Genomic DNA, 71,918 nt, shown 5'->3' on the forward strand with positions numbered 1-71,918 from the left:
GGCCTGGCCTGAACTGCTCTCAGAGAATGGCAGATTCAAACTTCAGATTAATAAGTCTTTTTTTTCCCAGGTGATATTTAAGAAGCCTGAATGCTTATCCCCTGACAATTCCATTTTCTTTACTTTAATATCCTGACCTGTTTCAAGGGTCTGAACAGGGTTCACCCTGCATTCATCCTTCCTAAAGAGATATCTAAGGGGGATGAAATCTTTGACTAATGGATTGCAAAAAATAATGTGAGTAAACAGTATTGAATTTAAGGAGTTGAGAAGAGATGGTTTTCATGGAAAATTAAAAGTTGAGCAAGGGACAGACACCGAATGTAAAGGCACTGAGTATATAAACTAAACCTAGACAGGACAGTAAGTTTGGGAAAAGAAAGCTCTGAGCCATCTGGTGGTGCAGAGCAGGGCAATCAAGGGAAGATCAGGAAATATCTGTATATAAACTACTTTGAAGACAAGTCACTCACACAAACCTTTCTTGTCTTTGCAAAATTCATCAGCCAATAAAGAGCTGTAATGGGCAGGATCACCAGACTGTTGTTAAATTAGCTAATGAAGGTCGTAATGTACCTGTATTACACGTCATTAGCAGTGGCCTTCCAGTAACAGATGGGTATATGAGAAAGTGAGCCAGAAGGGAGGGCAAGCGTGTCCCAGGAGGTTTGACCTAGAGTCATGGCTTACTAACATGTGTGGCAAGAAGATAATGTTGATTACCATCTCAATTAAAGCTTTGCATAAAGGCAAGCTTCTGTGCTCCCTGCCCATAAAAAAAAAATGGTCTGCTGCCTACAGCTTGCCTTTCTCCTGTCCTAATTCATCTCATAGGTAGAAGCCAACAATTCAAAGCATTGATGGGAAGTGATGGGATTTTGATGGCCAGATCAGTCCTTCATGATCTTACCTCTTGATGAAGCCCCATTTATTTTTCTACCCTATCTCAAGGATATTTCTCAAACTTTCCATAACTTTGTATCCAATTTCCTCTACCAGGTTATATTTCTTTTTTTACTTTTTCTTCTGAAAAAGTAAAAGTATTTTCAAATGCCCAGCAAAACTGGAAGCACAGGAAGTAGAAAGAACTCTCCACCCCCACCAGCCATGTGAGAGTTTGTTGCCAACATGATGACCCTTCACCTGTGATTACTTAGAGCATTACTCTTACAAACAAGGACATTATTTTACATAATCTCAATACAATCAAAATTAGGAATTCAACATTGCTATATCACTACCATCTAATCCACAGACCGCATTTGAGTTTCACCAGTTCTCTCCAAAATATTCTTATGACAAAAGGATCCACTGCAGAATCACACATTGCACTGAGTTGTCATGCCTCTTTAATCTCCTTTTGTTTGATACAGTTTCTCAGTCTTTCTTTAACTTTCATATCCTTGACACTTTTGAAGATTACATGCCTGCTGTTTTGTAGAATGTCCCACAATACGGGGTTTCCTACTGGATAGATTCAAGTTATGAATTTTTGGCAGGATGATAACAGAAGGGCTGTTGCATCTTCTCAAATCTCGTGGTGCACAACTCCCATAACTGGTGATGCTAATTTTCATCATTTGATAAAGGTGTTGTCTGCCAGACTTCTCTACTGAAATATTTTTAAAATTAATTAATTAATTAATTTTGGGCTGCGTTGGGTCTTCTCTAGTTGCAGCGAGCAGGGGCTACTCTTTGTTGCGGTGCGCGGGCTTCTCATTGTGGTGGCTTCTCTTGTTGCGAAGCATGGGCTCTAGGCACGCGGGCTTTAGTAATTGTGGCGTGCGGGCTCAGTAGTTGTGGCACATGAGCTTAGTTGCTCTGCGGCATGTGGGATCTTCCTGGACCAGGGTTTGAACCTGTGTCCTCTGCCTTGACAGGCGGATTCTTAACCACTGCACCACCAGGGAAGTCCTGAAAGATTTTTTTAAATCTTTGTATTTAGTAAGTATTTTGTGTTAATGTCCTGTTCCTCATCAAACTTTTGCCAACTAGTTTTTATCACCCATTGATGTTTCTTTTGTGAATTAATTATCACTATAAAGATTCCATTATTTCTTCTACATTTATTAGTTGGCAATTGTAATTTAAGGGAAAAGTTTTCTCTCCTTCCCATACATCTCTTTATTTAAATCAGGATGGACTCATGGATTGTTATTCTACTTCATGAGTTATAAATCTTTGCCATCATTATTGATTTTGATGCTTGAATCGTCACAGATTTGGCCAGTGGGAGCCCCTTCAAGCTGACTCTGTCCTTTAATCCTGTCCCCATGATTCTTTTAGCACTTCTTTACTTTGTGATACAAGGAGGCATTCTAGGCTCTTTTTCTACTTTCCTGCCCTGGCCCTGGCATCACGCATTTCTCCATTTCTTCCTTGTAGGTATGTATGCTATTTAGAGACCAAGATCTGGGTGTTAGGTGTACTCATTTTTGTTGGGCTGTTCCTGCTCTCAGGCGCTCTAGTGGACAGAGCTAGGAACATATGCGTGTATGAACACATGTACACACATGCTTACATTTGTATGTATTTCTATATTTAGCTACATGTATCGAAAACCAAGAGTTCACTCTGATACTTCCAAAACCAACTCAACACTACAGGGTTCATCCTAGTTTTCTCCCTTTCCATATTTGTAACTGCTTTCACCAACATCTATATTTTACTGGTAGATGAAAATTAAAAAGAGAGCTTCATGGATTCTAAACAAAGGGACCAAATGATTAGGAGCACAGGGATCAGGTATATGCTTCCCCTCCCTCAGTTTGTTGTGTGAAAACTTATCTCAAACCTGTTCCTCTAGATTCCATCTATAGTAAAAAGCGGGCATATGTTGGAAATGGTATGAAATTTAATTTTTGTCTCTAGAGCATCTAGGGGTCTACCAATGCAAGATAGAGTTATGTGGAATGATGCATCTTTTTCCTTAATAATGAAAAGTGAATGGGGCTCAATCAAAAAGTGAAAAAAAACCCCCAGTTTTTATTGAGTGATGTTAAACTTTAGTAGTTTTCATCTTCAGTAAGCCTAGACGCATTCTCTCTTATGTAGTTACTTTCTGAATTGTGGGCAGTGACAATTTAAGAAGCATTTCTATTTATCAAAAATCGATGTTTCTTTTAATGAAAGGGGCTTAGGAGAAACAAAAGACACTCTTCCCACTGTACTGTTAGTAGTTGCTCTTCATTTGACAATACCAGGTTTCCATTAGCTTAGTGAAATTCAAGAGTCCAATAATCATAGTCAAATGCTGAAGATGTTACTGCATAAGTCTGATTTAGATCAGCTATTTGGAACTCAATTATTAATGAAATTAGTGTCCTAAATGTCAGCAAGAGGACTGCCTTAGGTAAAGGCTGTAAAGGAAATCACATTAGTGTGGAATTTCCCCTGCTTAGGGGCTCCTCTTAGATTACATTATTCACTTAGCTATCTCCTGTCAGGGAAATTGAAATGTTGGCCAAGATCTGATCCTGGGGCAGAACCAAATGGAGAAGTTAAGAAGTATTGCAATGGTATCAATTCCAAAACATTTGTGTGGTGCTGGTACTGCCTTTGGTCCCATTTAGTGTTTACAAAATAGCACCAGCAAGGACAGCATAAACTGGCAAACAGAGAAGAACGGAATGGAAAGGAGGTCTTTTAGGAAAGATTGAGCGGCGTTCCATCCAATAGGCAAGTTTGTGTTTCTCATCTTCTGGAAGTGCCTGGGGAACACTGGCAAGTTCAATGGCCCCTCTGTGGCCCTTGGTCCTGGTGGCCGCCTCAGGTGAGTCCTTTAATGATATTACTAGGCTTTGAATATTAACGCCTAGAAGCTAAGACATGGTTTTCTACGTTGTGCTGTATAACTCGTCACAAGTGTTTGTTTTTTTTTACCATCTGTAAAATGTCAGTCCTGTGAAGCTACACGGAGACCAACAATTTGTTACGACTTTGCTCCTACAATTATAGACGTATATACACGTAGGGTCACACAGTGGGGCTTTACACATGGCTGAAAATATGCTCTGAAATGTTATAATTGTCTGATAAATTTCTGCTTCCTTAGAAATCAAGCTTTCTTTACAACAATTGACATTGAGAGTTTGGGGTATTCTCTTTCAGATTTACTTTTATATCTGAATAGTATATTTTTATTATCCAAAGTAGTCTTGGCTTTTAGTAGCCCAGAGAGAGAGTTCCTTGGATCCGTCATAGCTACAGAAACCTGGATGTCATTTTGGTATTAGGGGCTTTACATCCAGCCGTACAAAGTCTGTGTAGGTGATGAGTGTTTCTCTAAAGACGAGCTCTATAAACTTGCATGTTTTGAGTGTACAATTCCCCTTAAAAATATTTTAGAAACTAATATATATATATATATATGTTTTCTTTCCCTAAATTTCTGAAACTAAAATTCCATAGTGCCAGTATTAACTCTACTGAATTGAGCCATTTGAATAGGATACGATTGGTTCTTAGAAAATATACACGAATCAAAAATTTATGTTTATGCTGGTGTTTCCCAACACCCCACTTTCTTGAGGGTTCTCCTAGAGCTCGTATCTGAATTTCCATGTTTTAAAATATAACTGAAAGTGGAATGAGTCAATTACGGAGGTGAGGAAGGAATTTGGTAGCCAAGCAGCTGGCAATGATTTTTTTATTGGGTAGAGAAGAAAAATAGCCACTTATCGTTAAAGAATAAAAATGCTGGGTGTTGAACTTAAAGGATAAAAGCATATCTTAATTATAAAAATGAAAACAGAGGGAATTTCATTAAATGTCAAATGGGTTTCTTAGCAGAAAATAATTGTGAACATTAAACTAAGTAAGATAAAATAGAAAAATGAAGGTTTGAAAACAGAAGAAACTCTTCTTCATGATTTCTCTTTCTAATGTTTTGCCTTATGCTTGATTTTTGCTGTAACTGTGGCAGAGGGAGTGTTTCAATAGTGTCTCGTAATCAGTGCTTGACCATAAATCATACTGAGAACATTTGCTGCAGAAAAATTCATCCTTTGGAATTTTTACTGGTTTAATATCAAGATGATTTGTAAACATTAAAACCGTGAACCAACCACCAATTCACCGCTGCACCCAGGAGACAGTGTGCTAGGGTAGGAGGCCTGGATTAGAACCATCTAGGTCCTGCCACTCTACTCACCAGCCACGTGACCCCAGGCAAGTCCATTAACCTCTTAGAGACTCTGTTTCCCTGTAAGTTAACTGTTTATTTTGTATATTCATGAAGACCGAATAAGATAGCATTATGTAATTGTAAGCTGCAATGCAAATGTAACATATCACTGACCTGAAAACACACAAATGGCAGTCCAGTGGCTAAGACTCCATGCTCCCAATGCAGGGGACCCAGGTTCGATCCCTGGTCAGGGAACAAATCCCCCAGGCAGCAACTAAGGGTTCACGTGATGAAACTCAAAGATCCCGAGGGCCGCAACTAAGCCCCGGCACGGCCAAATAAATAAATATTTTAAAAAACCCCACAAACACAGAAAATAACAATGCGCTGTTTCTGTCCAAAAATGTACAACATGCAACTCTTCCTTTTGAACGGTTACTCACCTAGTATTCTCAGGGAGCCAGTTCAGGGTAGTGCCAGAGTAAGAGCTTGACCTTTGCATCCAGATCAGTCTTGTTTAAATTCCGGCCTCCTCACTTACAAGCTGTGTGATCTTCAGTGGTACTAACCTCCCTAGGCCTAGAGTCCCTCACCTGTAAGTGACCCTTCATGGGGCTGTAGAGTACCTATTCTTGTAGAAGTTAAATGAGATAATTCATATAAAGGGCTCTTAGCCCAGTGCCTGGCACACAGCTAATTATTTAATCAGTATTAGGTATTCAGTAGTACCATGCCCTCAAACCTCTGTTTCCTTGTAACATCTCAGATATATGTATTGCTACCAACCAGGTTTCTTGGCCTTCCTTAATCAATAGAAATTGATAAGAGGCCAGACAAGAAGTTCAGGCAAGGCTCTATTGGGACTCCTACTATATAGCAGGGAGGAGTAAAAACAAGTAACAGGTTCCCTTGCTCGCTCCCTGAGGTGGGAGGAGCTGGTTTCTTAAATGGCGTGAGGGTAGGGGTGTGTCCAGGGGTCCAGCCAGAGGGGAGGCTTAGGTGGTCTGCCCACCCCCTTGGTGGTGCTGTGTGCAGGGGCATGTGCAGTACCCTGCTTTTGCTCCCTGCTTTTCAGAAGTGGAAGTTGGTTTTTTTTGGTCTTTTTGTATCTTATTGTCCATAATTTGCCCTAACTGCACATGCACGCAGTTATTTTTAGTCCCTTTTAGTTTCTTTGTATTTTGCTTCTTAAGGAGACATTTGTCCAGGTGTAAGCACTGCAGCAAAGGGTCCTAGGTCCCAGGTCCCAGCCTGTCTCAGTATCATTCTCTTATAATCCTAAAGGTGGTATACTCACTAAAGCAAAAAGAGCTCTTTTCATTAAAGTGCCCAGAACATTCTAAGATAGGCGTGTGTGTAACTCGTTGAAATAAGGAAAACAAAGGAATAATTCTATTGTATTCTTATCTTTTTAAAATCTCTCTTCACCAAAAGCGCTTCACAGCTCAGTTCCTAACACATTCTACTTTCCAGAAATTTACAAGTGAATTATTTGAAGCTGATTATTATCATTCAAGGAGGCAGAGCTAGTGAGGAATCTTTCCTGGGTCTGTTGATAGTTTCCATCAGTGTCTGCTGAAACATCACTGAACTGTGAGTCATTTAGTGCTTGTGTGAATGTCACATTAGCTTTCAAGGGGCATAATTTACTGTTAATTAATGGTCACTTAAATCCTTAATCTCTCTCCTCTAATTGATCTTTCTCCTCAGGCAAATTTGCACTCATAGTAGAAATGTAATTTATTATTTCTTCCCATTTGAAACAAAGAACTCTTTCCCTCTGTAGTTTATTTAAGCATACTTCCGTTTGCTTCTGATTTTTCTCCAATCATTGCCTGCTTCTCTTTTGTTCCTATTTCCAGCTTCCAGAACATTCTCTTTTTACCCAAAGACTATGACACATTCTAGAAAGTATGTGTTTATCCATAGGGGACCTATGGATTGTTTCCTAGAAAAGGTATCAGAGGGGAATTTGACTCTCCATGAACAGAGGGTATAGGGAGCACACATTCACTTCTCAGAATTATGTCTTAACTCTGTCTCAAGTGGTTTCCTGTATTGAAACAAGCACATTTCAGTGGTTCCCCAGCTGGGACTTGAATTGGGAGCTTCCAAGGGAGGTAAGAGTGAACTTGCCCAAAGCGAAGTTCTCAGGAAAAGCACCAGACCAGCTTTGCTTTGGGCTCCAGAAATCTCTACCCGCAGTGTCCGCCAGCAAGAAACAGTCTCAGGTAGAGAGATTCACAGCACACTTTTTGACAATCACAGTTCACAAAAACTAAAGATGATGCCTGATGCAAGTCACCCACCTTAGTCCCGCATGCCAGAATAGCTGTTGCCACTTCTGGCGTCTTGTCGGGTGAATAGTTAGGGAGTTAAAACGCTAATTAGATTCCCAGTTCAGATGATAATGAAAGTGAATATTCCACTGCCCACAATGAGTCTGGAATTGCACCTCCAGCACCGTTGTTAGCATTTTGGTCACACTGACATTGATAAACATAGAAATTGCTGCCTGCGGCGGCAAGTGAAACAACATCATTCATAAAGAGATGGGTATAAACACGATTGTCGCACGGGGAGAGGATATCTCATTTACAGTTTCCTGCTGGATCCCGCGTACCTTCAGCAGCTCATCAAAATAACCATCAAAACCGCTGAGAGCCAAGGTGAATTCACATGCAGGACACTACAGATAGATTTCACTCAGGCGCTGTTGGCGGGAGGTGTGCAATTTGCTTCAGTCCAATGACTTAGCGAAGCTTTGAATCCCCCAGGGGCCGGCAAAGCTGGTGAACAAAATATCTTTTTGCAGTTCTGAGAAAGCCCTCACAGGTTTGTCACTTCCAATTGCTGGTGCTCATTTCTCTTGCTTGCTTTCCCCTGGCCTTGCCGGCCTCAACACCAATCACGGCTCCTCTACAAATCAAGATTCCTGGGTCATAGGAAATGGTTGTTCCCTGGAGCCACAGAGAATTTTCCCAAAATGAAGATCTCATTTTCTGACAAGTGCATTTTAAGGCAGAGTGAGAGAACAGATATATTTTTGAGGAGAAAAATATGAATTGGAATCTCACTAATCCCATTACTCAGAAATCCACACAAATCTTTGTGTTCAACTGGTTTGTCCATGTTTCTGCTTTGGGCTTTCTATGTGATTTTGAATTACGAACAGAAAATCAAAAGAAAAATCCAAAGAGGAAGTTAAATGTTGGCTAAGTGCATAGGAAGTTTTCTCCTATGTACCGGGAGGGGGTGATACTGGAAAAAAGAAAGGATGTTGTCTCCAATATGCAAGATTGTTGTAAAAATGGAACTGTAAGTGAAAGTTTGCATCCTCAGAGATGGGGTTGATTTATTTATCTTTACAATGAGATTTTTCCATTGGGCACTTAGACTGTCAGCTTACTTTGCTTTTTTTTTTTTTTTTTGCTTTTTAATTGAAGTATAGTTCATTTACAATGTTTCAGGTGTACAGCAAAGTGATTCAGTTATAGACACACACACGCACATATTTTTTTTCAGATTCTTTTTCATTGTAGGTTATTATAAGATATTGAATATAGTTCTCTGTGCTATGCAGTAGGTCCTTGCTGTTTATTTTATATACAGTAGTGTGTATCTGTTAATCCCAAATTCCTAATTTATCCCTTCCCCCTCTTTCCAGTTTGGTAACCATAAGTTTATTTTCTATGTCATCAGCTTACTTTAAACAAGTGTCTGCCAATAAGCCCGCTAGTTGGCTGTGAACTTAAGCAGTTCGGATGAGCTGAAAACTATATCCTGCTAGGAGCCACTGAGTCCTGAGCAGTCTGAAGTGTCCTAAAGATGCTAAGTTCCTTTTATTTTCATAAACGATGAAAACGATGATAGTTTTCTTTTTCAGGAATCCTGGCCATAGATACCCCTCATCCCAGGAGCTCTGCTCTGCATCATCTCACCAAGCAGCTATTACAAAAATATCGCAAGGAAGTGAGGCCAGTTCACAACTGGACCCAGGCCACCACAGTATACCTGGATGTGTTTGTCCGCGCTGTGTTGGATGTGGTAAGGACCATCTTACCATCTCTTAGTCCCATCGTTCTTTTGTAAAACTACCTGCTGTTTATGCAGGGGTCTAGGAGAAGTTTTATTCTTGAGACTCTCGTTGAGCTGACAGAGAAGTTGTGCTAGACTCAGCAGTGAGCCTGGGGTAAATATTTATTAGGCAAATCATGCTTTCTAGCCCCCGACTTACATTGTGAGGGCAGATATAGAAATAGGAATTTCTATATCTAGAAAATATTCCTAGAAATAGGAATTTCACAGAAATAAGATGTTTTAAGAATTGTGGTCATAGGTCACAGAACATATTTTATGAGCATTGCTGAAACCAAAAATGGTAATAGGTATTATTTTCTATGGTTCACATTTCTTAGTGATAGGAGCAGGTTTATGAAACAACTTCTACAACTTACTGCCTGACATTTTAAAAGGGGAAAAAAGTGCCTTGCTATCCTGAGTTTTTAAGGGAACTTATACCTAAGGTACTTGCTAAGGGTAGTGGGAAGATTTGTTTATTAAAGCATATCTTTCCTACTATGTCTGAAAAATGGGTTGTTGTGGGTATTAAATGAGAAAGTGCATGTAAAGCAGTTAGCAGAGGTCTTAGGAAGCCCTCAGTGATGGCCCATATAATTATCTCTGCTTCTTCTTTCTCCTTTTTCTTAATTACAAAGTCTTCAGTATCAATAGATCCCAAATTTCTTTTGATTTCTTTTAAAAGCAGACTTTACTGAGCTTGTTTGTTAAAGTAGTTTAATAATTGTTTTTCAATTTACTTCTCAAAATTTTTTTTCCAATTGAGGTATAATATACAGATATTGAAATGCACAGTATGAGTTTTGATAATTGCATGCACCCACATAATCCGTATCCCTATCAATATGTCAAACATTTCCATCACCCCAGAAAGATCCCCCATTTCCTTCCCATCATCCCCTCCATCCACAAGGACAACCACTGTTCTGATTTCTTTCATCATAGATTATTTTTGCCAGTTCTAGAACTTCTTAAGAATGAAAATTTACTGTATGTACCCTACTGTGCCTGGATTTTTCACTCAGCATGGTTTTGAGCTCCATTCATGTTGTTGTGCATATCAGTAGTTTTTCTTTTTTATTGATAAGTAGTATTTGGTTATGGCTATACCATGATTTGTTTATCCATTCTCCTGTTGATAGGCACATGGGTTGTTTCCAGTTTTAGTGTATTATGAATAAAGCTGCTGTGAACATTTCTGTACAAGTATTTTGGTGTATATATGTTTTTATTTCTCTTCAGTAAAACCTAGAAGTGGAATAACTGCCAATTCTCATAGGATAGATGTACATTTAACGAGAAACTGCCAGACTGATTTACAAGGTGGTTGTACGCTGTATACTCCCGCCCATCAGCTATGAGAGTTCCCATTTCCCCACATCTTCACCAGCATTAGGTGTTATCAGTCTTTTTAATTTTACCCATTCTGGTAAGTGTGTAGGGATATTTCATTGTGGTTTTTCTTTATACTTCCCATGGCTAATAATTAGGGGCTCTTTTTTTATGTGTTTATTGGCCACTTATATATCTTTCTTTGTGAAGTACCCGTTTAAGTCTTTTCCTATTTTTTATTGTGTTGGTTGTATTTTTATTATAGATTAATAGGGATTGCTTATATATTCTGGACACAAGTCCTTTGTCATCTATGTATTGCAAATGTTTATTCTCAGTCTGTGGCTTGCCTACTTATTTTCCTAATGGGTCTTACGATGGACAGAAATTTTTTAATTTAATAAAGTCCATTTTTTACCAGTTCTTTATTTATGGTTAGTGCTTTCTGGGTACTGTCTAAAAGAAATCTTTGCTACTACAAGTTTACCAAAATATTTTCCTATATTTTCTTTCAGAAGATTTATAGTTTTTAGCTCCTTAGATTTAGTTCTGTGATCTTGAGAATTAATTTTTGTAATGGTGTGAGGCATAGTTCAAAGTTTTTTGCTGTTGTTTTGAATTTTGTTTTGTTTTTGTTTTTGCATTTAGAAAGGATTTGTTCCATCACCATTTTTTGAAAAGTCTTCCCTTTCCCCGTTGAATTGCTGTGATGTCTTGGCTGAAAATTAAGTTAACTTATAAGTGTCAGACTATCTGATATCTTGAAATCAGATAGGGTAAGTCCTTGAATTTTGTTCTTCATTTTTAAGATAGTTTGGCTTTTTAGAACCTTTGTACTTCTACATAAATTTTATATTCAGTTTGTCACACTTCATTAAAAAAAAAAAAACCTGCTGGGAGTTTGCTTGGAATGGTGTAGGACCCACAGAGAAATTTAGGGGAGAATTGACATTTACCAATACTGAGTTTTCCAGTCTTTGAATATGGTATGTCTCTCCATTTATTTGGGTCTTCAGCAGTGTTTTATAATTTTAAAGGTAGAAGTTTTATACATATTTCCATTAAAGTTATCCCAAAGTATTTTTGATGTAGCTATAAATATTACTTAAAATTTTAAATGTTCTAGTTATTTGTTGTCATTATAAAGAAATAGGATTCATTTTGTATGTTGACTTTGTGTCCTGTGACCTTGCAAAATTCACTTCCTAATTCTAGTAGTTTTTCAGATTAGTATTTTCTACATACACAATCATTTCATCTGCAAATAGTTTTACTTCTTTCTTTTTTAATCTGTGTACCCTTTATTCTTCTTGTCTTATTGCATTGCCTAAGACCTCTACTACAGTGTTAATGGAAGTGGTGAGAGCAGACATTTTTATTTGTTTCCATTCTTACAGAAAAATCTTTCACCATTAAGTGTGACATTAGCTATAGATTTTTCATAGATGATCTTTATCAGGTTGAAAAAGTTCTCTCCTATTTTCTATGTGCTGAGAGATATTTTAAAAATCATGAATGACACTAAATTACATCAAAGTTTTTCTCAATCAATTTGAATGATCATATGATTTTTCTGTTTTATGCAGTTAATATGGTAAATTATTTTTGATTGATTTTCAAATGTTAAACCACCCCTGCATTCCTAGAATAAACCCCACTTGATCTTGATATATTATCCTTTTTATATATTTCTGGATTTGAATTCCTACTTATTGTAGGTTGCATCTATGTTAATGAGGAGTATTGGGTTATAGTTTTATTTTTTGTAATGTATTTGTCTGGTTTTGGCGTCAGGGTTATGCTGGCTTTATAAAACTAGTTGAAAAGTGTTCCCTCCTCAATTTCCTGAAGGAATTGTGTAACATGGATAATTTTCTTCCCTAATGTTTGATAAAATTCACCAGTAAAACTGCCTGGGACTGGAGTTTTCTTTGTGGGAAGGTATTTAAATATAAATTTAATTTCATTAACATATATAGGAATATTCAAATTTTCTATTTCTTCTTGTGCCCGTTTTGGTAATTTGTATTTTTCAAGGAATTTGTCTGTTTCATCAAAGTTACAAATTTATGTGTTCATAATATTCTCTTTTAATTCTTTTAATGTCCAAAGGATCTCCAGTGATACTGCCTTTTTCATTCCTCATGTTGGTAATTTGTGTTTTCTCTTATTTTCCCTTGACCAATATTACCAAATGTTTATCAATTTAATTTATTTCTTTAAAGAACCAAATATTGGTTTTGAATTTTCCTTATTGTTTTCTATTTTACTGATATCTACTCTTATCTTTATTTCCTTTCTTCTACTTACTGTGTACTTAATTTGTTCTTCTTTATCTTGTTTCTTAAAGTGGAAAGTTATATCATTTATTTTAAACCTTTTTTCTTTTATAATTTTAACATTTAAAGTTATAAGTTTTCCCCCAAGCACTAATTTAACTGCATCCTATGAAATTTTGATGCATTTTAAAATTTGAGGTAAAAATTATGTAGACTCAAACTCATCATTTTTTTAAGATTTATTTATTATTTACTTTATTTATTTTTGGCTGCATCAGGTCTTAGTTGTGGCATGCGGGATCTTCATGGAGGCATGCAGGATCTTTTGTTGCAGTGTGGGGGCTTCTCTCTAGTTGTGGCATGTGGGTTTTCTCTTCTCTAGTAGTGGTGCGTGGGCTCCAGGGCTCCTGGGCTCTGTAGTTGTGGTGCACAGTCTTAGTTATCCCGTGGCATGTGGGATTTTAGTTCCCTGACCAGGAACCAAACCTGCATCCCCTGCATTGTAAGGGGAATTCTTTACCCCTGTACCACCAGGGAAGTCCCTGAAACTCATCTGTTTTAAGCCAGTCCCTTCCCCCAGCCCCAGTCTCTGGCAACCACAGATTTTCTTTTTTCTCCCTATAGTTTTGCCTTTCTAGAATGTCATATAAATGGAATCATATTGTATTTTATTCTTTGTTTTTGGCTTCTTTCACTTAGAATAATGCCTTTGAGAGCTATCAGTGTTGTGTTGTTGCATATGTCAGTAGTAGTATTCTATTGTACAAATGTACTGCAATTTGTTTACTTATTTACCAGTTGTTGGACATGTGATGTGGGTTGTTTCCAAATTGGAACAATTATGAATAAAGTCACTATAAACATTTGCATACGTTTTCAATTCTGTTGGATAAATACTTAGGTGTGAGATTGCTGTGTTGTATAAGTCTATGTTTAACTTTATAAGAAACTGCCAAACTGTTTTCCAATGTGGCTGTGTTGTTTTGCACTCCACCTGCAATGTCTGAGAGTTTCAGTTCCTCCACATGATTGTCAGCACTTGATATTGTCAATCTCTTTAAATTTTAACCATTCTAGTAGATTTGTCACCACAAAGTAGATTTGTGATATCTCGATGTGGTTTTAAACTTTCATTTCACTAAAAACTAATGATGTTGAACATCTTTCCATGAGCTTACTTGTCAACTGTATATCTTTTAAAATAGAGTATTCACTCAAATCTTTTACTTTTTAAAAAATAGCATTGTTTATTACTTTATTATTGAGTTGCAGAAGTTCTTTATATAGTTTTGGTCTATTTTTGGATTCTATTCTGTCCAACTAATCAATATATTTCTCCTTACACCAATACACTGTGTCAATTACTGTGCATTACAGAAGTCTTGAAATCAGATAGTGTGAGTCTTCCAACCTTACTCTTCTGTTTTAAAATTGTTTTGACTCTTCTAGGCACTTTGCATTTCCATATAAACTTAAGAAAATTCATCAACTTCTATTTTAAAAACCACCAGATTTTTATTGAGATTGCATTAAATCTATAGATCAATTTAAGGAGAATCAACATCTTAACAATAAGCTTTCAATCCATGACAACAGTGTATCTCTCCATTTGTTTAGTTCTTCAATTTCTTTGCATAATGTTTAGTGCTTTTCAGTGTTCTACACATATCTGGTTAAATTTATCCCTAAGTATTTCACATTTTTGATGCTATTATAAAAGGTTTTTTTTTTTTTTTTTTTTTTTTTTTTTTTTTTTTTTGCGGTACACGGGCCTCTCACTGTTGTGGCCTCTCCCATTGCGGAGCACAGGCTCTGGATGCGCAGCTTCAGCGGCCATGGCTCACGGGCGCAGCTGCTCCGCGACATGTGGGATCTTCCCGGACCGGGTCACAAACCCGTGTCCCCTGCATCGGCAGGTGGACTCTCAACAACTGCGCCACCAGGGAAGCCCTATAAATGATATTTTTTAATAAGAAAGAGAATTAAAATTTTAATAATATAAATGTATTTTAATTTTGGGTCTCTGTTACTTGCTAGCATACAAAAATATAACTGATTTGTATATATTGACCTTGATCCTGTGACCCTGCCATCTAATTAATTTTTGAGTCTTTTTTGTAGATTCTTTCAAATTTTCTCTGTAGAAGATCATGTTGTCTGTGAATAATGAAAGCTGTATGTCTTTCTTTCCAATCTTTATAGCTTTTCTTTCCTTTTATTGCCTACTGCCCTGACTCGAACCTCTAGTGCAATGTTGAATAGAAGGGTACACTGTTTTATAAATGTAAATTCAATAAGTGTGTTTATAGTATTGTTAAAATCTCCTATAACAATTTTTTTGTCCAGTTGTTCTATTAATTTCGTAGAGAGGGGTATAACAATCCCCAATTATAATTGTGGTTTGTCTATTTATCTGCCCTGTTATTAGATGCATACACATTTAAGATCATATGTCTTCTTAACAAACAGAAGCTTTTACCATTATAAAATACCCTTCTTTATCTCTGGTAATATTCTTTTTCTTGAAGTTTTTTTCTTGCTTACTTTTTGCATGGTATGTATTTTGCCATCCTTTTATTTTCAATTTCTGTGGTACTCAAAGTCATCTCTTAGACAGAGCATGTAGTTTGGTCTTTCATTTTGTTAAACTTTTTATTTTGAAATAACTATAAATTTACAGGAAGTTGCTAATAAATTTATAGGGAGGTTCTGTGCACCCTTCACTCAATGCCCCCCAATGTTAACATCTTGCATAAATACAATACAGTACAATATCAGTACAGTACAATAAATACAGTACAGTACAGTATCAATACTAGAAAATGGACTTTGGTGCTTATTCAGCTTTCTCCAGTTTTACATATACTCATTTGCATGTGTGTGTATGTTTCTCTATAATTTTATCATATGTGTAGCTTTGTGTAACCACCACTACCACCACATCAAGCTACACAATCATCATCACAGGGCTCCCTGGTACTGTTCCTTTATAGCCGCAATCCTTTCTCCCCTCTAACCCTTAACCCCTGGCAACCAATAAATCCCTTCTCTATCTTTATAATTGTGTCATCTCAAGAATATTATATAAATGGAATCATGCAGTATCTTACCTTTGAGGTTGGCTTCTTTCATTCAGTGTAATTCCCTTCAGGTTCATCCAAGTTGTTGTGTGTATCAATAATTCACTCTTTTTTGTTGCTGAGTAGTGTTCCAGGGTATTGCTATTTTAACCTGTCAACCTATTCATTTTAATGGAAGTGTTTTGTCCATTTACCAATACCATCTTGCTATTTGTTTTCTAGCTGTCGCATCTGTTTTCTGTTTTCTGATCCTCTTATCCTGCCTTATTTTGGATAAATTAAATATTCTTTAATATTTGATTTTAGTTCCTCTGAAATCAAATTAGCTTTTTTGCAATCCCTCTGTGTATTATTTTTAGATGTTATTTTAGGGATTTCCATATCCATCATTAACTTAATACAATGTACTTAGAATTAATGTTATTACACTTCATATAAAATGTACAAATCTTACAACAGTAAAATTCTATTTACCTGTTCCCCTTACATTTACATATATAATATGCCCTACAATACAGTATTATTATTTTAATGTACTTTAAAAATAATTCAATAATTTCTCTTTAATTTATTTTAATGGACGTGTTTCTCTATGTTAATATCTTAGTGCTGCACTATGAATCATAGACTCTGATTTTTTGACTGAGACTCAGGTATTGAAATTGATGAAAAATACTTCAAAACTGAAAGTATAAATTTTCTGTTATAACATGGTTTAAATTATTTTTTATCTAATGAAGTTATTTTAGCATAATTTTCCTCGAGCTTAGATAAACCCCTACTCATTATTTCTTCGTAAGCAGGTACATTTATTTATTTATTTTTAACATCTCTATTGGAGTATAATTGCTTTACAATGGTGTGTTAGTTTCTGCTGTATAACAAAGTGAATCAGCTATACATATACATACATCCCCATATCTCCTCCCTCTTGCGTCTCCCTCCCACCCTCCCTATCGTACCCCTCTAGGTGGACACAAAGCACGGAGCTGATCTCCCTGTGCTATGCGGCCATAAGTAGGTACATTTAAATGCAACACAAAAAATCCTCCTTTTAGCACACAATTTCACTTTTCTCAGCTTTATTTTCCCACTTACACTAGTAAAAGTACTCTATCTAAGATCCTAGAAAATACTGTTTAATTAAATGCCAGAAAACGCCCACCCTTACTATCCAAAAGACCTAGTCTTACACAAAGCCCCAGTAGAAAACTCCTTTAAATCTCTTTTCTATTTGGATGTTGAACTAGAATTTGGGAGACAATTCTCTGGGGCTGCATCTTCACTTACTTAAGAGATATTAGTCCTTGCTATTTAGTTGTCAGTGGGTTATTATGTCTATATTGTTTATCGGACATTGTCCAATGGGAAAAACATGATTTGAATAAAGACACGATATGAACCATGTTATATGAAACTCCAGGGAAGAGATAGAATCAGCCTTGAGTTAAGAGCTGAAGACAGGTTTCTAGGTCTCTCCTTATCCTTCTACTTTCTGACTTCATATTGGTGAAGGTGAAGTAGAATTGCTCAGGCTTTCATTTAGAGTCTTATTTGGAGATAAAGAAAAGGAGTAAAGTCTTTATTTTACTAATTCCCTTGGAACAACTGTATCAAATTGAAAGTTTTAATCTAACTCTTTCTTCCTACCCCAATAAAAGAAAATAAAATTATATCCCTTATGGTGGGTAAGGAGAACACCATTATTTTTTCAAAGATATGCTTTTCTCCAATGTTGTGAAATATACTAATTTTTTACAAGAATATGTTAGACATATTTTATTGGATATGGAAAACTTGCCTTCAGAAATATGGAAAAATCTTATATTCCATCCCTCTAGTTTTATCCCTATCTACTGTCTTAACTTTATCTTCTACATGTACTCAATGCTACAATGAACCTGAACTTCTTGTTTCCTGCCTATATGCTGTTAATTCTGCTATTTCCTCCAATGAATGTGCTTTCCTCTTCATTTGCCATCTATCAAATATTATAGTCCTCAAATCTCAGCTCCTAAGAGAAATTTTCCTCAATTCTCCAAACTGACAGCAATGTCTCCCTCTTTTGAATCCAACGAAGTATGTGTATTTCTTAATGCCCATAGTTAACTGTTAAAATGTCACATACACTAATAGCTACTTGAGGGAAGGATTTTCTAACTCATGGTCCTGTTTCCCACAATATGCAGCATAGTATATCTTACTTCAAAGCTACTGGGTAGATATATGTCTAACCAATTAATTAAGATATGTAAGTACAATTCTAGGGTTGTCTTTATGAATGACTTAGTCTAATATAATTTGCAAATGTCTCTATTACATTCAGGTGGGCTGCTCCTAAAGTTTGTTCCAGAGGCAGGGCTGGTTTGAAGGACTTGATAAAAATCACTCACAAATTCTGCTCAGACAAGGACACTCCCAATGTGAATAGATAACTTGTTGGATGCATCTACCAGCAGCTGAACTGCTGGCAACTTTTGTTTGGAGTGAAGAGCTTTCAGCCCAGCTTTCATCAGTGCACCTCCCTTCCGTTATGTTTTGCCTCCTGTTTTGTTTACGTGAAAGACTACAGTCTTGTCTTAGAATTTCTGGGTATTATGTGTACCTTAGGGAAATCTGATTATAGAGATAATCTACTAACAGGGAAGAGTTTCCATTTGTTTCTATTGAGTTTTGTCAATTCTGAATCCAAGATTCCTTTGTATTCCAGTCCATTGACTAGAGACTCCCAGCCAGACGTTAAGGCATCTGTTTCTATAGTCTTTGGAACTGGGAAAGATAAATAAGAATGTGCAGGAATTATCTGTATATTTGCTAACCACCAATTTAGATCTAAATAGACTCCCTCTGTTAGGAAGGCTAATGAATTCCAATTCTCTGAAATATCCTTTGCTTTTAACAAACAAGATGGAAGGCATCTAAAGAAAAAAATAAAAGAAAGAGATGCACAGAGGGAAAAGCTGTGAATAATGCCACCAGAGAACCAATTATGTTCACCAGCTGGCATTGAGAAACTTGTTTCCCTTGACAAAAAAAAGACTTCAGTTTTAGCCTCAAACTTCTTTTTGACATTGTGTTCTTTAGGGCTGAATGACAAATCTTCCCAGACACCCCCATAAGATATTAGGGAAAAAATTCTTAACACTATTGTTACGTGTAACATGACAAAGGGCTTGGCAGGAAGAGAAAAACAAGCGAAGGCGTCAACATGGCAGTTAATAAGAACCAACTAGATAAAATGACAGTGAAAATGAAACATTAATACGTAGAGACCTTCCCCCCCAGCCACATGACTGAGTCAACGAGTTATATTCACAACTTGTCATGACAGTGATAAAGAAACTGGTTGGGATATTTCATAGATGTAAAAGTATATTTGTAATGAAAGAGTAGCTAAAAGCTATATTTCTCAGTAATAGAAACAACATTTTGGACTTTTTCCATTGTTAAGGGGGGACCCTCTTTGATTGCAGCTAAGCCTAGAACTGTGCCTTTTGTGTGTTAGTGGGTGAGATATGATCTATTTCAGGCTCTCTCAGCCAGTAAAACTTGGAAGAAAGTGGTGTCACCCAATCTTGGGCTCTCAGTAGAGGTCTTTTTTTAACTGCCCTGAGCCCCTCAGAGCCTATCTTGGCTGGGAGTCCTCTCTGTACCTCCTCCAAGCTGTTTCTTAGGGAAATACTTGTGAATTCAGTGTTTACATTTTGTACAGTCAGTACAGTATTTGCAGATTGAACCAACTGTGCCTCGAAAATATATTAAAAAAAAATTCCAGAGACTTCCCTGGTGGCGCAGTGGTTAAGGATCCGCCTGCCAATGCAGGGGACAAGGGTTCGATCCCTGGTCCTGGAAGATCCCACATGCTGTGGAGCAACTAAGCCCATGTGCCACAACTACTGAGCCCATGTGCCACAGTTACTGAAGCCCACGTGCCTAGAGCCCACGGTCCGCAACAAGAGAAGCCACTGTAATGAGAAGCCTGCGCACCACAACAAAGAGTAACCCCTGCTCTCTGCAACTAGAGAAAGCCCGCACACAGCAACAAAGACCCAAGGCAGCCAAAAATAAATAAATAAAATAAATAAATTTATTTTAAAAAATTTCAGAAAGTTCCAAAAAGCAAAACTTGAATTTGCCATGCATCAGCAACTATTTACGTAGCATTTCATTGTATTGGGTATTATGAGTAATCTAGAGATGATTTAAAGTATACTGGAGGATGTGTGTAGGTTATATGCAAATACTTCTCCATTTTATACATAAGGATGTTGAGCATCTATAGATTTTGGTATCTGAGGGGGTTCTGGAGCCAATGCCGCATGGATACTGAGGGACAACTGTATACCATTTTAAAACCTGCCTTTCTCATGTATCTATTTGAAGTTCATAAAAATCTGCAGAGCAAGTTCACTCCGACTAACCTTTGCTGAACCACTGAAGTAGAGTCCCTCTGTATCTGTGCACAATCCCTTTTTTCTCAAGGTATCTAGAAATGTTTATTCAATAGCAACTTACTTCTTTGATTGCAAAAAGGGGGAACTTTAAAAAGTTTATTGTTTCTCTTTCAAATGATGCCATCCTGTGTACACCCGTATAGTCTGAGCACTACACAATTCCAGGTGCACCCCCCGCAAGAAGTAAATGTCAATGGCTCCTCCCTACCCGCCACCCAGCCTGGATTGAAGAGAGTGGTAGTCTTGACCCTATGCACAAAGATTATATATATATATATATATATTTTTTTTTTTCGGTACGTGGGCCTCTCACTGTTGTGGCTTCTCCCGTTAAGGAGCACAGGCTCCGGACGCGCAGGCTCAGCGGCCATGGCTCACGGGCCCAGCTGCTCCGCGGCATGTGGGATCTTCCCGGACCGGGGCACGAACCCGTGTCCCCTGCATCGGCAGGCGGACTCTCAACCACTGCGCCACCAGGGAAGCCCCAAGATTATATATTTTTGATGTGATTGGATAACTGACTGGATAATTAATTTAATATACTTTGTTCTGGGGAGGAAAATGGAGCTGTTGTTTGCTTTCATGCCATAACTGCCCAACTCTATTATTTTACTGAAATTGGTATTACACTTAATATTACAGAAATACAAATGTTATTTAAATGACTCCTTAGCTTTGAACCAAAATCAGTAAGGAAGTGTTTTACACATTTTATTTCACATGTTTTTATCTTGGATTTTCCATGCCTCTTATTCTCTTTGAAGGATACAGTTGGAAAGGAATGGTTTCATCAGTAGTTTGTACCAGCCTTCTTACCTATACATTCCCTGAAACATCTTCAAAAATGGTTTCCTGGGACTTCCCTGGTGGTCCAATGGTTAAGCCTCCACGCTTCCAGTACTGGGGGCACGGGTTCGATCCCCAGTCAGGGAAATAAAATCCCGCATGCCGCATGGTGTGGCCAAAAAATAATGATTTTCTTTTTCTTTATTAATACATTTTTTAAATGGCAGTTCTATTAAGATATAACACAACCACAAAAGTCATCCATTTAAACTATATAATTCAGTGGTTGCAGTATATTCACAGAGCTGTGCAACCATCACCACTATCTAATTTCAAAGCATTTCATCACTTCCAAAGATTTCATACCATTAGCAGCCGCATCCTGCACCCCACCCTCACCGGCCCTAGGCAAACACTAATCTACTTTTTAAAAAAATTTTCTTTTGATGTGGACCAGTTTTTAAAAAGTCTTCATTGAATTTGTCACAATATTGCTTCTGTTCTATGTTTTGGGTTTTTTTTATTTTTGGCTGCAAGGCATGTGGGATCTAGCTCCCCAACCAGGGACCAGACCTTCACTCCCTGCATTGGAAGGTGAAGTCTTAACCACTGGACTGCCAGGGAAGTCCCACTAATCTACTTTTTATCTCTATAGATTTGCCTATTCCAGACATTTCATATACATGGTATCATACAATAAATGGCCTCTTGTGATCGAATTCTTTCATTTAGCATAATGTCTTCAAGTTTCATCCATGTTGTAGCATGTATGAACATGCTAGTTTTTAGTGCTGAAAAATATTCTATTAAATGGATATGTACCACATTTTGTTTATCCATTCATCAGTTGATGGATATTGGGTTATTTCTACTTTTTGGCTGCTATGAACAGTCCTGTACAAGTTTGCTTTTTTTCCTGTACACACTGTGTGTGTGTGTGTACTTCTGTTTTCAAGAGTCTTGGTTATTCACTTAGGAGTGCAGTTGCTAGGTCCTATGGTAACTCTATGTTTAACTTTCCGAGGAACTACCATACTGTTTTACACAGTGGCTGCACCATTTTATAATCCCACTAGCAATGTAGGGGGGCTCTAATTTTTCTACATTTTCCCAACACGTATTTTTTGTCTTTTTAATTTTATCCGTCCTAGTGGGGTGAAGTGGTATCTCATTGTGGTTTTGATTTGCATTTCCCTAATAACTAATGATGTCGAGCATCTTTTCAAGTGTTAATTGGCCACATTTATATATCTCCCTTGGAGAAATATCTGTTCAAGTCCTTTGCTTATTTTAAAATTATTAATTTTGCTTGTAGTAAACTACACGTAATATAAAATTTCCATCTTAACCTTTTTTAAGTGTACAGTTCAATGGCATTAAGTACATGCTCATTGTTGTACAAACATCACCACTGTCCATCTCCAGAACTCATCTTCCAAAACTGAAACCCTGCACCCATTAAACACCATTTCCCCATTTCCCATTCCCCAGCCCCTGGCAACCATCATTCTACTTTCTGTCTCTATGAATTTGACTAGTCTAGGTACTTAGACCATATATAGTGGAATCATAAAATATTTGCCTTTTTTTTTTTTTGCGGTACGTGGGCCTCTCACTGTTGTGGCCTCTCCTGTTAAGGAGCACAGGCTCCGGATGCGCAGGCTCAGCGGCCATGGCTCACGGGTCCAGCCGCTCCGCGGCATGTGAGATCTTCCCAGACCAGGGCACGAACCCGTGTCCCCTGCATCGGCAGGCAGACCTCCAACCACTGCGCCACCAGGGAAGCCCTATTTGTCCTTTTGTGACTGGCTTATTTGTGACTTTGCATAGTGTCTTCAAGGTTCATCCGTGTTGTAGCATGTGTCAGAATTTCCTTCCTTTTAAAGACTGAATAATATTACATTGCATATATATACTACATTTTGTTCATCCATTCATCCACTGAGGGGCACTTGGGTTGCTTCCACCCCTTGGCTATTGTGAATAATGAACATAGATGTACAAATATCTGTCCAAGTCCCTGCTTTCAATTCTTTTGGGTAAATGCCGAGGAGAGGAATTGTTGGACCATGTAGTAATTCTATTTTTAAGTTTTTAGGAACTGCCATACTGTTTTCCATAGCAGCTGCACCATTTTACATTCCCAACAATAGTGCACAAGAATTCCAATTATCCTCACCAACACTTATTTTCTGCTTTAAAAAAAAAATAGTAGCCATCCTAATGAGAGTGAAATGATATTTCATTGTGGTTTTGGTTTATATTTCCCTAATGATTAGAGATTATATCAGCCAGCTCCAACTGCCGTAACAAATACCATAGACTGGGTGGCTTAAACAACAGAAATTTATTTCTCACAGTTCTGGAGGCTGGGCAGTTCAAGATCAAAGTTCCAGCCAATTTGGTTCCTAGTAAGAGCTCTCCTCCTGGCTTGCAGATGGCTGCCTTCTCACTGTGTCCTCACAGGGAGGAGAAAGAGAGATCATTCTCTCTTCCTCTCTTTCTAAGGTCACCAATCCTATTGGATGAGAGCCCCACCCTTTTGACCTCATTTAACCTTAATTATCTCCTAAAAGTCCTATCTCCAAATAGTCATATATGAATTTTGGAAGAACACAGTTTGGTCCATAGCTGTGATGTTGAGCATATTTTCATGTGTTTATTGGCCATTTGTATATCTACTTTGGACAAAAGTGTATTCAAGTCTTTTGCCCACTCTTAAATAAGGATATTGGTTTTGTTTTGAGCTGTAGAAGTTCTTTAATATTCAGGATAATAACCCTTTATCAGATATAGGATCCACGAATGTTTTCTTCCATTCTATGAGTTGCCTTCTCACTCTGTTGACTGTGTCCTTTTTTTTTTTTGTGGTACACGGGCCTCTCACTGTTGTGGCCTCTCCCATTGTGGAGCACAGGCTCCGGACGCGCAGGCTCAGCGGCCATGGCTCACGGGCCCAGCCGCTCTGCGGCATGTGAGATCTTCCCGGACCGGGGCACGAACCTGCGTCCCCTGCATCGGCAGGCGGACTCTCAATCACTGTGCCACCAGGGAAGCCTTGACTGTGTCCTTTGATGCTCATTTTTAAATTGGTTTATTTATCTTTTTATTGTTGAGTTGTAAGAGTTCTTTATATATTCTGGATACAAGCCCCTTACTAGGTATATGATTTGCAAATATTTTCACCCATACTGTGGTTTGTCACTTGACTTCCTGATGATGTCCTTTCAAACACAAAAGTTTTAAATTTTGATGAAGTCCCATTTACTTTTTCTTTTGCTGCTTGTGTTTGTGGTGTCATATCTAAGAAATTATTGCCTAATTCAAAGTCATGAAGTTTACTCCTATGTTTTGTTCTAAGAGTTTTATAGTTTTAGCTCTTACATTTTGGTTTATGATCCATTTTGAGTTAATGCTTGTATATGGTATGAGATGTTCCTTTTCTTTTAATCCCTAAGAATATAATCATTTTAGCATGTTTTTACTAGATTCAATATGAAAAAAAATTAGTAAAGTGGATTTTTTTGTTTGGGGAGATCTTTTTTTTAAATCACTGACGTGGGAAGCCACATCTATTTATATCACCAAAAATATACCTCACTTGGATTAAGCTCATTCAGTCTGTTTTATAAGCAGAGAAATCCAAGCATAAAGTAACAACAGGAATGGCTGCCAATGGCAGTTGAGATAACACTCATTGAAAGATTATGAATAACATCTTGATTACAAATAAAAGGGTGGTCTCATCTTTTTAGTCCAAAATTGGCTATGACTACATATCATCTTTTAGTCTGATTAATGGCAGGGTAACAACTAGAGTAGGAAAGAGATTCACAAATCATTTAAGATGTCAAGTGCAGTTAGTGTGTCATTTTATCATAGATAATATAGTAAAGCTCATAGCGACAGGTGTATGTAATAAATAAGAACTGAGACTACTCAGGTATTGAAGAGTCAAGGTAATGTTTCTAAAATCAGCATTATTTTGTTGGATTTGATTTTCTTCCTCTGAATTGTCATACTGTTGAATTGGGCTTTGATTTTCTGACACTCTAAGATTTGGTGTGGATGTTCTTTTTGCTTTGCAGGATGCACAGAATCAAAAATTAAAGACAAGTGTATGGTACCGTGAGGTAAATGATTATGTTTTCTTCCGTGCATGCTGGACTCCTGAACTCAATCTGTTGCAAGATGTAATTATTCGAAGAAATAGATACTATCTTGTGTTTCTAGTTCTTTATGTCTGCAGCAGACTTGATTTATTAGAATCTGAGTAAGATACATGGCCGTGGTTTCTGGTTGGGGCAACCCTCTTTAGGAGCTGAATGGAAAGTCCTCTTCCCTGACAGATAGAACCAACGGGCTGATCAATTGAGTTATTCATCCGAATCCCTCTTCAGTTCTTTGATGAGATTGGCATTGCCCCTTTGTGATGTTTCCTTTTTGGATACAGGTTTGGGATGATGAGTTTTTATCCTGGAACTCCAGCATGTTTGATGAGATTAGTGAGATCTCCCTACCCCTAAGTGCCATCTGGGCTCCTGATATCACCATAAATGAGTTGTAAGTGTGCTGGGGTGTGTTTCTGTGGGGTTTAGACTGCTTAGAATATTCAGGCTGGTTGCTGCTTCCTTTAAGTCATTGTTACTAATTTTTGTTTCTCAACTTGAAGAAGAGCATACTGTTGGGAATATTCAGGTTAGAAGTACCATGGGTTGACATCATTTAAGATACAGATTTGATTGCTAATGCTTGATGTTACTCATGGATTATGTCTGTGTGTGTGTGTGTGTTTGTTTTATACATTTACTTATTTATTTATATATTTTATTTTTGGCTGCATTGGGTCTTTGTTGTTGCACGTGGGCTTTCTCTAGTTGAGGGGAGCGGGGGCTACTCTTCGTTGCGGTGCGTGAGCTTCTCTCATTGCAGTGGCTTCTCTTGTTGCAGAGCACGGCCTCTAGGCATGCAGGCTTCCGTAGTTGTGGCACGCAGGCTCAGTAGTTGTGGCGCATGGGCTTAGTTGCTCCGCGGCATGTGGGATCTTCCCAGACCAGGGCTCGAACCCATGTGCCCTGCGTTGGCAGGCGGATTCTTAACCACTGCACCACCAGGGAAGTCCTATGCCTGTGTTTTTTTTTTTCTTTTTTTTACATCTTTATTGGAGTATAATTGCTTTATAATGGTTGTTAGTTTCTGCTTTATAACAAAGTGAATCAGCTATACATATACATATGTTCCCATATCTCTTCCCTCTTGCGTCTCCCTCCCTCCCACCCTCCCTATCCCACCCCTCCAGGCAGTCACAAAGCACCGAGCTGATCTGCAGTGAGTTGACTTACAAGGCTGTCATTGCTGAACCCACCTTTGCCAGGGTGGCTATCTCATGTAAAGTGCGATTCTGTCTTTGCACTTCTAGGCTAGTCTTGGGTGTTACGGTCACTACCATCTCATAATCAGTTCTGCTTATGTATTGGAATGACTAAAGCCCTTTCTGTAACAAAGATCTTTTGTGTTTCATATAGTGTGGACATTGAAAGATCACCTGATCTTCCCTATGTTTACGTGAACTCATCTGGGACCATTAAGCACTCTATGTCCATCCAACTGGTCTCTGCATGCAGTTTAGAGACATACGCTTTTCCATTCGATATTCAGAATTGCAGCCTAACCTTCAATAGCATTCTGCACACAGGTAAGCCATGAGAGGTGTAGCCTGCTAGTGGGCAAACACACTTGTGCTGGGTTGGCACACATAGGTGAAATTATTACATTCTGCTGTCCCTCAGGTCTATTTTATTCTTGCACATAATTGACTTTTTATAAATCTAAATCTCTTCTTGTAGTTATTTGGCTCCTGCTGTAATTCAGACTAAGTACAGTATTGTGCCCAGAGATATTGCCCTTTGCTGCTGTTGGTTTGAAAATACAATATTAGGCCTCTACTGCCATTGAGAACGTTATAGAAGTCTCATTCTATAGACAATGGAGTACAAACCCTCAGTTCATAGCTGCTTTTTTCATGACCTGAAAGTTTTTATCCCCCATCCCTACCCCTAATTCAAAATAGTATATTGAACCCCATCTCCATAAGACTGTCCATGTGGGGACAGGAGTAAAAAGGAAGGATTTGAATTGCGAGTTGGAAAAGTGGGTTAATATTGGTGCCTCTCTCCATGGGAAGTCAAGTGTTTCTGTTGTTTTCAGTGGAAGATGTAGACCTGGCCTTCCTGAGAAGCAGAGAAGACATTACACATGACCAAAAAGAATTTTTGAATGACGGTGAGTGGGAACTTCTTTCTGTGTCCTCAACATACAACATCCTGCAGAGCAGCGCTGGAGATTTTGCACAGATTCAGTTTAATGTAAGTCCTCACCATTCCTGTCCCTGTTGCCCACTTCTCTGCAGTCTTTCACCTTCTCTATTGGGCTGAGGAGTCTCTCTCCTGCGTCTTCTCATTCATTACCACCTAAGTACAGGAGATTCCAATGGTTCCAACATCCACTTGCATTTTGGCATTTCAGAGACGAGAGATTCAGCCGTAGATCCTGGACTCCTGCTGTAGCTATTCCATATGTGAATATAAAGAGAATGGTTTTCAGACAGAGACCTGAACCAGCCCCTACAGCAGGAATCTTCAAGGCTTTCAATACATGTAACATCCTCACTTTTAATTGCTACTGAGAGAGAGAGAAAAACAACCCCACAACAACAGCAACAAAAAATTGGGAGAAGAGTGTCTCTTCAACATTAATGTCCTGTTTGCAATTGAGTAAATTATTAATTAATCCCAGACTCAAGTGCATAAAATTATCATGTTATTAACTTGAGTATCTTGAGGGATTAGCTAACAAGTCACCTGCAGGATCCACAGAGACCACTGGTGGTTTCCAGATCAGAGAGAACAACTACTCTAGAACGACGTGATAAGAACCCGAACTTCTCAGACGTGTCACCGGGAATGCCCTTGGCTGCACTGTTCCTGGGGAAATTTGTCCAGCAGACACCTGGGAGGCAGTTGGGAGCAGGACAGTGAAGCCTGATACTTTGCAGCAAGTTTCTGCAGCCAGCAGACTTGTCATTAATATTCAGCCCTGCTTTTCTGCACAAAGTCAGCTGGTGGTGGGAGCTGGGGGCAGTGGGAGGGTCTTTCATGCCAGGTAATCTGATTGAAGAGTAGAGACTACAGACAGGTCAGGATTGCACAGATGAATTCACACAGATGAAGTCTCCTGGAAACAAACCTTTTGAATAAGAAGGAAAAGTCAGACTAGACTAAGGTGCTACGGTTACAATGGATAATCCTATGCTAAGGGGAGTGGTGGGGATGAAATAAGCGATTATTGAGGGCACAGAAGTCCTCCATCGGTTAAAAGGTGTGGCATGCAGCTTTCTAGCAAAGCTCTTGTTAAATCAAGGCCTCTTAGACACAGCTGTGATTTGAACATGACTAATGTATAACTCCAGGCACCAGCTACTCCCAATTCATACCTTCTTTGCGGTAGGGCTTGGGTACTTGCCTATTCTGCTTGGTTTTTATCAAAGCTTGCGTTGTGGCTTGTTTGTCCACTTTTTTACCAAGAGAAAGGGAGGGGAAAAAGAAAGCTTTTTTAATTTCAATGAGTTTCTTGGCTAAGAGTAAACACCTCATTAATTTTAAAGATATCAGCCCACAAACATTATTAATGCAGCCCGAATAATGGAGATCATTAAAGGGAAATGTGAGGGAGTAGCACATGCAAGGTGGAACACAGTCACCTATCAAGCACTCTGGAGAACGCTGCACACACCATTACCTACACTGCACGGAGGAGACAAACAAAGATGGGAGACGGGGCAGGTAAACAGGAGTGTGTGTTCCCGCGCACACAAACGCACTCTCTCCATAGAGCAGCCATTATTTGTAGTTACATGTCACCATTTACCCTAGATATTAATTGTCTTCTCAACAGTGGCAAGAGGTTTTCTTTTTTTACTTTATTTATTTATTTGTTTGTTTATTTTTGGCTGTGTTGGGTCTTCGTTGCTGTGCGCAGGCTCTTCTATAGTTGCATCGAGTGAGGGCTACTCTTTGCTGCTGCACGTGGGCTTCTCGTTGAGGTGGCTTCTCTTGTTGTGGAGCACGGGCTCTAGGTGTGCGGGCTTCAGTAGTTGTGGCACGTGGGCTCAGTAGCTGTGGCTCGTGCACGGGCTTAGTTGCTCCGCAGCATGTGGGATCTTCCCGGACCAGGGCTCAAACCTGTGTCCCCTGCATTGGCAGGCGGATTCTCAACCACTGCGCCACCAGGGAAGTCCTGGCAAGAGGTTTTCTATGTCCTAGCTCCATGTTAAATATGATGAACAGAGGTGTAAAAGATTGTTAAAGGGAGGAGACGATCTCCTCCCTGGATCTCGGGGACCAAGGTCCCATTCGTTTGTTGTCTTCACTGCCACCCTTCTTTTCCATTCAGTGTTTACATTGAGTGGGGCTGGAGGGGACATCGGTGCGAGATTTCATGCTCTTGGAACTTCTCCCTGGGGACCTTTGCCCTGGGGGTTAAGGTTGGTTATCTAGCAGGCTGCCTTCCACCCTGGCCCTCTGGAACAGAGTAGGGAAAGAATCCTGGGAAGAGCCACAGATCGTGTTTGGTAAGGCAGGGAGTCAGACTCAGGGGCATTCCTGCAACTTTGGCAGACGAAGTAGATTGAATGACTCTCCAGTTCAGTTCTTTGTCCCCCTTGACCTCGTTCAGCCTCCCTGACTCCCTATTCCCCCTATGTGCACCGTGTCGGCCCATGTTCTCCTACTCCGTGCCAGACATCCTACTCTGAATTTAGCAATCAAGTCACCCTGGTGTCCTTCAACGACCTTTAGCCAATAATGTGAAATTCAGAGCCCAGTTCCATGCCAACAATGGGCCTGCCAGGGTCCTGACAGCAAAGGGCCAACTCCCTCTTAATCTAATCACCTCCTATGTCCAAGTCCAGGCTACCCAACAGCGGGTAGGGAACAGGTGGGGCAGGCAGGAGGAACAAAGATCTATTCTAAGTACGTCATCAACCTGGGCCTGATGTACATGCTGCCATTGATACTGAACCAAATGCTCCGGGTGCCCCATTAGTTCTGGCTAATGTGCAATCCTGTCTGCAGCTCTAGGACATGTATTGTTGATCAGAGGGCACCAGTGACACTTTGGAGTCAGGCTGCATTCCACAGGGGGCCCAGAGCACAGGCACCTCTGCCTACGAGGATGTCTGTGTGCAGCCTGGCACCCGATCCAGCAGCCATAGGAGGGGAGGTTTCCTCCAACACATTGCCAGAGGTGCTGGTTCCCAGAAAGAGCAGGGTGAACATTTGATTTCTATATGGTAGTGTTTTGTTTCTTTTTTGTTTGTAAGAGAATGAGGGTAGGGCTTCCCTGGTGGCGCAGTGGTTGAGAGTCCGCCTGCCGATGCAGGGGACACGGGTTCGTGCCCCGGTCTGGGAAGATCCCACATGCCGCGGAGCGGCTGCGCCTGTGAGCCATGGCCGCTGAGCCTGCGCGTCCAGAGCCTGTTGCTCCGCAGCGGGAGAGGCCACAACAGTGAGAGGCCCGCGTACCGCAAAAAAAAAAAAAAAAAAAAAGAATGAGGGTAGAAGTGAAAGGCGGTAGAAATAAAACTTGAGAACTCACGTTGGATAGAAAAGGGCAGACCGTTGTGGGAACTAAAGTGAGCTGGACCACAGATGTCCTCTCACTGACTAAATTTCATGCGGCCAGAATTGGGAGGCCCACAGGGGACTCCTAGAAAAATGCAGAGGGGCATCTGGGAAAGAAAGGCGCCTTGTTTACCCTCACTTTCAGATGTAATTTTCCTTTCTAGAGTAGGGTAGATTAATTTCATTGAGATATCCTCTGAATGCAGCTCAGAAACTTTATAGAGGATCCTTCTAAGCTCTATTAGATCACTCCAGAGACAGAGATAAAGAGAGGAGACACACACACACACACACACACACACACAGATATATAGATAGATGAGAGATAGAGAGATAGAGAGAGAGAATTTAGACCCCTAGAAACCCTTCCAGGGTCACTCAAGTAACCCTGGAATCACGGACTTTCTGCTAATCCAACCCGACCCATGGTCTAGATCCAAGAAACTCTCACTCTTGTGCAAGGATCTTACTTAAATGGCCGCAACTTTCCCATTCTTTCTGAATTGGGAATGTTAGGAGGGGCTTGGGAGAGGAGGAGAATGGGCTTCTGTATGAAGCGTGAGTCTGGGCGTCAAAATTCCAACTATGTCATAAAGATGGTCATGCAAAATTGAGTACTGGTGAGGTCTACCATCAAGGAGGCAATTAGAGGCTAACCTTGGGGCCTATTCCATCTCCAAGGAGCTCTCTACATACACATTCTGAATTAGATTGATCTCTTTCATTAACATCAATAGGCTGCAAATACCTTTGTGTACTTATTATTACCTGGCTTTAATGGATAATGAAATTGTGGCATAATATTGCTAACACCTGAAGGGTGTCTAATGGAGAATACGGACTGAAACCAAAGTGCTTTTTCTTCCCCTTCTGTGGAATTTAAAGGCACCAGCTCCTTTAGTCCATTCGAAATGATGGGCTCTAGGTAGGGGCAGTTCTGCAGAGAGTGGTGTCTCACTGAGCTGGTGACATACCGTCCCTGGCATACAGGGGTCACTGCCTGACATGACCTGCAGAGAGGTAGCCCTCAGAACACTGACCTTAAGATGAGAGCCCCCCTTTGGGTTCACTCCACTCTCCCACCCTACTGGAGCTAAAAGAAGCATTATTAACAGACTCTAATACGGCTCAATGAACACCTTTTGTGTTTTTATCGTGCACCAAGCTCAGTGCTGAGCACTGAGGACACAAGCATGAATAAAACAAGTCTCTTGGTTCCTATCACAGGCCTCAAAATCTGCCCAGGAAGACATGGTAACAGTAACCACAAAACCAAGCACTAACTCCAAACCAGGCACTGTTTTAAGAGGTCGTACTGTAACCCTCACATGTCTATGACATGCAGCCTCTAAGGATCGACATTTTTACAGGTGTTTGAATTGGGGTGCAGAGAAGTTAAGTATCTTAACCAAGGTTATAGGGTGACTGGTGGAGCCTGGACTTGACTCCAGAAACTCTGTGCCTAATCCTATATGATGGTGACACACAACTAAAGATAAGCAGTAATATTCCAGTCCAGTCTGTGGCATCCTGCCACTGTGTGTTACCGGCCAAGTCGCCTGTATTAGTTTCTTAGAGCTGCTATAACAAAGTACCACTTTAAAACAATAGAAATTTCTTCTCTCACAGTTCTGGAGGTCAGAAATCTGACATCAAGGTGTTGGCAGGGTTGGTTCCTTCTGGGCACTCTGAGGGAGAGACTGCTCCATGCCTCTCCCTTAGCTTTTGGTGGTTGCTAGCAATCTTTGTCTTTCCTTGGCTTGTAGACATATCACTCCAATGCCTGCCTCCATCCTTACATGGCATTATCCTTTGAACGGATACAAAGGAGATCCATTTTTTCTTCTTCTTACAAGGACATCAGTCATATTGGGTTAAGGGCCCACCCTATTCCATATGACCTCACCTTAACTAATTTCATCCGCAATGATCCCATTTCCAAATAAGGTCATATCCTGAGCTTCTGGAAGGACACAAATTTTGGGGGGCATTATTCAACCCAGTACCATCTGCCACCCTCTGACTCCCCCAAATTCATGTCTGTCCCATGTGCAAAATATAGACGCCCTATCCCAACATCCCCAAATGTCTTAACCCATTCCAGTACTGATTCTAAGACCAGAATATCACCTAAACTTTAACTCAGAAAGTCCCAAATCTTGTCATCAAATCAAGAATAGACCCTGGGTATGGTCCATTCTGGGGCAAACTTCGATCTGCAGACTTGTGAAATATCTAACCATCAGAATCTAGTTCCTGATCCCATAAGACGTGGGTTGGGGGTTTGGGGAGCAAGAGTAGAGACTTGTCCTGTCACCAGTTCTAACACTATCATTTAGGATAGTGCCTGATACTCTGTTCATGCTCAATTCATGTTTCTTGAGTAGGGGGACAGAGGGCTTTGAGGATCAAAGGAGATCATGAAAACAAAACATTTCTGAAAACTGTGGGATAAAATTAGAGTTTCTTTAGGCTGTACTGGGCTTGTAGAGAAAATTAGTCTAGTCCATAGGTAACGTTGCCCCCAGATCAACTTAAAGAAAAAGGTGGGTCCTTTGTGCTTGAAGAAAACCAAAACTGTAGGAACTATTTGATCTGTCTTAGGAATTGGAACATCCATGCTAAAAGGCAGAAAAATGGCTAAGGTAGTTCTGGAGGGTCTGCCTAGTTTCACGATTTTACAAGCCAAACATAGACATAGAGCTTTCTGCTTTATGTCACAGCCCAAGCTAATTGTCCACCCTTGTACCTACCTGTTTACTTTCAGCTATTGTTGATAGCCAGTGAGGAGTATCGTCACAACAGGACAGGCTACATACTTTTTGGGGCCTCCTGCAAAGTGAAAATGCAGGGTCCCTTGCTTAAAAATTATTAAGCATCTCAAAATGGCACAAAGCCAAGCATGGGCCCATCTCAGTGCCGGGCTCCTTGTGACTGCATGAAGCTGGCGTGCCTCTCAGCCTCTCACCTCTTGACACGCCTCTCCCCTGGCACCTTGGGGAACATGAGGTTTGGTGAAACTGCACTTTCCTAGGAACCAGGGACCCTAAGGAGCCACACTGCCCATCTTTGGTTCTGTCCCAGATTTCCATTCACTTTCTGCATCAGCCTCTGGGTGGAGAAGAGTCATCTCGGCATGCGCTATTTACACGGGAACTTTATTTAAAGAGTACAACAGCTAATCTCAGTTGTACCCAAGATGCTTGGCAAGGCAAAAGTAAACTGCTTTTTTAAAAAGGGAAAAACCAAGGCAAGGAGAGGTTCGATACCATCCAGAATCACTTGAACCAGCACATCAAGCTGAGAAGCTTAGGAACTCTGCTCTTCCTTCGACTCTAAGTCTGGGCTCTTTCTGCTTAACCAACATGCCTACTGGTACTTTTCTTTAGGGTGGTATTCTTATTCCTTTCATCTCCTTTATGTAACATCCACCATGAAGTCTCTGGGGGTCTTCCCACTTCTACCCTTCAGAGACAGCAGGCTTGGTCACCCCCATCTCCCCATATGGCTAGATCACCAACAGCCCAGGTGGGGCTCACAACACAAGAGCCCCTGTGGACTCTGGCCCCTTGACTCCCTTCCCCCTGCGCCTCCAAACACGGCTATGTCTGTCACAGCACAACGAAGGGAGTAGAAAGGTGCAGGTTGATGACAGGTCATGGTTTTCCTTGTTGACTGCACTTGGGTAAAAATGTATTTTAACCAAAGGATTGCAAAGCAGTGAGTGTCACTCTGGTTTAGATATTTGCAGCCAGTTATGTCTCATGTGAAAGACAATAGCCCGACTACAATACGCCGAATGGCTCTGGTCTGCAGAACTCCACTGAGTCAGGACACGCTTCCAGACCCAAAGGCTGGCGAGGCCCTGCTCTCACCAGCAAGGTGACATCTGGTCTCACCCAGCCAGGCTCTTCGCCCACCACCTTCTGCTCTTTCCCTGGTCTCTGCCCTGGCTCCCGTCTATGTGATCCTCATCCGGAGAGGGAGGCAGAGGTGAGAGAGAAGACCCTGAACTCAGTTCAGAGGTCTGATCAGACCAAGAGTAGGCTGTATGGGAAAGAGCACAGCGCTTGGAACCAGGAGGTGGGGGAGCACATCCCAGCTCTGCCACTTACTCAGCTTACCTAGGGGGCTGAGCTTTATTTTTAAAGATCTATAAAGTGGGGATGCTCTATTACCTCCCAACAAACTGACAGTGAAGAGCAAATAACTCACATCCCATGTGAAAGAGTATCTAGCACACTATCTGACACGTAGAAATCGTTCAGCTGTTTGGTGAATCAGAGAAATGGGAGATTTCAGACATTATTTTTTTCCAAATCTAACAGCAACGTGGCTCAGAACATTCATTTGTTCAGTAAACATTTATCGAACACCCACTGTAAGATAGGTATTATTTCTGGCCCCATGAAGGATTAAAAAATGCCATTTTCACCCTCAAACAGTCATTGCAAAGCAGTAAGTGTCTGATGGGGGAAACAGCCCTGTCATATCATAGTTTCTCTCCAGGAAGGATGAGAATAGATTTTGTGTTCATTACAGACATCTCCTATTCCCATCCCAGAGAAGCTAGGTATAACAAAATGGCAACAGCAATCATTGTAATTTTATGAGTCTTAAATTCCCAGCTAAGAAACCTGCTCAGCAGCTCTCTGCCCAGCCGTGCTGCAGGCCCTGCTGGGTATCTGCAGATGCCCCCACCTCACATCTACTTTTGCTCCTGGAGGCTGGCCTACGGCCTGTAGAGTTGGGACTCCTGGTCATGTTTGGCCAGTAGCGGGCAGGGGAGGCAGTGGCAGGAGATTGGAAGGAGGGGGGAGAGTGAGTGGGGCATTTATCTCTCCATTTCTCCCCACCCCACGGTGTCTCCACCAGCTGGCTGTGCTCCTACAAGGAAGCCACAAGTCCAACCAGCTTTCTGTCCCCTCAAGTTCCAACCACATTCCCGGTCTTTGGTCCCTTCAGGCCTAAGGGTAGGAACAGCTGACGCAGTCCCCCGAATCCCTGGGGCACTGTCCTCTTCCTTGTGGTTTCTCTATGTCCTGCCCACACCTTGTCAAGCCCTCCTCAACTTTCTTAGTTTAACTGTGTTATTTGTTCCTAACAAGACTCTGACAGATACACAGGTACTAAGGTGTTTGCATCCCAGGTAAGAAGAGAGACTAAACCAAAACCAATACAATATATTGCAAACTAAATGGTTTAAAAAGAAAGATTCTGGTGTAAGACCTGGTTTTAAAACAGTTTCTCACTCACCAGTTATGTGAATTTGGACAAGCAATTTAATCTCTAGGAACCTCAGTTTCCCGGTTTGTAAAATGGATATAATAATACCCAGCCCTGTGAGAGAGTGGTAGTGTATATATGGACATATATACACTACCAAATGTAAAATAGATAGCTTGTGAGAAGCAGTCGCATAGCACGGGGAGATCAGCTCGGTGCTATGTGACCAGCTAGAAGGGTGGGATAGGGAGGGTGGGAGGGAGGGAAACGCAAGAGGGAGGGGATATGGGGATATATGTATATGTATAACTGATTCACTTTGTTATAAAGCAGAAACTAACACACCATTGTAAAGCAATTATACTCCAATAAAATCGTTAAAAATTAATAATAATAATACCCAGCCCTCAGAGCAGCCCTCAGAGCTGTTGTGAGGATTAAATAAGACAAATCATATGAAACACTTATTCCAGTGCCTGGCATAGAGCAAGTGCTAAATAAATGGTAACTTCTTCTTATAATGATTAATAATATTAATATTAGTTCTATGTAAAAGCTTAAAGGATTTTTTTCTATTTTCTAAACCACAAGATAATCTCCTATTCTGAACTACATAGACTTTTCATATTATGCAGAAATGTTGGGACGGCAGAAAGTGTTCTTGGCTAAGTGTTCTTTGGCCAAACATTTGTCCATTGGCTTAGACCCTCTTGGCAACAGATTCCTCATCCCTGTCCAGGTGGTGATTCGCAGGCGCCCACTGGTCTATGTTGTGAGCCTGCTGATTCCCAGCATCTTCCTAATGCTCGTGGACCTGGGGAGCTTCTATCTCCCGCCCACCTGCCACGCCAGGATTGTGTTCAAGAGCAGCGTGCTGGTGGGCTACACCGTCTTCAGGCTTAACATGTCTGATGAGGTGCCGAAGAGTGCAGTGACCACCCCTCTAATTGGTAAGCAGCTCCGGGGTCTCTAGGTACCTGTCTTGCATTACTTCTGTCCAAGATCTGATGTTGCCTTTCAGATGGGGAAGGAAGAGGCCCAGGGACCCCTGCTAACTCCACCTCCATTGGCTCCTTCCCTCAGGGGTCTTCTTCACGGTCTGCATGGCCTTCTTGGTCCTCAGCTTATGCAAGTCCATCCTGTTGGTCAAATTCCTCCATGATGAGCAGTGCAGCCAGCGGGAGTGGACCTTCTTGTGCTTTCGAGGGGACACCGATGCGGAAGGGTCTAGAATGGATCCCTGGGCCCAGCTCACTGGGGTAACAGGTTTGTGAGAATTCTTGAGGTCCCTGCCTGGTTCTGCTTTATCACCCTCAGCCTTAGTTCCCATGGGTGGAGTACCAGGCCGTCTTGAGTCAGCTGTATGAAAAAATGGAAACACCTGCTTCTTAACCTCTGCCCTGCATATTACATGACCTCCCTGGAGACTGAAGACCGTCTCCTGCTGGCTTGCCAGGAAGCCACATGTCAGCCTAGAGATCAGGGCCTCAGTCCCCTTAGCTTGTTTTATTTTCCAGTTTGGAGCCATTGACTCCAGAATAGCAGAGTGCGTGCATGTGCACGCGCGCACACACACACACACAAATAGTTTGTATACATGTGGGATCTGATCGCTTAATGTGCAAAAGTATACAAATCATCCCAGTGTTCCCTTTGGCAACACATATACTAACACTGGAATGATACAGAGGTTAGCATGGCCCCTGTGCAAGGATGACATGCAAAGTCATGAAGCAGTCCATATTTTCACTGTATCCTTGAAAGTTGCCAAGAGAGTACATTCCAAAAGTTCTCATCACAAGAACAAAAATTTGTAACTGTGTGGTGACGGATGTTACCTAGGCTTATTGTGGTGATCATTTCACAGTGTATACAAACATTGAATCATTATGTTGTACGCTTGAAACTAATATAATATGTCAATTATACCTCAATATAAAAAAAAAAAAAAGAACCATTCCAGCCCCTGAAGCTCTAAGTCAATGTGGGCTGGCTGTTAGCTCAGAAAAATCTCCCGGATAGCTGTAGCCTCGACACCCTACTTACACAAACACCCTACTTGCTGTGTTCTCCAGGGGTTCCTTCAGCGCAGTCTTGCCTCCCCTCAGCAGGTAGGGAGAGGGTCCCCAATCCTAACTAACCCACTGCCCAGTTTTGCCCACCACCTTTCTTGAAGGTTGAGGCCATCGGCTTCAATGGGAAGGCTGGGGGAGCCTTGGTAGCCCCTGGCTCACCTAGAGTGTCTTCCTCTCATGTAGAGTCCCCCACCTGTCAGGAGCACCAGGCCCAGCCATGGACCCTGAGGGAAGTCTGGTCCCAGCTTCAACGTATCAGCAGCTACTTCCAGACCCAGGACCAGGCGGACCGACAGGAGGCTGGGTGGCTGGCCCTCCTGGAGCGCTTTGACCGATTGCTCTTCCAAAGCTATCTTGTTATGCTGGGGTTCTACACCATCACCCTGTGCTCCCTCTGGGTGCTGTGGAGTGGCTTATGAAGACCCAAGTTTGCTGGTCTCCATCAATGTGTTTGCATGGCCCTTGGGGAAGGCTGAAAAGTTTTTGTGGGGATATTGGAAGGGGACAAATGATGGGTAAAATGTTCTCCAGCCCCTGTTGCCTCTTTTCATTCAGCCCAGGGATGCACATCATCGAATTAGCTATTGAATGACCCAGGAGTAATGCATTCATGATGAAAATGCATAAACAGTACGAGGTATCCAGTGAAAAGTAATCCTGGCCTCTTTACCCAGTTCACTCCCCAGAAGTAACCACCGTTAGCAACCTCTTTCAGAAAATTTCTAGCACATGCAAGCATACATGTGTGTTTAAGTGGTTTTTTGAAAGGTGTAAGAGCACTCCATCTCCCAGTCCTGTCTTGGTCACTTATTCAGTCGGTCGTTCAACAAAACTTGTACTGAGTGTTGATTAGGTCCTAGGCCTTGTGTTAGGCACACCAGAGAGTACAAAATAAGTCAGTTTCAGATCATTCTTCACTTGACTTGATCCCTAAGGAACATTGCTCCAACCAGAACACAAAGTTCCCACCTTATCTATATCCTGGAGCTCTTGTTCCCTTCATCCCAGGTGAGTCTATCTTCCCCTGTGCCTTCTCAGCAGTGCATTCCTATTGGAGGGGATCCAGATCTAGCACAACATTTCATCAACACGCACCATGTGTAAGGCACTGAGCTGGGGGATAGGCTTAATGCATGGCCCTTGGGTTCAAGGAGTTTATTATAATCTGCTATCCTTGTATTAGTCTGCTCTGGCTGCCATAACAAAATACCACAGACTGGGTGGCTTAAACAGAGATTGATTCTCTCATAGTTCTGCAGGTTGGAAGTCCAAGATCAAGGTGTTGGTAAGGTTGGTTTCTTCTGAGGCCTCTCTCCCTGGCTTGTAGATAGCTGCCTTCTTCCTATGGTTCTCTTCTGGACACATATGTGTCCAAATTTCCTCTTCTTCTAAGGACACTAGTCACACTGGACCAGGGCCCACCTTATGAACTCATGTAACCCTAACTACCTCTTTAAAGGCCCTGTTTCTAAATACAGTCCCACTGTGACATATTGGGGGTTAGGACTTCAACATATGAATTCTGGGGGGACACAATTCAGCCCATAACACTCACATGATTGTGGAGGCTTGGCAAATCCATAATCTGTAGGGTATTCTGGCAGGCTAGAGACTCAGGAAGGAATTGCAGTTTGTGTTCATAGGCAGTCTGCTGGCTGGATTTTCTCTTCTGGAGAGGTTGGTCTTTTTCTATTAGGGCCTTCAAATGATTGGATGAAGCCCACCCACGTTCTGGAGGACAATCTGTTTTACTCAAAGTCTACTGGTTTAAAGACTTTAAATATTTAAGAGATACCTTCACAGAAACACCAAGAATAATGTTTGAACAAATATCTGTGGCCCAGCCAATTTGACACAGAAAATTAGCCATCAGAGTCCCAATGGCCCCTTAGCTCCCCATCTGTGCCCACAGCCATCTGTCCAGATAGAAGAGCCCTGATCACCTTGCACTTGGGTAACTAATCAACTTCTGGTTCATTCTCCTCAGTAGCCAATTCTGTCATGATTATCCTATCTTATGGCAGTTCCTGTGGCCTCATAACCTGAATCCTAAGATTAGAATTCACGCCTTCCACAAAGTTTCCCTCCCCTTATATTTAACTTTCTTCATTTCTCATTGCTTTCTATTACAGAAACTTCAATCTAGCCAAGCCAGCCTGCCTACCATCCTGCTCAGGAAGGGGTTCATTTCCATCTAAGCCTCTATTTCTAGTTGGCACAGTCTTCTTCTGTTTCACCAATCTGTAGGTCCCTGTCTAAGACCTGGCTCAAGAAACAGCCTTCCTCCCCCACCCTTACCACCTGATCACCCTATGACTCTGTCCCCTCTCCTCTAACTTCAGACTTACATTATCTCCTATCCTTCTCCCCTTGAATGTTTCATGGCTCTGTGTGTGTGTGTATCACTTGTCAAATAGATTGCACACTCCTAAAACAGAAATCTTGTTTTCTATTTCTAGGTCATCCTCATCTCTGCCCAGGTCCATACAGAGTTTTTTTCATGGTGATTCTGCCATAACTATTGCAGAGAAACTCATTCTAGCTCGTGGCTGATGGTAGACACATTTCTACCATCTACCAGTGTGTTTCCCCAAGTCTGAGGGACTGAATCTGCCCAGGGTCAGACACCCAGTCCCTCAGCATCCCTCACTCAGGGCAAGCACCAGAATTTGGTGGGTAGAAGAACACTGTGGGCTGAGGGTAAGGCATTACTCCTAACACTGCTTACAGAGGACTGCTGTTTGCTAGGAACTTTTTCCAGCACTAAAATTGCCTTTAAAAAAATCTGCCCCCCCATCCCCCCAAAGGAAAAGAATTTAAATTCAAACAGCCTTTACCGCATCCTCCCTCTCATTACCTCCCAGTTAATGCTCAACGCCAATTGTCCATGAAATTCTGCTGCTGCTGTTAATGAAATGAGGAGCGTAAGAAGTTTGTGAACAGGAAGTGTCCATGCAAACGTCCACCTGTTTCCCTCCTCGCTTCCTACTTCCTGCTCCTGGTCTCCTCTGCCTCGACCTGCTCAGTTAGCCTCTAAATTGATCCCAAATCTTTCTTCACTGTCTCGGTTATTAGAAAAGGAAAAGATCTGCGGTGAGGTCCCCACTACAGAGGCTCCTTCCTTTCCACCACCTGACTTTGCTCCTGGCTCCATCACTACCTAGCCAGGGGACCTTGAGACTGACCTCTCAGAGCTTCAGCTTACTATTTGACATCGGGGCTGCTTATACTTATTCTACCCATATCACAGAATTTTGAGGCTCAGAATGAAGGAATGTATTTAAGAGTACTTGGAAAAGTAAATCATATATTGCGAAATAAAAACACCTGCCTGCTATCAACAGACGGATTCCATTCTTTAGTCTTTGCTGTGAGGTCCTCTTCCAGCTACCTCTATCAGAATCCATTTATGGATTGGATGCCCCAGAAGGGCCTTTATTCCAGAATCCAAAGGCCAAGGGCTGAAGCCACCATATGCCTCCTTGTCAGGGACTTGGGCTGTGGGCCGGGCGAGGGGTGGGGGTGGGTGCTGCCCAAGGGACTTCCCATTTCACTTCCCATGCAGCTCACCTTGGCTTTCTCCCTAGGGAATCTCTCCCAGCCTCTCTATGTCAGCAGGCCTTCAGGAGTGAAGCCTGGCTGCTGAGCCAGGCCCCAGTGTGTGGACCTCCTCTGTCCAAGTGCCACGTGGCCCTGATGTCAACATGGCAGCCAGGGACTCATTCTAAGCCCTGGGTCAGGGCCTGAAGCAAAGCTATCATTAGCGAATGGCACTTAGAGCCCTCCTCCTGGAATAGTGTCCCTCTGCAGTGGGACGAAGATAGGGCACCAGCAGCCCTTACTTACAGAGCAGCATTGGCTCAGCCTCTCCAAGTGTTTATACCTTTCATGATTCCTATTTCATAGAGGAAGACAACTGAGGAACAGAGCAAAAATGGGATTTTCCCAGCTGTGAATGCTCCTACCATCTGCTGTTTCCCAGAATCTCAGGTAGTTTCAGCACTCACCAAGAAATCTCAGCTCCAGTTCTGGGGACTTCACTAACATCTAGAATAAAGAGTTAGTTACGCACAACCCCTGGCTAGACAGGCAGCCCTCTATTTGTCATTATATCCAGAAAAACTTCCAAGGGCTGCTGCCACAATCTCCCACAGTCTCTGCATCCTGGTGGATGGCCAATAATTCGATGGTAGAGGTCTCACTTTCCTCCCAAGACATCCCCACCTCCTTCTCCAGTTGTACTAGAGGAGAGGAGCTGTGTGGTTAAGGATACTGAGCCCCTCGCCTCTTACATCTCCATGACTCAGCCAGTCTCCCAGGGTCCAGCTTGAAGCCTCTATGGGCCAGACCCATAAAGGAACCAAAGAGCCGCCCTGCAGGCAGCCAGCCTGAAGCTGCCCGAAGGCATTAGCTCTCCCCTCGGTAAAGCCCGGAGGCTTCCCGGGCCCTCTCACTCCTCAGGGATCTAATTATATATCTAAAGACAAGGTTAGTAGGAAAGGGTAGAACTTAAATTTTTACCCTACTCTGTGGCTCTGAGGTTCCAGAAAACTTCAGGTCTTGGGTTTTGCTTTTTTTTTCTTTCTTTCTTTTTTTTTTTTAAATCAAAGTATAGTTGATTTACAATGTTGTACCAATCTCCACTGTACAGCAAAGTGACTCAGTTATACATATATAGACTTTCTTTTTTTTAATATTCTTTTCCATTATGGTTTATCCCAGGAGATTGGATATAGTTCCCTGTGCTCTACGGTAGGACCTTGTTGTTTATCCACTGCAAATGTAATAGTTTGCATCTGCCAACCCCAAACTCCCAGTGCATCCCTCTCCCCCCCCTCCCCCTCCCCCTTGGCAACCACAAGTCTGATCTCTATGTCTGTGAGTCTGTTTCTAGGTCTTGGGTTTTAAGACCAGTTCCCAGATGGTGGGTGGTCACCCCAGGGCAGGGACAACAGTCCCTGTGTCCCCTCCAGGAAGACTGTGCTTCCCTCCCTGCAACCCCATTTGTGCCCCGGGGCCCTCTCAGGTGTTGCCCTGTCCAGTTCCCCAGCTCACACTCCATCTCAGCAACCAGAAGCTCTTAGTCCTGAGTTATTCACCTGGGAGACAGTAAGAGATTCGCAGTTAGCTGAGCACCAGCATGGAGGCTTTTGGGAGCTGCCACGCCCCCAGCACACTTCGGAATTGAAATGACCCATGCCAGTGATTAGATTAGGGGCTGAAGCCGCCCAGCGTTTCACTCCAGCCCCTCCCTGTCCTGTCAGGGGGGTGATGTAGTGAAGTTTGTGCTTCATTTGGCAGAGGCCGTAAAGTGGGAATTGCAGCCAGGCTTTCTGCTGGGCAGGAGGGGACTGCTGGGCAGTAGGTGGGCTCGATAGCAGGCAGTAGAGCCGGGGGGGGGAGCCCTTTGCTCGCCCTTTACCTCACCTTCTACCTCTCCCCAAGCCTAGTGCCAGGCTCCAAAGACCTGGGGCCCAAGAGGGCCTAGCAGGATTACCAGCCCTAACTGGTGTCACTAGGGACAGACCTGCATGGGGATGGCCAGCCCCCTGCCCAGTCGTCTTGCTCATCCTCTTTAGAAAGCTCCAGGCCGAGAGCAAGGGAGTTGAGCAGCTGTTGGTAGTGCTTTCCCTCCCCACCTCCCTGGTCAATCTTGCCTTCTCGGCACTTCCCCATATGAACCTCCCTCTGTCTCTGTCCCATCTGCCTCCTCCTGGGTGCTGACACCACAGGCTTTGAGGTCAGAAATGTTCATTTGTTCCATGATTACTCAGAGCTGACATAGCTTTTGTCTCAGTGCAGACAGAGGCTGCCTGGAGTGCTGTCTTAAGACAGGTTTTTTGGACGGAGGCAGGCTCTGCGGGAAAGAATGCTGTGATCAATTAGTGATGTCTGCCACAGGCAAGAGAAGGGTAAGAGGACAAGCAGAGCTAGTGTTCATTGAGGGTTTTGCCATGTGCCAAGCACTGTGCTGAGTGCTTAGGAGGTATCAGTCTAGGACCCCTAGAGAGCAGGGGGTTTATTGTGTTTACTGCTGTATTTCCAGTGCCTACAGCAGTGCCTGGCACACTGTAAACACTCAATCAATATGTCAATATGTGTTGCGTGAATCACACTGGGTTCAAATTCCAGCTCTGTCACTTATTAGCTATGTGATTTGGGGCAAGTCATTTAAACTCTGTGCCTCGGTTTCCTCATCTATACAATGTGATTAATATTAAATCTAGCTTATAGAATTATTATGAGAACTAAATGAGTCACTACATATAGAAAAGTGTCTGACACTTGCAAAGTCTTTGATTGAGTGATAGTCTTTGTCTTTAGTATCAATATCCCCATTTCACAAGTAATCATATCACTGATATTTGTGCCAGACACTTTTCTAAGTGCCCTCCGTCTATAATCTCATTGGACAGATAATATAAAAATGAATAAACAGAGACCTCAATGAATCTCGAGTTGAGAGGTCAGAAGGAGGAGTTCTCACACCCTGGATGATAGCAGAGCCCTACAGGAAGAAGAAAATCTTTCTCTTCTAGGCTGGCAGGAGCTCAGCCAATGAAAAGCCACTATGCTTTGAACTCTCAATTCCTCCAATGGACTCTACGTTTACTATAGCCCTCCCAGCTTCCTTTCGCCCTCTATAAAAGAGTTCTCCTCTCTTTGTTGCACAACACTTACACATGGCTCATCATGCTTGCAGACCCCAAATTACAATTCTTTGCTGATCCTGAATAAACCCATGTACTGCTGAAGAAATAACTGTCTATTTGTTTAAGGTCAATGATAGATAGATAGATAATACTATGGTTATTATGAGGATTATATATATTATGAGATGCATATATAATGATGTATCATAGTTTCTACAGTGTCCCTTGGTATCTGAGGGGCATTGGTTCCAGGACCCCACCCCCTTGGATACCAAAATCTGTAAATGCTCACGTGTCTTACAGTCAGTCCTCTGTATCTGCAGGTTCCACATCCATAGATACAGAAGGCTGCCTGTATAATCCTCATAATAACCCTAGTATTATCATTGCCATTTCAGTTAAAGAAACTGAAGCACAGAGAGGTTAAGTAAGTTGCCCAAGATCATTAAGCTAGCCAGTGACAAAGCTAACATTCAAATCGTAAGAGTCTGGGTCCAGATTCTTGGGCTCTCTGCTAGAGTCAGGCACACTCTGGCTCCAGAGCTTACACCCTTGACCATTACTTTTTAAAAGAAGCTTAAATTTGTCAACCTTATATATAAATAGAGGAGGGACCAGTGTTAGAAGATGGAAGTTTGAATTCCAACTCCACCGCTCCTTGGGTTCATGACCTTGGCAAGTTATCTCAGAATGTCAACTTTTTTCTCATCTGTAAATTCTGAGAAAGAGCTCTTTTGCTGAGGTGCTGTGAAGATTGAAATAGGATTTATGAAATTCGGAGTTCAGTGTCTTGCATTGGAGGCAATAAGAATGATATATGCTACTACCATTATTATTATTATCATTACGCTTTCCACAGGGCTGTTATGAGAGCAGAGATCATATACATAATGATGCTATGAAAATTCTAAAGATTTCCTAGTCAGAGCATTGTCCCTGCATCAGCAGCAGAGCAACAGTACCGGGAACTGGTTAGAAATACAGAATCTTGGGCTCTAAATTGGAATCTGAATTCTAGCCACATCCCAGATGATTCACTTGCTTATAACAGTTAGAGAAGCGTGGATCTAAAGAATGATGAAGGGAAAGGGGGACGGTCTGAGTTTTGGGAAGGGGACACACAGGAGTCCCGGGAGCTGGGGCTTCTCAGGCAGTACAGCGTCACGTGGAGCCTGCCTCTGCTACCAGGGCAGCTGGGCCCCCCAGGCACCTGCCAATCACTTCACTCCACTCAGTAATCTGCCCTCCCCACAACCAGAGCAGCCAAGCACTCAGTGCAGCTGGGTGGCTGAATTACAGGCTGTGGGCAGATGCTGGAGATGACTCTGTGTATGCCGTCCAAAGAGAGAGGGCAGTGAAAGGAAGAGAAGGCCCCTCCCACTGCCCTCCTTCCCCTGACAGCAGACACCCTCTTTTTTGGAGAACCAAGCTGCCGATACCAACCATCAGGTGGCCCCTTTCCCCCAGAGCCCACTCACCGTGGAGCAAACTCAGTGCAGCAAACTCCTGAGCCCTCCTGCCGGCCAGGTCATGGCCAGAGTATCTCCACGGACCTCCATTGTGTGAATCCTTCCCCTCGCAGGAGGGGCTTCCTCTAACGGATTGGCCTCTGACCGATGGAGCAGGTTTGCTCGCCCAAATCCTCGCCACTCCCCAGAGCTTGGCGCCTCCGAACACCGGGCGAAGGTAGACCTGCGACCAGAGCTGCAGTCGCCCTAACCGTATCTGGCATGTAATCACAGGCCCGCACAGAGTGGGGCACTGGGAGTCCTGGATGTAGGAACATGTGCTCCAGTTTCCCCAGAAGGCAGCCGGCCAAGCTACGGTGGGGCAAGCGCTTTGCTGCCATCTTGCATCAAAGCGCTGGGCCCCGGGGGTGGGGACGGGAAGAACCCCAGGTGACAAGGTGCGCCGTGCTGCCGTCACCAATCATTGCCTGCCTTCCAGAGGTGCCAGGGTGCAAGTGGAGACGACGCTCTGTCTCCCCACCCAGGTCTCCCGGCCACTATGTCTCAGCCCCAGTTGCGGGGAGGGATGAAAGCTCTCTCCAACTCCCAGACCTTCCCTGGCTGGTGATAGTTCAAACACCCATTAGGTTTTATGGGGCACTGATTCCAAGTGATGGCTCTGGGCTGCACTCCAAGACCTTAGGTCTCCCTGCACCCTGCTAACCCTTCTGGGCATTTGACCTCTTTCTCCCTCACCCTCTGCCCTCTTGCCTTTCAGCCTCCATGACACTCTGCCTACTCCCTGAACTTGACCCTGGAGGGTAACTGAGCAGAGCTCAGGCTTGTCACTGTGGCTTTGTAAATCTGGGGTCCCCTGCGCTGCCTCTTTGAGCAGCAGGGTGTGTGCGTGTGTGTGTGTTTGTGTGTGTGTGAGTTTGAGGGAGTCACTCAAATTTGGAAGGGAATTAGACCGTCTCGTTCAAAGCTTTCATTTTGTAGATGAGGCTGGGAGAAAATAACAAGAAACCATAGATAGTGATAAAGATGATGGCAATGATACTGATCACTGACAGCTACCACCTGTGGGATACTCACTAAATGGGAGAACTTCCCATATTGCACATAAGTGAGTCCTCCTGATAATCTTACAGGGTCAAGTAACTTTACAGATCCAGAAACAGAGGCCCAGAGAGGCTAAATAACTTGCCTAATATCACATAGTGAGTAAGAGAAAGAGTAGAATTTGAGCTCAGGATTATCTGACTTAACACCTATTAGCTTTAGTATCTAGATGTCAGTATCTAGGTGCATCTAGTATCTCTAGAGTTTAGGGAGGTGGTGATGATAACCGGGGCCCTCCCTGTCGCAGGGAGCTGTGGCAGAGTTAAATCAGCTCCTGAGGGGGTGGGAGCTGCAAACATGAGGGGTCATTATTCTCCAGTGCAGAGCCCAGAGGAGAGCTGGGGTCTTCTGTTTCTCAATGCAGTGCGCCTCCCCGAGGTTAACCCTGCTGGGAGAGAGGCTCTGCCCTCGTGCTGTCATGTTAGAAGATGCACACACGGTCCTGGGCTAGAATCCTGAAGACCCCCTGTGCTCCCCTGCCCAGGTTGAGGAGAAGCTGGTGGGAAGGGTAAGGGAAGGGGTCAGATATGGGACTGGGCTACCACAGGTCAAGTCAGGATGGGCCAGATCCAGATTTAAGGAGGAGGCTAAGAAGGCTGGCACTGTAGTGTGACAAGCCATGCTGCTCTGAGGAAGTGATGGAGCTAGTTGGGGCTGGAGTAGAGGGTGCAGGGCTTAGGGGTGCCCAGGGCTGGGAGCCTTCTCTTTCAAAGAAAATAAAGAAGATGATGGGGAGAGAATCATCCAGGGCTAAATTCAAATCCTGGCTCCATCATTTAATGACTCTGTGACCCTAGAAAAGTTAAATAATTCTCTGAGCCTCAGTTTACCCATCTGTAAAATATGGATACTTCTGCAAAAAATGCCATTGGTAATTTGCTAGAGAAATGCAAATCAAAACCACAATGAGGTATCACTTCACACTGGTCAGAATGGCCATCACCAAAAAAATCTACAAACAATAAATTCTGGAGAGGGTGTGGAGAAAACGGAACCCTGTTGCATTGTTGGTGGGAATGTAAATTGATACAACCACTATGGAGAACAGTATGGAGGTTCCTTAAAAAACTAAAGATAGAACTAGCATATGACCCAGCAATCCCACTACTGGGCATATACCTGAGAAAACCGTAATTCAAAAAGAGTCATGTACCAAAATGTTCATTGCAGCTCTATTTACAATAGTCCGGAGATGGAAACAAGCTAAGTGTCCATCATCGGATGAATGGATAAAGAAGATGTGGCACATATATACAATGGAATATTACTCAGCCATAAAAAGAAATGAAATTGAGTTATTTGTAGTGAGGTGGATGGACCTAGAATCTGTCATATAGAGTGAAGTAAGTCAGAAAGAGAAAAACAAATACCATATGCTAACGCATATATATGGAATTTTAAAAAGCAGTACCGATGAACTTGGTGGCAGGGCAGGAATAAAGACACGGACATAGAGAACGGACTTGAGGGCACAGCGGGGGAAGGGGAAGATGGGATGAAGTGAGATAGTAGCACTGACATATATACACTACCAAATGTAAAATGGATGGCTAGTGGGAAGCTGCTGCATAGCACAGGCAGATCAGCTCGGTGCTTTGTGACCACCTAGAGGGGTGGGATGGGGAGGGTGGGAGGGAGGCTCAAGAGGGAGGGGATATGGGGATATATGTATATGTATAGCTGATTCACTTTGTTGTACAGCAGAAACTAGCACAACATTGTAAAGCATTTACACTCCAATAAAGATGTGAAAATATAAAATAAAATACGGATAATGATGTCCAACACATAGGATGAAGAAAATTCGGTCCCCTTTTCCCTCCTGTACCATACCAACAGTCACTTCTAACTAAGGGGACTCTGGGCAATTAACTGAATTTCTTTTATAATAATAACAGTAACAACAACAACAGTGACTACAGCTTCCATTTACTGAGAATTTACTATGTGACAGGCACAGCACTAAGAATTTTATTCATATTATCTTGTTAAATCCTCCCCCAAACTCTGTGGCAGATGCCATGCATCCATCCTGTCAAGCTCTAGAGAGGCTGACTGACTCATCCAAGGCCACGCAGCTAAAAAGTGGCAGAGCTGACTTCTAAACCAGGCAGTCAGGAGAAGCTAGTGGTGGCCACATGACCCCCAGCTGTCAGTGGCTTACAGCAGCATGCTGCGTTCCCGCCTTGGATCAGCCCCGGCTCTGATCCATGTCCTTCCTCTGAGACCCATGTGGATGGAGCAGCCTCCGTCTGGGACATCGTTGGTCACCGTGGTAGAGAGAAGGAGATCTCACAAGGGTCTTGCCTGGCCTGGAAGACAAATATATCTTTTCTGCTCACAACTCACTGTCCTATTGTCCTCAGTCATGCAACCTGCCCAACCACTGCAAGACCAGGAAGTGAGATTCTTACAAGTGGCAGAAAAGGGGACATCTGGAACATATGGAGCATAGCTCTGAGGGTCACCATATCTGGCTTCTAACCACCACATTCCACGGTATCCTGAGCCTCAGATTCCTCATCTGTAAGGAGGGAATGATAATTCTACCTTTCAGGATTGTCATGCTGACTTGTTTATAGAAAGCCCAAGTCTGGGAACCCTGCATCATGGCGATCTGTGTTTATGGGAGAATTCAGGAATACTCTGGGGCTGATCAGTTCAACCTTCGTTTGGAGGAATGACAAATAGAGCTATAGAATTTGGAAGGTTCCCAGGAAACAAGAGGATGTGCTTTGGAAAGTGCTGCTGCTCTCAGTGTGCCTGCAATCACCTGCAGCGGAGCCAGAGGGGAAGGATAGTTTCCAGGATGACAATCAGAAGCAACAGCAACCACACAAATGTGATTATGTCAGCAGATGTGCAAAGTGCTCTACACTTTTGGAGGATTCTTCATTTAGGACTAATTAAATATTTAGAAGCAGGAAGATGCAGAGGGTCTTCTCAGGGAAGCTATTCCAGGCCAGCAAGACCTTTGGTAAAGCGTTTGGAAAAAGCTGCAGAGGAGGAGAAAGAGGGTGGCTCAACTTGGAACAACACAAGGTTGTCAGGGCTGCCATCACCTGGGACACTGCAGGGTCCTCCTGCCCCAGTGTGAGTCTGAGGTTCTGTGTAGTGTGAGAAAACACACGTGGGGTTTGTGCTGGTGGTTGTGAAGGGGAGCTGCCAGTGGTTTCCTATGGTTGCTGTAACAAATTACCACAAACTTAGTGGCTTAAGACAACACCCTTCCCTTCCCCCCGTGTCCACAGGTCCATTCTCTACGTCTACGTCTCTATTCCTGCCTTGCAAATAGGTTCATCTGAACCATTTTTCTAGATTCCACATATATGCATTAATATACAATATTTGTTTTTCTCTTTCTGGCTTACTTCACTCTGTATGACAGACTCTAGGTCCATCCACATCTCTACAAATGACCCAATTTCGTTCCTTTTTATGGCTGAGTAGTGTTCCATTGTATATATGTGCCACAACTTCTTTATCCATTCATCAGTCAATGGGCATTTAGACTGCTTCCATGACCTGGCTATTGTAAATAGAGCTGTAATGGAACATTGAGGTACATGTGTCCTTTTGAATTATGGTTTTCTCAGGGTCAGATTGGGAGATTAGCTTTGACATAAATACACCATGTGTAAAATAGATAGCTAGTGGGAACCTGCTGTATAGCCCAGGGAGCTCAGCTCAGTGCTCTGTGATGACCTAGTTGGGTGGGATTGTAGGGGGTGGGAGAGAAGTCCCAGAGGGAGGGGATGTAGGTATACATATAGCTGACTCACTTCATTGTGCAGCAGAAACTAACACAACATCGTAAAGCAGCTATACTCCAATTAAAAAAAAAAAAAAGACAACAAAGACATGTTCTCTTACAGCTGTGGAGGTCAGAAATCCAAAATCAGTTTCACAGGGTTAAAGTCAAGGTGTTTGGGCAGGACTGGTTCCTTCTGGAGGCCTTGAGGGGAGAATCCATTTCCTTACCTTTTTCAGCTTCTAGTGGCCGCCTGCATTCCTTGGTTTGCATCCCCTTCCTCCTCCTCCAAGGCTCACCACTCCAGTTTCTGCTTCTGTCATCGCACGGCCTTCTCCTTTTCTGTCATAGGATCTCCTTCTGCCTCTCTCTTATAAGGACACTTATAATTACATTTAGGGCAGATTGGGATAATCTCTCCCTCTCAAGATCTTTAACATAATCACACCTGCAAACTTCCTTTTGCCATATCCAGGATCCGGGGATTAGGATCTGCGTATCTTTGGGGTCATTATTCAGCTTACCACGTGGGGCATCTGAGATGGGTTGGAAAGCAAAGGGGGCAACCATGAACCCAGTCATACTGCAAAGATCTCCTGCTGCGGCCTGGCATAGAGGGCACCCACTAGGCCATGGCCATGGGTGGGACCTCTGTGGCAACCACAGGAGAGCCTGTGTACACACCTCTTCCTTCAACTGGGTAGCCAGTGCCCAATACACAGTGCTACAGAACAGCAAAGACATGTCATGGAATCAATCAGTCTATCTATTAATAACTGTGTATTCAGCCCCTACTGTGCCCTGTTGGCAGCTGGTTCAGACCCGGGGCCCTGCTGCGTTCTCTGAGCAGGAGATTCATTCAACAAATATTTACTGAGCCCCTATTAGGTGTCAGGCACTGTTTTAGGTATTTGGGATACATCAGTAGACAAAGCCCCCAAAGACCCCTGCCCTCACGGAGCTAACATTCTATCAGTGGAGACAGAGGATAAAGAATCAACAGGAGTCAATCCTGTAGAATATTAGGAGGTGATGGGGCTATGGGAAAAAGTAGGGCAGAGTAAGAGGGATCAGGTGTGCTGGGGTGGGACTGGGCAGGTGAGGGTATTAAATGGAGTACTCTGGGTGGGTTTCACTGAGCAGGTGAGATTAAGGCAAAGACTTGAAGGAGGCGTGGGGGGATTAGCCGAGTGGGCATCTGGGGGGAGAGAGCCCTGGACAGAGAAAACTAGAGCAAAGGCTCTAAGGCAGAGTGGACAGGATGATGGGAAGGGTCACAGGAAGAGGAGCAGAGCAGATGAGGACAGAGGGAACAGGGGCCAGATGGGCTACGAGGCCAAACCTGAAAATACAAGACAAAGCAAAGCAAGGTCTCTAAACATTCTGGTAGGGGACTCTGGAAAATCCTCTGAACTGGAGCTAGTTCTGGTGTGAAGAGCTGATGGGCTTGCGGACATCACTAAGCCTCACTGAGATGCACTTTACTTGAGAAGCTTGCACCGGATTCTTTGACTCATCCATTCATTCAGTGGACTTGGTCAAGCACCCATGAGGCCCCAGGCGCACAGCACAGCACTGCAGACTCTAAGGCGGGTTATGCATGGCCTCAGCCCTCCCTGTCCAGGGTCCTTCCTGCTCTACACTCTGTGCTGGAAGAATTTAAGGGCATGGCCTATAGAAGAGAAGGCACGATGATGGAATGACTTTGATACTGAAAAGGAATCTGCCTTCCTCTGAGTAGTCCCAAAGGAAGGTCTGGATGGGTGGAAGGTTTTGTGTAACCGATCTGGGGAACAAGAAAGACTTCCGCAAAAATACAATGGGCTGTCATGAAAAGTCTCCTCATTGGATGTCTGCAAGCAAAGGTTGGAAGATCGTCTGCTGGAGATGTCATAGAGATTTGGGTGCTGGATGGAGGCTGGACTAGATGGTTTTTAAGACCCGAGGGAGTTTTCTCTAATATCTGCCACTCTGGAGGACGTTGATACAAAGGCAGATTGAGTCTGTTGGGATGTGGTGAGGGCCTTGCTTTGAGCTGAGAGGCAGACTGCTCTCCTATAAGGAGAGCTCCTGTGAGGGCTTGCTGCCTCCCCCTTGTCAGGAGTGAGGCTGGAGTTTCTCTCATGCCTGTCCTCTCCCCATTGTCCCATCTCTCTATCTACTCACACAGGACTATAGGCTCTGGGTCCCAGAGTATTTTCTTACTCCAGGTAATGGTATCTCAGGGGGCCCAAATGTTCCCCATTCCAAGAAATGCGTTATTACACAAGCCACCCAGTGGTCAGCTGAGTCCCATGTGTACAAGAGAGCAACAGACCAGAGTCATGGCAACAGTTGGACCATGACAGTGTGCTCAGTACATCCCCAGAACCAAAGTAGGCAGCCAAGGATCCCAGCTCCAGGGCTGGCAGCATCCTTTTACCTCAGTTGACAGGCCCCCCAAGGAGGTCAGGAGAGCTCCAGAGCACAGGAGGATTTTGATAGAATAGCCCCATTTTTCTTCCCTTCTGCTAATGCCAGTAATTCACTCACCCAACAAATAGTTATTGAGCATCTACTATGTAACAAGCACTCTTCTAGGTTCTGGGAATTCAACAATCAACACAGCAGATTAAAAAAGTCCCTGCCTGTAAAGGATAGTCTCTTCAATAAATGGTGTTGGGAAAACTGGATATTCACATGCAAAAGAATGAAATTGGACTCCTATGTTACATCACTCACAAAAATTAACTTAAAGTGGATTAAGGACTTAAATATAAGACTTGAAAGCAGAAAATTCCTAAAAGAAAACACGGGAAAAAACTCCTTGATGATGGTCTTGGCAATGATTTTTTTGGATATGACACAAAAAGCACAATTAACAAAAGAAAAAATAAACAAGTGGGACTACATCAAACTAAAAATCTTCTGCACAGCAAAGGAAACAACAAAATGAAAAGGCAACCTATGAAATGGGAGAAAATATATGCAAACCATATTATCTGATAAGGGATTAATACCTAAAATATATAAGAAACTCATACAACTTAGTAGCAAAAACAACAAATAACCTGATGAAAAATGGACAAAGGACTTGACATTTTTCTAAAGAAAATGGCCAATAGGTACATAAAAAAGTGCTCAACATGAATAACCATCAGGGAAATGCAAATCAAACTACAATGAGATACAACTTCACATCACACCTGTTAAGATGGCTGTTATCAAGACAGGAAATAAGTGTTGGTGAGGATGTAGAGAGAAGGGAACCTTTGTACATTGTTGGAGGGAAAGTAAATTGGTACAGCCACTATGGAAAACATTACAGAGGTTCTTTAAAAAATTAAAACAGAATTACCATGAGATCTAGCAATCCCACTTCTAGGTTACATATCCAAAGGAAATGAAATCAGACTCTCAGAAAGAAATCTGCTCTCTCATGTCTAATAGCCAAGATTTGGATAAGACCTAAGTGTAAAGAATATGTGGTATATAAACACAATGGAATATTCATTCTTCATCCATAAAAGAGGAAATTCTTCCATTTGTGACAACATGGATGAGCTTGGAGGGCATTATGCTCAGTGAAATAAGCCATACAGAGAAAGATAAATACTGTATGGTATCACTTGTAGGTAAAATCTTAAAAACAAAAAAGTTGAACTCATAGAATTAGAGAGTAGAATGGATGGTGGCTATTAATTCTATTGCTTCCCTTTTATTTGTAATAAGAAGGATACTACACAGCTTTTGAGTATATACTAGGTCCTGGGCATTGTGCTACATGCTTTACATCATCACCTCATTTAATTCTCACAATGACCTTCAGGGAGAAGTATGGTACACTCAATTTAGACACGAGAAAGATGAGGTTGGACACTTTAGGTATCTTGACCAGGATCATACAACTAGTAAGCTGAGCAACTGAGATTTGAGCTCAAGTCTGACTCCAGGTTCTGTGGTTTTTCATAACACAGACTGGTTATGAATTATGGTTTTCATAATTGTGTAGTGGGGAAGGGGGAGCAGGTATCAGAATATCTGGGTGGAGGGGCATGTGTAATTCAACCAGGTGATGCTGATACTGTCTTTCCCATTCCACATTAGTAGTTACTGAACGATTACTCTCAAAAAAAGTCCTGTGCATTTGATAGACAGGTAAATGCAGTAGTCAGGGCAATTACTCCTTATCCTCATTTGATAGGTGATAAAACCGAGGCATAGACAGTTTAGCTGACTTACCCAAGGTCACTCGGATAGATTATGATGGAGCCATGACTAACCGGCTTATATTCCATTCTTCCCATAGCTTCTTTTTAAAAACTCATTTTTTGAATAGGTAATATATTTACATGGTACAAAATGTAAAGGCTTAATAGGTAGATACAGAAAAACTACCTCCACATCCTGCCTACCCTCTTTTTAGATCCACATTCCACAACACCCTAGAGGCAATGGCCATTACAGTACATTGTGTTTCCTTCCTCTTTGCTTCTTACCTCAGTGGAAAAGGTAGATGACAGCATCCGTTTTTCATGAGTGTAGCCCTAGTTGGCTTAGGGTTCCTAGCAGACTTGGCCACCTATTAGCTGAGTGACCTTGGACAAATTACTAAAAGTCTCAATGTGGTAGTTCTTCATTTATAAAATGACGATAATGTCACCTACCTCAGAGTGCTCTAGTGTATTTCAAAGGGAATGAGAACATGCATGAAAGTGCATTGTAATCCATGCAGTGCAGTACAAAGTTTGGTAAATGTTATTATTCTTTGCCTCTGTTTCTTCTCTCTGGAAGAGTCCAGAAAAGCGCACTGTGTTCTCACCGCCTCTCAGAGATGATGGAGAGGATGGATGGAGATGTGACTCATTTCTACAGGATGGAAGGAAACGATTCAAAGTGTACCAAGTGCAATTAAAGTGAGATATTAGAAGAAACTTGGTTTTGGAATCCCAGAGGGGCTTGTGAGGTCTCTTTCTTTGAAAATTTCTCGAAGAAGGACCTTCAAGATGGCAGAGAAGTAAGACGTGAGATCACCTTCCTCCCCACAAATACATCAAAAATACATCTACATGTGGAACACCTCCTACAGAACACCTACTGAACGCTGGCAGAAAACCTCAGACTTCCCAAAAGGCAAGAAACTCCCCCACATACCTGGCCGTGTGGCTGACAGGGTCTTGGTGTTCCGGCCGGCTGTCAGGCCTGAGCCTCTGAGGTCCGAGAGCTGAGTTCAGGACATTGGACAACCAGAGACCTCCCGGCCCCACGTAATATCAATTGGTGAGAGCTCTCCCAGAGATCTCTGTCTCAATGCTAAGACCCAGCTCCACTGAATGACCAGCAAGCTCCAGTGCAGGGCACCCCATGCCAAAAAACTAGCAAGACAGGAACACAATCCCACCCAATAGCAGAGAGGCTGCCTAAAATTATAATAAGATCACAGACACCCCAAAACACACCACCAGACGTTATCCTGCTCACCAGAACGACAAGATCCAGCCTAATTTACCAGAACACAGGCACCAGTCTCCTCCACCAGGAATCCTACACAACCAACTGAACAAATATTCCCCACTGGGGGCAGACACCAAAAACAACAGGAACTACGAACCTGCAGCCTGTGAATCGGAGACCCCAAACACAGTAAGTTAAGCAAAATGAGAAGACAGAGATATACATAGCAGATGAAGGAGCAAGGTAAAAACCCACCAGATCAAGCAGATGAAGAGGAAATAGACAGTCTACCTGAAAAAGAATTCAGAGTAATGATAGTAAAGATGATCCAAAATCTTGGAAATAGAATGGAGAAAATACAAGAAACATTTAATAAGGACCTAGAAGAACTAAAGAGCAAACAATGATGAACAACACAATAAATTAAATTAAAAATTCTCTAGAAGGAATCAATAGCAGAATAACTGAAGCAAAGGATGGATAAGTGACCTGGAAAATAAAATAGTGGAAATAACTACCGCAGAGCAGAATAAAGAAAAAAGAATGAAAAGAATTGAGGACAGTCTCAGAGGCCTCTGGGACAGCATTAAACACACCAACATTCAACTTATAGGAGTCTCAGAAGAAGAGAAAAAGAAAGGGACTGAGAAAATATTTGAAGAGATTACAGTTGAAAACTTCTGTAATATGGGAAAGGAAATAATCAATCAAGTCCAGAAAGCACAGAGAGTCCCAGGCAGGATAAATCCAAGGAGAAACATGTCAAGACACATAGTAATCGAACTATCAAAAATTAAATACAAAGAAAAAATATTGAAGGCAGCAAGAGAAAAGCAACAAATGACATACAAGGGAATCCCCATAACGTTATCAACTGATCTTTGAGCAGAAAGTCTGCAAGCCAGAAGGGAGTGGTAGGACATATTTAAAATGATGAAAGAGAAAAACCTAAAACCAAGATTACTCTACCCAGCAAGGATCTCATTCAGATTTGATGGAGAAATTAAAACTTTTACAGACAAGCATAAGTTAAGAGAATTCAGCACCACCAAACCAGCTTTACAACAAATGCTAAAGGAACTTCTCTAAACAGAAAACACAAGACAAGGAAAAGACCTACAATAACAAACGAAAACAATTAAGAAAATGGTAATAGGAACATACATATCAATAATTACCTTAAATGTAAATGGATTAAATGCTCCAACCAAAAGACATAGACTGGCTGAATGGATACAAACAAGTCCCGTATATATGCTGTCTACAAGCGACCCACTTCAGACCTAGGGACACATATAGATTGAAAGTGAGGGGATGGAAAAAGATATTCCATGTAAATGGAAATCAAAAGAAAGCTGGAGTAGCAATTCTCATATCAGACAAAATAGACTTTAAAATAAAGATTATTACAAGAGACAAAGAAGGATACTACATAATGATCAAGGGATCAATCCAAGAAGAAGATATAACAATTGTAAATACTTATGCACCCAACATAGGAGCACCTCAATACATAAGGCAAATGCTAACAGCCATAAAAGGGGAAATCGACAGTAACACAATAACAGCAAGGGACTTTAACACCCTACTTTCACCAATGGACAGATCAACCAAAATGAAAATAAATAAGGAAACACAAGCTTTAAATGACACATTAAACAAAATGGATTTAATTGATATTTATAGGACATTCCATCCAAAAACAACAGAATACACTTTATTCTCAAGTACTCATGGAATATTCTCTGGGATAGATCATATCTTGGGTCACAAATCAAGCCTTGGTAAATTTAAGAAAATTGAAATTGTATCAAGTGTTTTTTCTAACCACAACGCTATGAGACTAGATATCAATTACAGGAAAAAAACTACAAACACATGGAGGCTAAACAATATGATAATAAATAACCAAGAAATCACTGAAGAAATCATAGAGGAAATCAGAAAATACCTAGAAACAAATGACAATGAAAACACGATGACCAAAACCTATGAGATGCAGCAAAACAGTTCTAAGAGGGAAGTTTATAGTAACATTATCCTACCTCATAAAACAAGAAACATCTCAAATAAACAACCTAACCTTACACCTAAAGCAATCAGAGAAAGAAGAACAAAAAAATTCCAAAGTTAACAGAGGAAAGAAATCATAAAGATCAGATCAGAAATAAATGAAAAAGAAATGAAGGAAACGATAACAAAGATCAATAAAACTAAAACCTGGTTCTTTGAGAAGATAAACAAAATTGATAAACCATTAGCCAGATTCATCAAGAAAAAAAGGAAGAAGACTCAAGACTAATAGACTAATAGACTATTAGTAATAGTCTAATAGTAATAATAAGAGTCTATTATAGACTAAGACTCAAGACTAATAGACTTAAAAGCTTTTGCACAGCAAAGGAAGCCATAAACAAGATGAAAAGAATGGGAGAAACCCTCAGAATGGGAGAAAATATTTGCAAATGAAGCAACTGACAAAGGATTAATCTCCAAAATATACAAGCAGCTCATGCAGCTCACTAACAAAAAAACAAAAACCCAATCCAAAAATGGGCAGAAGACCTAAATAGACATTTCTCCAAAGAAGATATACAGATTGCCAACAAACACATGAAAGGATGCTGAACGTCACTAATCACTAGAGAAATGCAAATCAAAACTACAATGAGGTATCACCTCACGCCAGGCAGAATGGCCATCATCAAAAAATCTACAAACAATAAATGCTGGAGAGGGTGTGGAGAAAAGGGAACCCTGTTGCATTGTTGGTGGGAATGTAAACTGATACAGCCACTATGGAGAACCGTATGGAGGTTCCTTAAAAAACTAAAAGTAGAACTATCATATGACCCAGCAATCCCACTACTGGGCATATACCCTGAGTAAACCATAATTCAGAAAGAGTCATGTACCACAACGTTCATTGCAGCATTATTTACAATAGCTAGGACATGGAAGCAACCTAAGTTTCCATAGACAGATGAATGGATAAAGAAGATGTGGCACATATATATAATGGAATATTACTCAGCCATTAAAAGAAATGAAATTGAGTTATTTGTAGTGAGGTGGATGGACCTAGAATCTGTTATACAGAGTGAAGTAAGTCAGAAAGAGAAAAACAAATACCGTATGCTAACACATATAATGGAATCTAAAAAAAAAAAAAAAAAAGGTTCTGAAGAAGGTAGGCGCGGGACAGGAATAAAGATACAGTCGTAGAGAATGGACTTAAGGACCCAGGGAGGGGGAAGGGTAAGCTGGGACTAAGTGAGAGAGTGGCATGGACATATATACACTACCAAATGTAAAACAGATAGCTAGTGGGAAGCAGCCGCATAGCAAAGGGAGATCAGCTCGGTGCTTTGTGACCACCTAGAGGGGTGGGATAGGGAGGGTGGGAGGGAGACGCCAGAGGGAGGGGATATGGGGATATAAGTGTAAGTATAGCTGATTCACTCTGTTATACAGCAGAAACTAACACAACAATGTAAAGCAATTATACTCCAATAAAGATGTTAAAAAAAAAGATCATTTCTCAGAAAATACTAATAACAATATATTAAGACTCTAATCTTCCCGGAAACAAGAGGATGGATAAAAAGGCCACTCCAGTTCCTTCCTTGATAGGAATTAGAATTCAAGTAAGAGAGAAATTTAAGCCAAAACATCTCCATCCCTAGGCCCAGCTCTGGGGTGTCCAGATGGACTAATGGCCACTCACTAGGAATAAGGTGTCTTCTCTAGTCCCTTCCTCCCTGGAATTTAGTAATTCTTTTGAGTGAGAGAAATTTAAGCCAAATGACCTTCTGTCCCCAGGTCTAGATCTTGGGTGACCAGATGGACTGACCCATAACCAGGCCCCATTAAGGCCTGGCCTTTGTTACTAGCTTGCTAATTCTAGATGCACTTTCCAGGACCTTCTACCTTGGAGAAGTTTCTCTGTTTGGGGGGGCACAGAAGAAGAGATTCCATCTCAAGGAGCTGAAGAAGCTAGAACTTGATGGAAATTTAGGGAAAAGGGAAGGGGAAAAGTTTCATCTTTAGGAAGGAGACATATTCAAGAGGCTGGAATACCCCCCTTCTTGGATCTTTGCTAGGACTTGAGTGAGACCTCCATCCTTCTTTCCCAGAAGGACCCTGCCTGTTCTGCTGTTTCTCACACCCATGACCCCCCCACCACCACCATGGATTGTGTGAAGGATTACCAGCTCCCTTGTGAAAACAAGTCCCTGATCTCTGAAGTTTAGCAGCAGGAAGATGGCCAGGCAGGTGAGGCAGTGGGACCAAGCAGCCCATCGTGGTCCCTTGGGTTTCACTGTTCTCAGTGCTTCTCTCTCAGACCGTCGCTGCTGCCACCACACTGGCCTAATCAGTAGTAAATTCCCCTTCCTTCTCCTCCCCTTAGCATGGAGGATGAAGGTGGGGCATTCAGTATTGAGTACATATTAAGGGAAGAGATGAGGGAAGTAAGCAAAGGGATACATGAAGACTGAGACAGTCCATCTTGTAGGGCACAGGGCACTCATTCCTCCTCGACCTAGTGTCCCAAAATAGCTTCACAGAGTCCCAAAAAGAACAGCATAACTTCACAGGCCCCTTGCCTGGGTGTCTTCCTTCCTACTTCTTGCCTGTCTGCATGTGGAAGGTGGCAATATAAGCAGCCACCTCCTAGGAACAAACCCTTGGTCATCTTGACCTTTGGGGGTCAATATTGAGAGAAAAAGCCCCAATGTATCACTTACTTCAGAATCTCCATCCTGTCTGGTTAGAGGGCTAGAAAAAAAGCCTTTTCCTCAGGTGGCAAGACAAGAAATAACCCCATCCTTCTAATGAAGCCCCACCTCATGCCCCCAGACTCTACAGAGTAATATCAGACTCCGAAAACTCTAGCATCACGTCCATACCATGAGGAGGGGCTACAGAGGTCGCCTGTTCCGCATTTACTGTGCAGCCCATACCTGACATTCACAGAACTTTGCTGGGACCAGGATGGTGGAGTGCGGTGTTTCTGAATCCATTTTGTAGTGGGGAAAATAGTACACTTAACAGTCCATTAAGTTATCATATATTCTACTTATGACACACCTCAATAAAAATATCTTTAATTAGCAGGCTTGTGAGCCTACCCTTTCAACAAAACCAATCAAGGCAAGAATGTGGACCCCCATGCATTCCCAGGATTGGAGCCAGGGTCCAATCAGCCTGGGTCTAAATCCAGAGATGCTCTGGGATTCAGTGCAATCAGGTGGTTAAAAGCCCAGGCTTCCGAGTCTATAAGACTTAATACCATGTTCTCCACTTATTGGCTATGTAAGGTTGCTTAACTTCTCTGTGCCTCAATTTCCTCACCGGCAATATGGGAATAATATCTTCTTCACAGGAAGTAAGGATTAAATGTGATAAAGAGCTTAGCACAGTGCCTGGCACACAGTATGCTTGGTAAATAGCAGGTACTGTTGGTGGAGCGATGGGGCACCAGGCCATTCCAAGGACAGGTGCCTTATTGGAGAACAGGTCGTGATGAGACCTGATGGGACATCGAGGAAAGAAAAACCCAGAGAGAAGAGACCCTTCAATGTCTGAAGACACTGCTCCTCTTCTCTCCTTCCTATAAAGGCCACTGCTGCCTCTTTGGGCAGGGGAACTAGGAAAACTGATCCCCCTGGTTTCCACCCTCTCCATGAATAGACAACACCTAAGTTGTTCAGCCTCCAGGCCAGGATGTGTCAGGTCCCTGGAACTAGGTGGTAGAAAGGCTGCCCCCATGCCACCCCCAGAGCAAAGAGAGGTGGGTCTCACAGGGGCTCCGTGAGCGAGAACCAAGCCTGGGTGTCCAACCAATGGGCTTTGTGAATCCCTCTCCTCAAGGGGTTGGGGGAGGACAAAGCTCTATCTCCCATTTAGCACCATAATGAGAAACCACATGCTTCCCCCAGCCCTTCTCTAGCCAGTGGGCCTCTAGTGGGGCCAGATGTTACTACAGGCTGCAGAATTTTTATAGGTTTATAGGTTTTAAAAGATCAGGTTCTTTGGTGCTAAACGTTTTACAGACCAGTAAAAATCTACTGGAGGAGATGGGAAGCACACAGCTGTAATGGGAAGGGCTGGAACCACGCGTCTGGAGGATCTCAGCTCCATCCATAAGTAGCTTTGGGAACTGAGGCAAGTCCTGGAGGCTCTCTGGGCTCTGTGTTTTAACCTGGAAAATGGGAGCAAGAAAAGTGGTTAAAGGACTGTGTCATGGGACGGCATCATGAATGCGTGGAAAGCTCCAGGCACACATGTGAACACAGTCCTCCTTCCCATGGTTCTGGGAGCATCTGGACACAGAGGAAGGCCTGCAGACCCTACAGCCTCCGAGCTTTTCATTACCCACACTGGATGGCTGCCATCTGTGCGTCTGCCTCCCTGGGAGGAGCCTGGCCGTCTGCAGGCAGAGCTCAGGAATCAAATTAGCCAGGCCTCTGCTTTTCCCTCATCCCCACTGGCCAAGGAGAGTTCATCAAGGCCTCACACTAATTCTTGTCTTGTTTTAAAGGGGCAGAAGTGACTCCACAGTTTCATCGGAGGCAATTTACACCCCGCCACTGGCCACGGCTCCAGCTCCCCTTGTCAGTTGTGCCATCACGTCCATTAATTTCTTCAAGGGAAACTTGATTGCTGCTCCATCAGAGAGACGCACGGGCAATACATCTCCATTGGAGGCCGTGGCCTGCCCGACTCGCTCTAATTCTGTTACCTAAGAAGCTAATTCTCTAATGCACACGCTGGGCAGAAGACATCCTCTTCCCTCCCTAACACAATCGGGCAGTCCCAGAGGGTCCCAGGAGCTCACTGCAGAAATGAAAGCTTGGGGTCCGTGGCACAGGGTCTCCAGGCTTCCTTACTGTCCCCGAGATGGTCCACTGCAGTATGGAGAGCCCATTGCCCAGAGTCCCATTCGGGGAGGGTCAGCCACATTCAGGCCACCTGGGGCTCACGGCTCAGCCCCTTCCTGCTGCCTCTGCTTCACCCTTTCCCCTCCTCTTTCTTCTCCTCTTTTCCTCCTTCTTTTCCTCTATTTGTCCCCTTCCTTCCTTGCCTTTTACTTCTATTTTCCTCTTCCTTCTCAGTTTCCTACCAATTTTTCTTTCTCTTCTTCCTTTTCTGCTTCTTTTTACTTTTTTTTTTTTTGCCGTACGCAGGCCCCTCACTGTTGTGGCCTCTCCCGTTGCAGAGCACAGGCTCTGGACGCGCAGGCTCAGCGGCCACGGCTCACGGGCCCAGCCGCTCCGTGGCATGTGGGATCTTCCCGGACTGGGGCACGAACCCGTGTCCCCTGCATCGGCAGGCGGACTCTCAACCACTGCGCCACCAGGGAAGCTTTCTTTTTACTTTTTTACTTCTCCCCCTTCTTCTCCAGACCCCCCCTTTCTATAGTTTACCTTCTGTTTCTTTTCAGCTTCCTCTTGTCCCTTTTTCTCCTCCAGCTTCGGTGCTGCCCCTTTTAGATCAAGTTCAGTGTCTGAGGCTCCTTCCTGGCTTGCTGTCTCTGGAGGGTTTGGCTCAGTGGAAGGAATGGGCCCCAGGCCACGTTGGCCTGGGCTTGGAGCAAAATACAGCGGGGCGGGGGGTGCCTCATGTTTACCCACAGGGAGCCCAAGGATACAGAATGGGACATTCTGTATCTTGTGTGTGTGCGTGTGGCAGGGGAGCAGTTAAATGTGTATTTGCTCTTTAATGATAATGCCCAGTCACCCGCTTAGGTAGGGGCACTGTGTCACCTGTGGAGTTAAAGCATGGTCCTCCTGCTTCTCGGACCCCACCCCACCCTGCCCCAGCCCGATGCTACCGACGGGCATAAATGAAGGCAGCAGCCTAAAGCACCTCCCAGTGGACAGGCTGCACCCTTGCTCCAGGAGCTCCTGAAGCCCCCTGACACCAAGTTGCTCCTTGGGGAACTTGGCCAGGCCACCTGGCTGAATGGGTGGACTGAGCTCTGGCTGCATGACATCAACCTGGTGGGCTCCCCTCTCACTGGCTCCCTCTTCTTCCTTCCCCGCCCTGAAACCTGATCCAGCTGAAGGATTGATTGCAGGAAAACTTGGCGGCTTCCCAGCCCTGGTGGCCGGGGCAGTGCGAGGCTGCAGCCTCCGAAGGTGCAGTGAGCAGCCAGCTGGGAGAGACAGGCTGGCTGAGACATGAGGCTGGCAGAGCGCAGGCAGGCTGGTCCTCAGCAGGGCTCACCCTGAAGGCCACTCGAGGCGTCCGACACCGCCAGAAGCTCGCCATGCTGCTGTGGGTGCCGCAGGCGCTGCTTGCCTTGCTTCTGCCCACGCTCCTGGCCCAGGGAGAAGGTAAGGAGGCCGTGGGGAAGCACGCAGGACCTGCTGGCAGCTACAGAGGTGGGAGAGGGGATGCTTGGCCTCTCCAGAAGTTGAGGGAAAGAGGGTTTTGGAGTGGGTGGGGCTACAAGCAAGTTAGGGATCTTACTGCATATGAGCAGGAGAGGATTTTAACACACTGGGATCCAGCTAGAAATTGGGGATGTTGAACGTTGGGTGAGAGCAGGGCTTGCAGAGAGGGGCCCTGAGCTGTGTGGGAAATGCTTAGACAGGCATGGGACAGGGGCTCCTCTCTTTTTGCCCTGCCCCCAAACTCATCGAAGGGCAGCTGCAAGGGAACTTTGAGCTCATTTGGTCCACCCTTTCTTGTTATAAATGGGAATGCTGTGGACCAGAGATGGGGAGTAATTCACTCAGGGTCACACAGCTCCTTAGCAGTAGAGTGGAGACCAGAATGAATGTCATCATGTTTCCCCAGCTTCACTGCTTTTGTTGCATGGGTTCTCTAAAGTTCCTTCCAGGGCTAACCTCTAATAGCACCAAACTTTTCTCTGCATTCCCCCACCCATCCCTTTCCGCCTCCTGGGGACACAGGGCGCTTTGGTCACAAAAGGATCCATTTCCTTTTGCTGCAGACAATATTTGTTCCCCATTTGGGAAGGTTTTCTCTCCATCCAGAGCAGGGTTGAAGCTGGGGCTGGGGCACAGTTAGGATGTGCTTAATTGGACAGATCTGAAGGGCTTCTGGGCACAATGATTTTCCTCCCATGAGCTGTCGTTTGGGGAAACTCAGCCCAGGATGAGTAGGCCTGGGCTGCAAGTTAGGACTGTGGTCTGGAGTTTCCTTAGCTGAAGAGAAGCTCTGTCCCTCCCAGCATTGGTCCTTTGCTCTGAGGCCTGCAGGACCCAGACTTGTTCTGTCCAAAGTGATCAGAGTCCCAGACAGTAGGATCTGAGCTGCCGTGTAGTGAAGACACACAGGGACCTGGGTTTGAATTTCATTTCCTTCTCTTGCAGGGCACGGCACTCGTCTTTCTGAGCCTTGGGGGGCCTCACCAAGGCTTCTGAGCCTCACCTTCTTTATCTATAAATGGGGTGTCATGATACTCACTCCAGTGGGCTCTCCTAAGACTGCAATGAACAATATGTTCATTGATATTTTTTCAAAGGGGACACTCAATAAATGTCCTCTTGTCTTCCTCTCTCTCTGCTCTTCTCTGCCTTTCTGAGGGAAGCTGAAAGTTTATCAGGGGCAGGTGGGTGAGGGGCGGGAAGGGGTTCTGCAGGACCAACTTGCTGTGGAGGTCCACACATGATAGATGAGATGGGAGAAGAAGCAGCCTTGTCGAGAGAAAGCCGGGCCTGCTGGCCCCTGGTCTGTGAAAGACCCTGGTCTCCCTCTGCCAGCCCCTCACGGCCTTGCAGCCTGTGCCCTGGTCCTCCAAGTTGTTCCCCTCCCCGACCCCGTCTTTCACCTTCATATTTCTGGCACCTTTCGGGAGGTGCTTCTACTGTTTCCCGGACGGACAACTGAGGTGCTCATGAAGTCCCCAGAGAGCGGGGCTAGGGCCCAGGGGTTGGGGTTTCACTGCTTTATCTTTGCAGGCCTCCTGCTCTGGGGACCGTTTGGTTTCTCCTCACTTCCTCCACACCTCAGCCCAGCCCTCTTCCTAACCCCATCACACCTGCCCATAAAGCTACCCTAGAAGGAGGCCTGGCAAACCCTCCCCAGGAGTTTCTGTGAGTGTGGAGAGGGGGCAGGGATCTCCTCTGGGTAGATTTTGCAGGAGGGAGAAGGAATGTCCATAGTCACTGGATGCCCACCCTTTTCTCCTCGCCAGTTGCGGGCTGGGGTCAAGGGGACAGTGTGCTTTGCAGACGCTGAGATGTGACCTTGGCTGGGACTGACCCTCCGCAGACCATTGGGCTTAGAAATTGGGCACTTGGGGACACGCTTTCCAGTATCACACCCGAGGGCCAGCTCCCCTCTATCTCCCAGAGCCCCTCATGCAGGGCCCCGTGGGTCCACCTCCTCTGGGCAGGCAGCTTCTCTCAACCCTTCTGAGCCCTTGGCCTACTTGAGACCTCACCTGTCTTGTGGCACCTGCGTTCACAGCCCAGCTCCCTTCTCATGTAAATGGGCGCCTAGGCTACCCTTAGGAGACGGTATCTTTGGATTTGGGCATATGCTCTGGTGATGGGAATTTCAGCTGTGGGAGTATCTGGGAAGGGTGGGGACACTTTCCTTTTAATAGCTTTCAAACCAGGGCCAGAGAACTGGGGGAGACTCAGGCTCTGTTGTCTGATTTGAACTGTTCTCCTTCCCAGCCAAGCACAGGCGGGGCCCCCAGGCCCGGAACGCCTCCAGGCCAGCTCTGCTGCGGCTGTCAGATCACCTCCTGGCCAACTACAAGAAGGGTGTGCGGCCTGTGCGGGACTGGAGGACGCCGACCACGGTGTCCATTGATGTCATCGTCTACGCCATCCTCAGCGTGGTGAGCGCCTGTCCCCACTGCCCGGCTCAGAGGTGGGCCTTCTGGGTGGGAGGCCATGTGAGACCAAGTCACCCCCAGGCAACTCGGTGGGCATTCAAGCACCCACAGCACCTGTGCTCTGGCACCACGGCTCAGGACAGCTGCCCAAACCAGAAAACTGGGGTCACCTTCATGGCTGCCCCTCCTGTACCCTACAGCCAGAGGGTCACTCAGCGCATGCGGTTTTCACAGTCGTACCTACCCGTGTGAGCTGTGTGAGGGTTCAGACCGTCCTATTTGTCTCTACACCCTTGCTGTCTTACACACGTCCTTGGTACACGGCGGGTGTTACTAACTCGTCGTTGAGGAATTAATCCTAAATAAATCAATTAATCAATTACTGAAGTAGGATGGGGTGCACTGCCCAGCCGAGGAGGTCGGACATTGGGCAGAGATAAATGAGAGGATATTGCAAGACTCAGGGCACTGCACTGGGGTAGGATGGGTGGAATGGACTTCTCTGGCTGTCTCTACTAGAGTCAGTTGGCCGTTTCAGGAAGGGAAATTGGGAATTGGATCGAAGGGAGGGATAGTGATGGATTTTTCATCCTGTGTGGTTTTGTACAGCTTGACTCCATGCTAGAGTAGGAGATAGATACACATATAAATGTACGGATATACATCTATATGATGCTGTTATATGTCTTCTATCATTATCTTCTATTGTGTTATAAATGTATATGTAAAATACACACAACAGAATAGAAGATAATAGAAGACACACACACACACACACACACACACACACACACACACGATGTTAAAAAAGAAATCACTGGACTTCTCTCTAGGTGTGTCCTAGTAAAAAACCAACTCTTCCTGGCTCACCCCTTTTCCTCCACCTCATTTCCTCACTCTCACTTCCCAAGGGAACAGAGACACAGAGCAGCAGCTCCTGCTGGGGTTGGTGTGCGCAAGGGGCCTGCAGCCCACAGGGCCGCCTACGCTGAGTTCCCGTTCTTTCCACAGGATGAGAAGAATCAGGTGCTGACCACGTACATCTGGTACCGGCAGGTGAGCTGACCAGCCCCTGCCCCTCCCCCACCCCCATTTCCTCGGACTGGGGCTCCTACATCTCAAAGGAGTCAGGATCTCAGAGGCCTTGGGGAGGGGAGGGGAGGGGAGGGAAGAGGTGGGAGGCCTACTCACGAGATCCGGGATCTCCTGGGTCTGGACCCCTCTAACCTCAGGACTGGGAGACTGGGAGAAGGCGGCTTAAAGATTGGTGGGGCTTCCCTGGTGGCGCAGTGGTTGAGAGTCCGCCTGCCGATGCAGGGGACACGGGTTCGTGCCCCGGTCTGGGAAGATCCCACATGCCGCGGAGCGGCTGGGCCCGTGAGCCATGGCCCCTGAGCCTGCGCATCCGGAGCTTGTGCTCCGCAAGGGGAGAGGCCACAACAGTGAGAGGCCCGCGTACCGCAAAAAAAAAAAAAAGAAAAGATTGGTGGAGGACGAATCCTCCACACCCTGGTTTCTGAAGTTTTTCACAGCCTCGCAAACATGTGCTTTTCCCACCTCTGTTGCTCAAACACCTCAGTGACTGGTAGCTCAGAAGGCAGTCACTTTGCTTTGAAACAGCTCTAATTGCTAGAAAGTTCTTCCTTCTTTAAAGCCAAATTGGATGACAACCAAATTGGGCGATTGAAACAGGATGATTCCATCCAGTTAGTCTCCCCATCCCCAGCCATTTGCCCGCTCTTCCGGCTTCTGAAGGGCATCGCTCAGGCACTGGTGTGTGGAGGGCTGCGAGGCCTTGGCGGCATTTCTTGGCGGCACTGGCGGCTTGGAGCTGGCAGGGGAGGGCAGGAGACAGTGCGGGCTGCCGTCCACAGGCTGGTCCTGCTCTGGCAGCCCCTGAGGCTGTGGGGAAGACATCAGAGCAGGAGGGGACACCAAAGTGACTGAAGAGAGGACAGCAGGAGGCGGGGGACAGTTCCTAGAAGTCAAACCCGAGAGAGGCTCTGAGGACACACGTGGTGTATGTGGGTCTCTGTTAAATCCCTCCCGCTCCTCATGGGACAGAGAGTGGGGTGGAGGAAGAAGCCAGAATACTGATTCCTGACGTCCTGCTCCCTTTCTGCCTTAGCGAGATCTCTTAATACACAGCACACCTGCCTCAAGAGAGGGACCCAAGCCAGAACAGGCATTCTGGGGCTCCTTTCCCGGGACATCTGGCTTAAGTCCCACCTCTGGACCTCTAGGGTCACTTGTCTGCTCCAGCAGTAGGAGATGCCGATCTACTATGTACCAGAAGCTGTGCTAAGTTACCAAATTAGACTCAGGTCCTGCCCACAATGAGCTCATAGACTAGTGGAGGCCACAGACACGTGACCAGACAGTGCAACACAGCAAGATAGCCGCTCCTGTGCAGCAAAGAAAAGATGCCAATTGTGGGAGCAAAGCAGAGGCACTAAACTCAGCCTGGGGAGTAGGGGTCGTGGGAGGCTCCTGGAGAAGGAAACAGACAGATTCCTGGGTTACATCTGGAAGGATGAGTAAGACTCACCTCGATAAAGAAGACAGGACTGCAGTGTGGGGGGAGCAGGATACGCGGCGATGCAGAGGTTTTGACAATGTTTAATTCCATGTGGCTGGAGCGTAGACTCCACAGAGAGCCATGACAAGAAAAATGAGGCTGGAGAGATAGGTGGAGGCCGGATCAGGTGGGCCTTTGTTGTCCATGATCCTAATGGCAGTGGAGCTCCACTGAAGACTTTTAAGCAAAGGAGTGACATGATGAAATTTACATTTTAGATCAGTCACTCTGGCAGGATAGTGGAGGAGGCATTGATCAAAATTTAGTAATAACCATCTCCAGCCTGTGAGGTGCATGCTATTATCCCTGTGTACATATGTGGCGATCAAGACCCAAGAAGCAATTTGTCTAAGATCCCTCAGTTGGTGGCTAGGGGGTTTATAACATTATTAATGATTGAATACCTTCCTGGGGAGAGGCTGCATCCGTCTGTGTTGTATTTGCATGTAGGGATGTGTGAGTACAGAGGTTGGGGGACATTTGGGTACCGCTGAGTGGTCTGGGTGCCACTGACACCCAGATTCTCCCAAGAAGATGCCCACCTGTTGCCTGGGCTCCAAGTGGTGAAGTTGGCCTGAGTTGCGGACGACTCGGCCTGAGACGGACGGGGTAGCCTGTGACCGTTCCTGTCCCTCCCTTAGTACTGGACTGATGAGTTTCTCCAGTGGAACCCTGAGGACTTTGACAACATCACCAAGTTGTCCATCCCCACGGACAGCATCTGGGTCCCAGACATCCTCATCAACGAGTTGTGAGTACTGTCATCAGATACTGGGCAGCCAGGGGGCGGGAGACAGGATCACTGCTGTTGCATTTGAGATGCCCCACTAGACCTGCTGAACCATAGGTAAAGTTGAATCGGGCCCCAATTCCCCTTTGTCTTTTTTCTCCCTTTCCTTTCTTTTTAGAAAACTCCTCTTTTTCTGTGTCTGATGTTGAAACTCTGCACTTCTTGGTCCAAGGGCCCCCTTCCCCGGGAAGGGAGGCCAGTGAATGAATCCACACTGAATCATAATAGTCTAACGAGGAATGGCTGCATTTTTAAAAGGGACAGTTACATTGCTGAAAGGAATGAAGTGCTAGCGGTGGTTACCGCTCCTGGTCATGAAGGAGATTTGGGGCCGGGAGACACTCAAACTTTCAAGTCATACATGGCCACACTGGCCACAAATTGCACCCCCGATATGAAGTGGGTCCCACCAGCCTTTATTCCTAGCCGCCAACATTCCTTCTCCCCATTCTTCAGGCTCCACTGCCTGGGTTTCTGAATCCAAGGTCTGGGAAGATGGCTGGGGAGATACACAGAAGGAGAAGGTGGTGGGGGCCAGTTGCCCTCCACCCAGTACCCGCCGCATCACCCAGTTCCAGGGGTGCCATTCACCTTGTTATTTGGGGAGGCAGTTGACTCAGAGCCCCGGCCTCGTGTAGCTCAGGCTGGAGGGATTGGGGAGCCCCAGTTTCTGGCTGGATCTCCAGCTTAAACAGTGACGTAGCCTTGGTCTTGACTTCTCATCTCTCAGCCTGATGTCGCAGAAGGCTCTGCAGGCTCAGGGTCCGAGGCTCAGCCGCAGTGGTTTCTTGGGAGAGCCCGGCCCGGGGCTGGCTGATAGAACAGGATGAAGTTAGCAGGACTTTGCTGTTTTGTTCCGATTCTTCTCACTGATTTTGCCAGTTCCTTCCCCCCTGCCCCACCCCGGAAGTGATGGTTTTCATTTCACAGGACTTCTAGGGATGGAACCCAAGGTCCTGCTCTCCCACCAAGCCTGCTCGTCACCATCGGGCTGGCGATCCTGGGGGCTGAGGTCTGCCCAGCCCGGGTGGGGGGCGCATGGGGACAGCTGGGCACTCTCCTTACAGCCCATGGCTTGGGGGTCCATGGCCTCCTGGCCTGCCTTTTGTGGTGAGGTTGCCAGGGGAATAAATGAGAAATGCCCTTTACTGCTTGGAAAGTGGTCTTGGCAACGGCAGGTGAGGAAACCTAAGATAGATAA

The 71,918-nt window shown here is 43.9% G+C and overlaps 2 protein-coding genes and 1 non-coding gene across 4 annotated transcripts in view; all 3 read left to right on the forward strand.

Annotated features, from left to right (window-relative positions):
• Window positions 1-570: 570 nt before the first annotated feature.
• HTR3B (5-hydroxytryptamine receptor 3B) lies at window positions 571-38,554 on the forward strand. Its single transcript, XM_012534309.2, has 10 exons — window positions 571-608; window positions 3,708-3,772; window positions 9,015-9,175; window positions 25,228-25,272; window positions 25,593-25,702; window positions 26,665-26,834; window positions 27,347-27,504; window positions 36,785-36,995; window positions 37,129-37,311; window positions 38,304-38,554. The coding sequence occupies exons 1-10, from the start codon at window positions 571-573 to the stop codon at window positions 38,537-38,539; spliced, it is 1,377 nt and encodes a 458-aa protein (XP_012389763.2). The 3' UTR covers window positions 38,540-38,554.
• On the forward strand, window positions 37,690-37,793 carry LOC117202645 (U6 spliceosomal RNA). Its single transcript, XR_004485124.1, has one exon. It is a non-coding gene; the product is annotated as a U6 spliceosomal RNA (small nuclear RNA).
• A 26,245-nt stretch (window positions 38,555-64,799) lies between the features above and the next one.
• The window catches only part of HTR3A (5-hydroxytryptamine receptor 3A), a 13,366-nt gene continuing 6,247 nt past the window's right edge, over window positions 64,800-71,918 (forward strand). The window contains exons 1-4 of one of the 2 annotated variants that reach the window (XM_004273384.4): window positions 64,800-64,877; window positions 67,209-67,352; window positions 68,361-68,405; window positions 70,569-70,678. In XM_004273384.4, coding sequence (XP_004273432.1) covers window positions 64,803-64,877; window positions 67,209-67,352; window positions 68,361-68,405; window positions 70,569-70,678 — 374 coding nt within the window. In that variant the 5' untranslated portion in view covers window positions 64,800-64,802. Of the gene's footprint in view, window positions 64,878-67,185; window positions 67,353-68,360; window positions 68,406-70,568; window positions 70,679-71,918 lie in introns of both variants that reach the window. The other variant, XM_004273383.2, reaches the window with a different exon arrangement.

The sequence above is a fragment of the Orcinus orca genome, chromosome 8 (genome assembly GCF_937001465.1).
Source record: "Orcinus orca chromosome 8, mOrcOrc1.1, whole genome shotgun sequence".
NCBI classification, from domain to species: domain Eukaryota; kingdom Metazoa; phylum Chordata; class Mammalia; order Artiodactyla; family Delphinidae; genus Orcinus; species Orcinus orca.

Bases quoted from the DNA above. Each gene is read 5' to 3' on its own strand.
- HTR3B (XM_012534309.2), top strand. From the start codon at position 571: ATGTACCTGTATTACACGTCATTAGCAGTGGCCTTCCA. The intron at 9,176-25,227 runs GTAAGGACCATC...TTTGCTTTGCAG, and splicing joins TCCGCGCTGTGTTGGATGTG to GATGCACAGAATCAAAAATT. The intron at 25,703-26,664 runs GTAAGTGTGCTG...TGTTTCATATAG, and splicing joins GATATCACCATAAATGAGTT to TGTGGACATTGAAAGATCAC.